The sequence below is a fragment of the Dreissena polymorpha genome, chromosome 6 (assembly GCF_020536995.1).
Source record: "Dreissena polymorpha isolate Duluth1 chromosome 6, UMN_Dpol_1.0, whole genome shotgun sequence".
Taxonomy (NCBI): Eukaryota; Metazoa; Mollusca; class Bivalvia; order Myida; family Dreissenidae; genus Dreissena; species Dreissena polymorpha.
This window is the reverse complement of record NC_068360.1, coordinates 99,414,235-99,477,514: the sequence shown is the minus strand read 5'-3', so window position 1 is coordinate 99,477,514 and position 63,280 is coordinate 99,414,235. Positions and strand designations below refer to the sequence as shown.

The 63,280-nt window shown below is 34.9% G+C and overlaps 3 protein-coding genes and 2 long non-coding RNA genes across 8 annotated transcripts; 3 read left to right on the top strand and 2 right to left on the bottom strand.

Moving 5' to 3' along the window:
• The first annotated feature begins 13,911 nt into the window (after positions 1-13,911).
• Positions 13,912-16,488, top strand: LOC127835462 (uncharacterized). 2 transcript variants are annotated; one of them, XR_008028539.1, is made up of 4 exons: positions 13,912-13,987; positions 14,570-14,651; positions 15,055-15,160; positions 15,977-16,488. It is a non-coding gene; the product is annotated as an uncharacterized LOC127835462 (long non-coding RNA). The 2 variants fall into 2 exon arrangements; XR_008028538.1 differs by having other exon boundaries at positions 15,055-15,234.
• An 8,631-nt stretch (positions 16,489-25,119) lies between these two features.
• LOC127835222 (uncharacterized) lies at positions 25,120-26,288 on the top strand. The gene is made up of 2 exons (XR_008028419.1): positions 25,120-25,304; positions 25,671-26,288. It is a non-coding gene; the product is annotated as an uncharacterized LOC127835222 (long non-coding RNA).
• Positions 26,289-33,611: 7,323 nt separating this feature from the next.
• LOC127836614 (receptor-type tyrosine-protein phosphatase S-like) lies at positions 33,612-41,709 on the bottom strand. The gene is made up of 17 exons (XM_052363283.1): positions 41,675-41,709; positions 41,044-41,507; positions 40,801-40,897; positions 40,619-40,695; positions 40,487-40,523; positions 40,177-40,274; positions 39,905-40,030; positions 39,652-39,800; positions 39,409-39,544; positions 38,210-38,332; positions 37,945-38,068; positions 37,743-37,822; positions 37,391-37,510; positions 37,105-37,230; positions 36,861-37,003; positions 36,566-36,701; positions 33,612-35,041 (listed from the first exon to the last, which is right to left on the bottom strand). Exons 2-17 carry the CDS (start codon positions 41,503-41,505, stop codon positions 34,970-34,972), a joined length of 2,106 nt encoding a protein of 701 aa, XP_052219243.1. The 5' UTR covers positions 41,506-41,507; positions 41,675-41,709; the 3' UTR covers positions 33,612-34,969.
• Positions 41,710-42,106: 397 nt separating this feature from the next.
• LOC127836615 (synaptogenesis protein syg-2-like) lies at positions 42,107-45,064 on the bottom strand. Its single transcript, XM_052363284.1, has 7 exons — positions 44,848-45,064; positions 44,461-44,751; positions 43,943-44,227; positions 43,204-43,491; positions 42,809-43,123; positions 42,380-42,670; positions 42,107-42,256 (listed from the first exon to the last, which is right to left on the bottom strand). Exons 1-7 carry the CDS (start codon positions 45,047-45,049, stop codon positions 42,129-42,131), a joined length of 1,800 nt encoding a protein of 599 aa, XP_052219244.1. The 5' UTR covers positions 45,050-45,064; the 3' UTR covers positions 42,107-42,128.
• A 7,903-nt stretch (positions 45,065-52,967) lies between these two features.
• On the top strand, positions 52,968-62,298 carry LOC127836616 (uncharacterized). Of its 3 annotated transcripts, XM_052363285.1 has the most exons (8): positions 53,161-53,291; positions 54,301-54,590; positions 54,809-55,020; positions 55,287-55,466; positions 55,933-56,208; positions 56,406-56,576; positions 60,234-60,430; positions 60,594-62,298. In XM_052363285.1, the coding sequence occupies exons 2-7, from the start codon at positions 54,308-54,310 to the stop codon at positions 60,279-60,281; spliced, it is 1,170 nt and encodes a 389-aa protein (XP_052219245.1). In that variant the 5' UTR covers positions 53,161-53,291; positions 54,301-54,307; the 3' UTR covers positions 60,282-60,430; positions 60,594-62,298. The 3 variants fall into 3 exon arrangements, with proteins under 3 accessions (XP_052219246.1, XP_052219245.1, XP_052219248.1); XM_052363286.1 differs by lacking the exon at positions 54,301-54,590 and having other exon boundaries at positions 52,968-53,291; XM_052363288.1 differs by lacking the exons at positions 53,161-53,291; positions 56,406-56,576 and having other exon boundaries at positions 53,563-54,590.
• Positions 62,299-63,280: the final 982 nt, after the last annotated feature.

Genomic DNA, 63,280 nt, shown 5'->3' with positions numbered 1-63,280 from the left:
TTGATCCATTCACTCTGTATGCAAAGACAAGAGAATAAAGTCATACTGCCCTTAAATCACTGAATGAGAGAAGCATTTACCATAAAAACAAAACTGGTTTGCTGAAAGTGCCAATTTTTTCAAAAGATCCTCTAATGTAAACGATGAAGGGACACTCGCTACAAACAATCCTATGTTTAAGTCGGACGCAACTCTTCTCAAGCCGGAACCATGACTGTAAGCATATTGTGAGAAACAGTACCAAACACAAGCTAATGTAGGGTAACAAGTAGCAAATCAACTCAGCTGTGCTGCATACATGCTCAGGAACAAGGCTAAACATGTTGAGTGCCAACTTCTGCTTGCCAACAGAGCAGGAGCTTTACGTGTCAGGGCGCGGAATAATCGATACAACTGCATGAAATTGCCGACACCAGGCAAGAGTTTGAGTGACCACAAAACTGATTAGGACAGTATTTCACACCTTAAGCATCATAAATATGCTTATTTGCCTGGTACATGATAATAAATTAGTATTATTACCGTTTTTACCATCACCAACCCTTATCAAGTGGCCCTTGGCTTAGTCGCAGACATTCTTCTCCTGAAAAGTCAAAATACCCACTAGAAATAGATATAAAATGAAGAAAAAAACATGCATTTATGTATTTTAAGTGTATTTCTATGAATAATATGAGGTGATAAAGCTTGTTTATATGCATGATTGTACTAAATATGAAGCTGGCTCAGTAAAGCATCTGTTGCACTGTCAAAACTGTAAAAATGTCCGCCATTCCATGTAGGTAAAATGGGCTCTGTTTGAATGTTCATGCTTTACGCACAAGCTATTGTTGCGTTACTGGATTGCGGAGTCCTTGGCGTTGAATTTCTGACTGCATGTAGCACAATAAACGCTACACGGTCAACCAAAATGCCTTTGAATTTAAGTCGGAAAGCAATAAGCCCTTATTTGGCTATACAAGGGTGGGGGGTCATCTTGAAAAAACAACTATTCCAGGTCAAATAATCTGAATTCATGCATTTAATGCACTAATTTCTTCTCTTTTGCTAAGAAATGACCAAACTCAGCTTTCCCAGTCATATTTGGCACTTGCAGATGATATTACATTTTTTTACCTAAAGCTAGTTTAGGTTACAATATAGTAAAAGATTCCTACACAAATTCATGTAAATGCAATAACTTTAACGAAAAAAAGTCAAACTTTTGCGCATAGAGACCCTCATACCCATACCTTTTCTCGAAGAGCATTCCAAGCCGAATTGATTTAAGCAATAAAAAGATAGGTCACGCGACATGTAAGAAAGAACTCGCCACGAATCAAAAGTCACTGTTTTACGGCCATCTATTTACCGGCTTCTATCCAGTTCATGAGGGTTTCCCGCCATCTGTCAAAGTCTTATGTAGTCTCCAATCTTCAGATAAAAGAGTGAATTCTAGTAAACAATAATGTTTTCCCTGCCACATGCACACAGAAATATACTAAAATAAAGTATGGCAAGTGACCCTACAGAGAACCGTGTCTTCAAATAAATGATGTTCATGTTTTTAGAGAGTATAGCATTGCACTCCAAAAAGATTTAGTATATTGTAACCTAAAGGAAAAATATCTTCTGATTAAAATGTGTTTTTCTTGCATATTCTTATCTCCTATTCATATTGCACACATGTAATAAGTTTGGCTGGAATTATCTGTCCGTTTGGCCATTTTTTTCATATTTTCACACGCAGGTGTTTTCGGTCCAAAGAAGGCCATTTTAGCCTGTTAAAGCTTAAATGTCCCTTTAAGGTTTAAATGTGCTAAGTTCAATTTCTGCAACAAAATACCAAAACAAACCAAATGGACATGCACGTGGGGCTTATGCGGGGTGGTGAAAGAATGAATTGTTAGATATTTCACTCTAAGCAATTTTGATAATGTCTTTTTTGTGTGTGTTTTTTTTTAAATCACCCAAAAATGTCAATTTCAAAGCAAAGAAAATCCAAATTTCATCCAAGACAATAAACAAATTAGTACAAATGAGAGATCAAAGATACTTTGAAGAGAAGAAATCAATAAGCTTCCAATAACTTGTTGTTTAGCACCAATAAAAGTGTGAAATCTTGAAACGCGCCTTGTCGCTCGGAGCCCGTTTATTTGCCAGAGGCCAATGATATATCCTAGCATATAATGTCATGGGTGCCTTTAAACTGCAGCAGATGGTCAATATGCATTGCCAGCTCTCATTTAGAGGTTCAAGAGAATACAAAATTTCATATTTTGGGCACAAAATAAGTACTTTTGACTATTTTATGCGTGGCAATCTTGGTAAAAAATGGGGATTCAGAACCAAGCGAAAGAAAAAATGCTCATTTTGGGGTATAGAATGGACGGAAAGGTTAAAATGAACAAGATACATATATGTAGGCAAGCATTTTAAGCTTAGAAATGAGGTTCCATGTAGTAACAGGGGCCGAAAGGCAGCTCAGATCAATGCAGGCTTCCTGAAAGGGGTTTCTAGTACTTCTTTTGGGGACACAGCTTCCCGCAGAATTCTCAACACATCAAACATCATTGATCCATGTCACCTCTGTATGCAAAGACAAGAGAATAAAGTCAATACATGCCCTTAAATCACTGAATGAGAGAAGCATTTACCCAATAAAAAACAAAACTGCGTGCTGAAAGTGCCAAATTTTGTCAAAAAGATCCCTCTAATGTAAAACGATGAAGGGGACACTCGCTACAACAATCCTATGTTTAAGTCGGACGCAACATCTTCTCAAGCCGGAACCATGACTGTAAGCATATTGTGAGAAAACAGTACCAAACACAAGCTAATTGTAGGGTAACAAGTAGCAAATCAACTCAGCTGTGCTGCATACATGCTCAGGAACAAGGATAAACATGTTGAGTGCCAACTTCTGCTGCCAACAGAGCAGGAGCTTTACGTGTCAGGGCGCGGAATAATCGATACAAACTGCATGGAAATTGCACGACAGCAAGAGTTTGAGTGACCACAAAACTGATTAGGACAGTATTTCACACCTTAAGCATCATAAATATGCTTATTTGCCTGTGTACATGATAATAAATTAGTATTATTACCTGTTTTACCATCAACAACCCTTATCAAGTGGCCCTTGGCTTAGTCGCAGACATTCTTCTACCTGAAAAAGTCAAAATACCCAATAGAAATAGATATAAAATGAAGAAAAAACATGCATTTATGTATTTTAAGTGTATTTCTATGAATAATATGAGGTGATAAAGCTTGTTATATGCATGATTGTACTAAATATGAAAGCTGGCTCAGTAAAGCATCTGTTGCACTGTCAAAACTGTAAAAATGTCCGCCATTCCATGTAGGTAAAATGGGGCTCTGTTTGAATGTTCATGCTTTACGCACAAGCTATTGTTGCGTTACTGGATTGCGGAGTCCTTGGCGTTGAATTCTGACTGCATGTAGCACAATAACGCTACACGGTCAACCAAAATGCCTTTGAATTTAAGTCGGAAAGCAATTAAGCCCTTATTTGGCTATACAAGGGTGGGGGGGTCATCTTGAAAAACAACTATTCCAGGTCAAATAATCTGAATTCATGCATTTAATGCACTAATTTTCTTCTCTTTTGCTAAGAAATGACCAAAACTCAGCTTTCCCAGTCATATTTTGCACTTGCAGATGATATTACATTTTTTACCTAAAGCTAGTTTAGGTTACAATATAGTAAAAGATTTCCTACACAAATTCAATGTAAATGCAATAACTTTAACGAAAAATAAAGTCAAACTTTTGCGCATAGAGACCCTCATAACCATACCTTTTCTCGAAGAGCATTCCAAGCCGAATTGATTTAAGCAATAAAAAAGATAGGTCACGCGACATGTAAGAAAGAACTCGCCACGAATCAAAAGTCACTGTTTTACGGCCATCTATTTACCGGCTTCTATCCAGTTCATGAGGGTTTCCCGCCATCTGTCAAAGTCTTATGTAGTCTCCAATCTTCAGATAAAAGAGTGAATTTCTAGTAAACAATAATGTTTTCCCTGCCACATGCACACAGAAATATACTAAAATAAAGTCATGGCAAGTGACCCTACAGAGAACCGTGTCTTCAAATAAATGATGTTCATGTTTTTAGAGAGTATAGCATTGCACTCCAAAAAGATTTAGTATATTGTAACCTAAAGGAAAAATATCTTCTGATTAAAATGTGTTTTTCTTGCATATTCTTATCTTCCTATTCATATTGCACACATGTAATAAGTTTGGCTGGATTATCTGTCCGTTTGGCCATTTTTTTTCATATTTTCACACGCAGGTGTTTTCGGTCCAAAGAAGGCCATTTTAGGCCTGTTAAAGCTTAAATGTCCCTTTAAGGTTTAAATGTGCTAAGTTCAATTTCTGCAACAAAATACCAAAACAAACCAAATGGACATGCACGTGGGGCTTATGCGGGGTGGTGAAAGAATGAATTTGTTAGATATTTTCACTCTAAGCAATTTTGATAATGTCTTTTTTGTGTGTGTTTTTTTTTAAATCACCCCAAAAATGTCAATTTCAAAGCAAAGAAAATCCAATTTCATCCAAGACAATAAACAAATTAGTACAAATGAGAGATCAAAGATACTTTGAAGAGAAGAAATCAATAAGCTTCCAATAACTTGTTGTTTAGCACCAATAAAAGTGTGAAATCTTGAAACGCGCCTTGTCGCTCGGAGCCCGTTTATTTGCCAGAGGCCAATGATATATCCTAGCATATAATGTCATGGGTGCCTTTAAACTGCAGCAGATGGTCAATATGCATTGCCAGCTCTCATTTAGAGGTTCAAGAGAATACAAAATTTCATATTTTGGGCACAAAATAAGTACTTTTGACTATTTTTATGGTGGCAATCTTGGTAAAAAATGGGGATTCAGAACCAAGCGAAAGAAAAAATGCTCATTTTGGGGGTATAGAATGGACGGAAAGGTTAAAATGAACAAGATACATATATGTAGGCAAGCATTTTAAGCTTAGAAATGAGGTTCCATGTAGTAACAGGGGCAGAAAGGCAGCTCAGATCAATGCAGGCTTCCTGAAAGGGGTTTCTAGTACTTCTTTTGGGGACACAGCTTCCCGCAGAATTCTCAACACATCAAACATCATTGATCCATGTCACCTCTGTATGCAAAGACAAGAGAATAAAGTCAATACTGCCCTTAAATCACTGAATGAGAGAAGCATTTACCAAATAAAAAACAAAACTGGTTGCTGAAAGTGCCAAATTTTGTCAAAAAGATCCCTCTAATGTAAACGATGAAGGGGACACTCGCTACAACAATCCTATGTTTAAGTCGGACGCAACATCTTCTCAAGCCGGAACCATGACTGTAAGCATATTGTGAGAAAACAGTACCAAACACAAGCTAATTGTAGGGTAACAAGTAGCAAATCAACTCAGCTGTGCTGCATACATGCTCAGGAACAAGGATAAACATGTTGAGTGCCAACTTCTGCTGCCAACAGAGCAGGAGCTTTACGTGTCAGGGCGCGGAATAATCGATACAAACTGCATGGAAATTGCACGACAGCAAGAGTTTGAGTGACCACAAAACTGATTAGGACAGTATTTCACACCTTAAGCATCATAAATATGCTTATTTGCCTGTGTACATGATAATAAATTAGTATTATTACCTGTTTTACCATCAACAACCCTTATCAAGTGGCCCTTGGCTTAGTCGCAGACATTCTTCTACCTGAAAAAGTCAAAATACCCAATAGAAATAGATATAAAATGAAGAAAAAACATGCATTTATGTATTTTAAGTGTATTTCTATGAATAATATGAGGTGATAAAGCTTGTTATATGCATGATTGTACTAAATATGAAAGCTGGCTCAGTAAAGCATCTGTTGCACTGTCAAAACTGTAAAAATGTCCGCCATTCCATGTAGGTAAAATGGGGCTCTGTTTGAATGTTCATGCTTTACGCACAAGCTATTGTTGCGTTACTGGATTGCGGAGTCCTTGGCGTTGAATTCTGACTGCATGTAGCACAATAACGCTACACGGTCAACCAAAATGCCTTTGAATTTAAGTCGGAAAGCAATTAAGCCCTTATTTGGCTATACAAGGGTGGGGGGTCATCTTGAAAAACAACTATTCCAGGTCAAATAATCTGAATTCATGCATTTAATGCACTAATTTTCTTCTCTTTTGCTAAGAAATGACCAAAACTCAGCTTTCCCAGTCATATTTTGCACTTGCAGATGATATTACATTTTTTACCTAAAGCTAGTTTAGGTTACAATATAGTAAAAGATTTCCTACACAAATTCAATGTAAATGCAATAACTTTAACGAAAAATAAAGTCAAACTTTTGCGCATAGAGACCCTCATAACCATACCTTTTCTCGAAGAGCATTCCAAGCCGAATTGATTTAAGCAATAAAAAAGATAGGTCACGCGACATGTAAGAAAGAACTCGCCACGAATCAAAAGTCACTGTTTTACGGCCATCTATTTACCGGCTTCTATCCAGTTCATGAGGGTTTCCCGCCATCTGTCAAAGTCTTATGTAGTCTCCAATCTTCAGATAAAAGAGTGAATTTCTAGTAAACAATAATGTTTTCCCTGCCACATGCACACAGAAATATACTAAAATAAAGTCATGGCAAGTGACCCTACAGAGAACCGTGTCTTCAAATAAATGATGTTCATGTTTTTAGAGAGTATAGCATTGCACTCCAAAAAGATTTAGTATATTGTAACCTAGATGGAAATAAGCGTAGACAGCGTAGATAATTCAGTGCGCGAAAAACTGTCAATTTTCAACTATAAATCAGCGATTTTTGTTTTTGTTTTTTTCATTTTCTGAGGGGGAAAATCAGTTTTGGGGGGGGGGGGGGGGGAAATATATTTTTCAGGTTGGGGAATGCCACCGAATTTCGGCGGCAGATTTGGTTGTCGGCTCTTTCGGCCCCAAGCTCGATCTTTAGGCCCCGGTTTTTCAGGCTCATTCGGCCCCAATTTCAGGCTCATTCGGCCAAAGTACCAGGCTTTTTTGGCCCCATATTTTATTTGAATAAATCGTTGAAAATATGTTGGTCGAAAATCTGGAATACTGTTTATTACAGTATTATATTATCTTAATTGAGGATTAATCCATTTGAAAAAAGATTCTCTTGTCTTTTGCTTCAGATATATCGTCGTCGAAATGAGGCGTTATAAAAAATAGATACGGCTGAGACGGCTTTGAAAATAAAACAAACTATAAATTTATGTCTATTACATATATTTGGATAATTTTAAAGTAATAACTGACAGACAGACAGACAGACAGACAGACAGACAGTTTATTTAGACTTATACACAAGTACATCGTCTTCATACAAAAGTATACATATTATTTTCTGTCACGTAACTAGGTATAACAAAATAAAATAACATAGCGTAAAACAGACATTTACGAATACACATACAAATAAACTATAAAATATAACAATAATGAATAAATACTTCTTTACAACACAATACATTAATTTACTATAATTACATAATACATAATTTACTGCACATAAGTTTTTCATTTTATGATTAAGTCAAGTGTATCATCATAATAATCATCATCATAATAATAATCATCATCATTCATCATCACAATTACAATCATCATCATAATAATAATACTAATAATCATAATTATCATCATCATCATAATTAACATAAAAAACGTCAGCATTTAAATCATCATCATTATAATTATCAGCATAATTACACCATAATCTGCAGCATCATAATAATCTTCAGCATCAAAATAATCATCATAAGCATAACATCACATTAATCATCATTATAATAATCATCATTATGACATCATATTTATCATCATCATAATAATATTCATCGTAATTATCATCAACGTAACATCGTAATCACCAGCATTATCATCATCATCATCATCATCAAGAGGCGACGATTCAGAAGGCATACGTCTCCCCGATCTTGCCGAGGAAATCCTCGGTGGTAAATTCCCGCTGGTCGTATTCATCTCAGAGCTGGTCAAGCTGCTGGTCAATATTAACATAGGTGTTGCGTCAGACCCGCCCGGTTCCCTCTCGCACCAGCTGGGCCTGCAATGGCAGGTACTCGGCCTCGCGCCGTAGGAGAGGTACCAAAACATAGAAGGAGCACTTGTGGTCGGCTGCCTTCAAACTCAACCGACGGTGCCACCCTTAAAAACAAAACACGTATAAGACAATGATATGTTATTTGTAATTCGCTTTAGTAGCGCAATGAAAATAAAATAACTTACAAAAGGTAAAAAAAAATATTTAGTGAACATACATACAGACAGACTGAATGCATCACAAACCTTCTGTGTCGTTGTTCGTCCTGACAGTCTGCCGGTACACGAACCACTCTTCCGGTGCCCAAACTGTCCTCTCCAGCCAGGTTGACTTCGACCGCTTCCGTCTCCATGGACGTCGCTCGTTCAGCCAACCTGGATTAATAAAAGCTTGTGTTACTACAATTATTTGAAAATGAAAAGTGTATTTATTGTCCCATTATTATATACACTAGAACGCGTATACATGTTGGAAACATTAATTGTACCCGCTGAATGCACGTGGAATATGAATTCCAGACAGAAAAGGAACGGCCATCATCAGCTTTCGCATCAATGCATGGACGGCCTCCCGTTTTTCATACGTAGTCTTCAGGCCCACTACATTGATGCGCCGGAGCACAACTTGGGTCCAGTGAAATACGCAGCCTTTCATCTGGGCTGCGGAGAAGATCTCACGTAGCTCCTGCCATAGGGCTGAAATAGTACATGTAAAATTACGAGTTGACATGTATCTTGTGCAGAAGTACACAATGAATAACACATAACGCAAATTGAAAAAATACAAAAAATATACAACCACTAGATGACAATTGAAAAAGGTAACACCAACCTATTTTAAAGTCCATGACGAATCCTTGGACAGGTGGTTCTTCCCGCCACAATCCCAAAATGTGCTGAAAGACCGCGAGGTTGTCTACCTTCATTCTTCGTGACATCAAAACGAAGACTTTTTAAAGGCACCTGCTTCAGACGATCCTCGTGTCGTAAGAAGGCTTGCACGGATAGCAGCTGTTAAAACGGCTTGCGAACGACGTGGAACGTGCCGTCGACGAACCAGCGAATGGACTGTTGGAGTCTGCTCAGTTGATCGTCGCTGGCGAATATTAGGTGTCGTTCCCCGTCAACACGCACATCACCGCGAAGAAAACCATCGCCAATAATGTCTGTGTCAAGATTCTAGATTCATGCTTTGTACATGTACGATGTTAAATTCCCCTACACCAAACCAAATCTGTGCTTGTTCTCGATGTGGCCTGGGTTATCAAAATAATAGGGCTCTGGGATGCAAACTAATCATGAACTCTGGCATTTTATAACAAAGGCATGTCCAGTTGATAAACGACAGATCCGTGCATTGTTTACTTTACAACCGATGTTCCCAGAAATTTTAAGAAAAATAAACTCAGTGCCCTCGTAAGTTTCGAGCAGTGTAGACGCTCTGAAAAGTTCTCAAGGGGCTGACATTTGGATAACTTATTTATAAGGAACTGGAGTAAATATTACTTTAATAATTTTTGTTGTTACATTTTTAGTAAATTTTTGCACCGAAACCCTGCTAGCTTCTGAGATATACAACACAGTAACATTTATATAATACCATGTGAATTAATGTTTATGTGAATGTTTAAATGGTATTTGTATGTTGGTGTTAATATTGCAGTTATGCATGTGTACTTTTCATGTGTCTATGTGTTGATAGATTAAGTGATTGAATGCTGGCTGTATAAATATAATATGTACAAACCACGCATTAGCACTGTTAGGGATTAGTTTGAATGAATAGATCCCAGTTTCCGGGTGGGTGCAGCAGACGGGCATCGACCAACGGGAAGTTTCGGGTGGGTGCGGCAGAGGCCATCACCCAACGACGGTACGGCAGATAGCTGCCATATCTGAAAGAGAGGTGGTTTCGGCGACAAGGGCCGACCTGGACGCGCTATCAACCGGGCATTGGACGCCGCAAGAGGACCGAGGGTCAGGCGAGGGTCATCTGTGCCGCGGTGGGCAAGACATATTGGACGCCGCCAGAGGACCAAGGGTCAGACGAGGGTCATCCGGCCACGGTGGGCCAGACATATTGGAGGCCACCAAAGGGTCGAGGACTTATAGCGTGAGAGTTGTATGATTTCTTGACAGATGTGACATTTTAGTCGGCCAGTGACTTTATGATTGTTTTTATGTTTTTTTTCTCCAATTTTTGTATTATTGGTACAATTTTATCTGGTAGTGATTATATACATAAACTAGTGTTATAACATATTTTTAAAGGCCTTCATTGACTTGTTGTTCTAAGTAGGATTATGAATATGTATTATCGAGTTATAATTGATTAAACATTTCCTCGTTTATCAAACTTTGATTTCTTTTCATTTGACAGCAAAATAATAAAAACAAATTTTGTTATTTATTACATACACAAGTACTTACCCATTTTTAGGAAGACAAAATATGGACGCAGCGTTTCATAATCTAATTCAGTGACCTAAATTATGTTAAACATTTAGGATAACATGTGATATCTGCTGAAAATTACTTTGTGCCATACACAACACCACTACATTTAAACTCATTGATGATTGTGATTCTAATACAGTCATTTTATTTAAACCAAGCGTAAACTATGGATTTTCAAATCGTTTTGACGCATGATTTCTGGACGATTTTATCTTGAAAATACTGATGCAAACATGTGTTAAAATTTTTATAGCATCGGGTTTGTCGATTTGAGTACTTAATTTGTCTGTAAAATAATGTTTAAATCAGACGGTATTTACCTATAAATAAATCAGTGCAAGAAATGGTCATGCCGGATTTGTTAGTGATGGAATTGAAATAATATGATTATAATATTTAAACAATTTAACTCACATTATCGTTTTTGCTTCCTTGGCCTGTGCGGTACCGTATGGTTAAAGTGTGCCGCCATATCATTATGAGTTACTTTTTTGAAACCAACAGCAGCATCGCTTTAACAAATGAACGATTACGACACTATTTTAATATTTTGTATTCGAAAGACACAGACCAAATATGCCAAGAATGTTGCATTGATATTTCAAAATGACCCGGCCGTTTTAAGTTCCGTCGTCTTTAAGTTAAAACTTGTTTCGGCTATCCTTAACCAATCGAATCGGTTCGTCCTTTAAATTAAATATAGTATATTTGCCAAAACTAATTAAAGCAGACAATGTGTTCCCTTAGGGAAGTGATCTTAATTATAAAACTGTTGTATGTTTTTGTGTATGGCGCCCATAGTCAATTGTAACAATGGCGTCTTCGATTATGTTTGTTTCATTAAGTATTCTCCTGGAATAAAACTTCATAGCATACCCCGGTACACGATGTTTGAATTCATATATTAAAGTATTATAGAAATATGTACTTTCACGATACAACATAATCAAAAGGGAAATGAACTTCGCAAAAAAGTGATGAAACATTTAAGAATTCTAATTTATATTTCAGGAACTTGCTCAGAACAATGTGTTAATGCCGACACCGACATTCACACTGTTTTGGTGGACTTTAATTTTGGATGGACAATTAATGAAACAAAACACGTAGGGTGTTTTAATGAACCCAACCAAAAAATGAAGGAGAGTGCTATTATAAATGTGGGTTTAAATGTTTTCTTAATTCAACGAGCACAGGTGTGAATAGACTGTCGACGAATGCAGATGTTACTGTTGTAAACGTTACATTTATAACATTTAGCGATACAAATTCCGGAATAACAGTTGTTCTAAAAACACTGGTACAATTACAATCACAACATGTGTAATAACGTGTTTAGTTTTTTAGTTAACCGTATGCTATCAAAGTATTGATTGTGTTTGTTAAGAAATACACTTATACAAGTGCTTCAATTTCAGTTAATTTAAATCAAATGAAAGTTTTTCCGAGATAGCGGGGTTAAATTTGTATACACAAAAGAACATTACATTTTTTTGTGTAAATTTATTTACATAGTTCTTTCATATGTTTAAATAATAATAAAAAACAATATAAATAACTTCCTGTCGCAAAATGCTTCATACAGGAGAAAGCTATGTCAGGGTTTCAACTATTAAAAAATTGAAAATTGCATAATAAAGTTGAATAAAGAAACCCAATAATAAATGCAGCCGAATAAAATTGATTTTATTATATATATATTTTTAATATCACGAGAAGCGTACCTCTGCCGCGATTTTACATGTTTCTATTGAATTGTCTCCAGTCCTCATCGAAGCGGTATTTGCAAAAGCTAACCTGCTAAATTTTCATTTAACTGTTTAAAGTCAACAGGTTATCGCTTAATAATTTCAATAGCTCTGTAATGAATCATAATGGTTGATTGTAATTAAACCACTGAAACGAATGTACAAATTAAGCCAATATCGCCGAGCTTTTAATCCCTAAGACTCGTCATTTTATTTACTGGATTGCGGCGGTAGGACATACTTTGACAAAATAGTTATATCCAGATAAAGAAGAAGTCAACACTATAAGCCTGATGTTTAGTATTTTTTATAAGTCTCTGCATTTGTATTAAAAGAATCGGACGTAATGGCTGCAGGCTTCATATGAAACTATCAAGTTGTTAAGTCAAGGAACATCGATTGTGCCTCGCTAAACTTTTAACCGTAATATGTTGAATAGGATTACTTTGATTTGTATAATACACAAAGTAAAATGGAAGAACTGGAATAGAAACTATATGTAAATGATGCATTTGTAGCAAACGCATTAAAATATGCCGTTCATACATGCCACTAAGTGATTCAGAAACGCTCTGAAGTTATTGTCTGATTAGAACTAATTGTATTATGAAATATGCAACCTGCATCATATGCAGCAACATGTAAGCTCTGGCTGGACTTCCGTTCGTAGAAACGCCATCTGGGGGCCGTTTTAACAACATATCTTAGCGTGATCTTACGTAAGTTTCGTAGGTTTTTGTCGTACGCTTATCGTAAGTACTGCGAACCGTTTTATCAAAGATATCGCAGCTAAGATGTCGTAAGATTTGTGCCTAAAGCTACGACTGGGTAAGACCACTCTTAGCGTTCGTAAACATGGCGGCCGCACGATCTGTAGACGTTGGTAAACCAAAAGAGATGAGAATGTTTCGAGAAAGAAAGGATTTAGCGATCTCCGTGATGGAGAAATAGTGATACTCCGGGGGGGGGGGGGGGGGGGCGGGTAACTTCCAAAATTTTAGGTATGGGGGTCCCGCTGAGACTTCTGAAGTGTGACCCATTTTTATACCGGAACTCTGATAAAGTAGACCCATTTTGATACAAGATTTTTGAAAAAGCATACCTATTGTATACGATACCATTGAGAAGTTGGACACATTTCAATACAAGAATTTTGATAAACTGGACCCATTTCACAATCCCGTTCGTTAAAATTGTACTATAAGCAGATAAAAACAGTCAAGTTTCTGCATCTTTCTCGCTACTGAAATTTACTTTTTTATACCCATTTATATACATATACAAAGACCTATACAATACCTGCAGTATTCTATAGGTCTTTGACATGTACAATAATGAAATTTATCATACCCATTTTGATACTGATACTTTCAAATCTATATGCATTTATATACAAGCAAATTTCTGATTTCAATACCCATACCTATACTTAGATGCTAAAAACCATACCCATATCTATAATTTTAATCGAAAAACACACCCCATATTTTCGGCACACCCTTATATACCCGTATATAGTTAGTTACCCCCCCCCCACCCCCCCCCCCCCCCCCCGGGTTGATACTATTGAACGTATTTATGTTTGATAGATCTAACGTTAAATATATTCGTTATATTATTTTCTTCATTAAACGTCCAAGGGAACTGATATTTGTAATGTTGGGATAATTAATTCGTTAAATAGGTAAATATTTAGTTATCTTTGTTCATTTTTTTTATCAAAACAAATGTTTTATGGTTTCTTTTAAAGTAAAACAGTTCATTTGTCATTATATTTTGAATTGTAAAGGGTGAATTAGAATTCGGATATTACATCTTTCGGACTATTCTATATCGACGTAATTTACTGATATACTAGTACCTTTTTCGCATAAAGTCTTGAAGTTTTCGTCTATCTAATAATGCACTGTATGATGTATGCAATATCTGCCCCACTGATTGCAAGTGGTAAACTTTGCAAACCCAACATTAATACCAATGCTCTGTCAAAATTAGATTTATGAATTTTACAGTCAATATAACATCAATCAGCTGAGCAACATCAATCTCACACAGTGAGATACAGGGTAGCAAAGTTATATTCTGATCGTGTTGCGCTCTTGCCCAATTTTATCTTCATGACACTGTGTCACAATGCACAATATCAGTCAGAGGTGGCTTAACCAATAGTGTAACATCATAAAACATTTGAATAATACATACCCCAATCATTAATCAAAGATAATTGAATTGCATTTTCACATATTAAATTGTAGTTTATCTGCAGGTTCATTGACATTGTGTCAAAATGGCCTGGGTCAACACACATGATGCCTATGTCTTCTACAGCTTTGGTTTGAACTTTGAAGGTATGACAATAAATAATGTGCCTTTATGAAAGTTTATGGATATACCATTAGAGGAACTATGGCTAGTATTGTGAAAAGTGAAATTCTACTGTAATGATGATGGAAATAATTTAGTTTTTACATCAATGCATTGCACATTACTAGTATATAATATGTAAAATGCACATACATAATTTTACATTTTAATTTCTTTTAACAAACAGAAAAGATTCAATTATATTACTTTACATGTATATCTGTATTAACTGTATCAACACATAAAATATGCATATCAATGTTGAATTTATAATTGAAATTTATTTAAGATTGCGTTAAGCTTATGAGCATCCTATAGCTATCTTAATAAACCATTTAACTGATGATTGTTCCAACTTAAACCTAGCTTTTTTTAATTTTTCATTAGACCTTTCCTTGAAGAAAACCACCTGGGATACCTACTTGGCGACTCCGGCTATCCGTTAAAAAAATATGTATAAACGCCCTTGCTTAGGCCGACAACAGATGCAGAGGTGAGATACAACCATGTTGTCAAGTTGTTTTGTTGTGGTTGAGAGGGCTTTTGGACTGTTGAGAGTAGATTTAGGTATTTAAATTAACTACATCTATGTTTATTTTGGTTATAACAGATAAAAACATTCAGTTAATCAACATTTGACACCATTTACCAGTATTAAAGCACAAAATACATTACCCCACAAAATATATGGATTGACAAGTGCAATGCTTAATATCTTTCTCTTTAGAGCAACATTGTAATCATCGCATCTACATCACAATCATAACAATTTAGTGAGTGTAAAAAGAGGGAAGCCTTAAGAACTGCACCGGACTGTCCACTCTGTTTGTCCTTATATTTGTGGATGGGTTTTGCATAAACTGCATCTGCTGAATGACCTAAAAAATTAATTGTGGCTGTAAAAATAATGTGTAATTATTATTTTGTTTAAGTTTTGATCATTTATTCATATGTTGTTTGTTCTGAAGACTCTTGTCTCTTTAAATGACTGATGGACTTGTTTGTGTATCTCTACCTGAAGTGGGGGCATCAGTGAAGAGACACATCTAGTAAAAAAACACAATTGAAACAGGATTTTAAAGTTGCTTTTATATATGCACGTGCATAATATGTTGATAAAAATGGATGCTGTAGATTATTGCAAATTTTGTTTTATTAATTTATTTATTTACCCATTTTAGTCTTAAATTCAATCAATATTTGAAGATATATATCAATTAAATAAAATGCATAATAAACATCATTGATAATAAATTTGATATTGTAATTGAATCTCTAGGTAATATTATTTGTTACTCTCTATCGACAGGTGTCTACATGAAACTGTAGGATGTTTATTCATGAGACTTGATGAGTGCGGTCAAGCAGTAGATGCATGAATGTGCCTGCACAACTTATGCATAGATCAGCAGGTACCACTGCCTGAACAACTTATTGAGGCACAGGAAGTGGATTATGTTGTGCACGGTGCCCCACAACAGAACCAAAATGCAGCACTTATAGACATCATTAACTTATTTATGTAGGTGTTGTGTCATGCTCACTTGTGCATGAAGTGCTATAGGTCAGCCATTGTGGTTTGTCTATGCCCGGCTTCAGCCTTATCCACATTTGACTCTATAGTGATGATGGTCATAATGTTTCTGTTAATAACAGTCTGCAAAACTATGTTTTTTGGTTTTTTGTCTTCATAGCCAATGTGGCTATTAAACTTTGAAAATGTCATAGCCAGAGGAAAGTTTTCATAGCCAGAATAATTAATTTACAGTGACATTATCATGAATGAACGACAACAGTCGTTATATATAGATTGCAATTAGGGGGGGGGGGGGGGGGGGGGGGGGGCAGAGTAAGATTGTGAAAAAATCAGTATTCTAGGTTTCAAACTTTTATTCCATCACATCGGCGTAGAATGCAAGATCAGTTTACCAAAAGTATTACAACATATTAAATACGCGAGCCAGACTTTACACTCTATATAACATCTAAGGGAGATCACTAATGATAGAAAACTAAGGGAAGTAACCAAGCGTTTTCACTGTAAGAATTTACACCTGAAATGCATCAATTGATTATTAATTGGTTTATTTGCTCGGATTTTTTTTCATCGCCATTCAGGCAATCTATATTAAATTTTTCTATCGCCAGAGCTGAGATTTCATCGCATTGGCGATCAGGCGATGGGTTAATTTTGCAGACTGTAATAATATATTTTCAAGTGTGGTCGAAATCTTTGTAAGAGTGTTAATATTGAAAAGTTCTATGTTATTCTTTTTTGTTGATTTTTAGCTTGACTATTATATATGAAATATATATAGTGAAGCTATCCTACTCTAACTGGTGCCGGCGTCTGTGTGAGCGTTGCAATGTTCAAGTTTGTGTACCACCTCAAATATTTTTGTCCCTTGACATATTGCCTTCATATTTTGCATACTTCTTTACTAACATGACCCCAATCTACAAACAAGAGCAGACAACTGTATCAAGCATTTGTAAGAATTATGGCCCTTTTTCCACTTAGAATATGCATATTATTGACAAATCAATGTTAAAGTTTGTGTACCACCTCAAATATTTTCTATGTACCTTGTCATATTGCTTTTATATTTTGCATACTTCTTTACCAACATGACCCCTATCTATAAACAAGAGCAGACAACTGTATCAAGCATTTTGTAAGAATTAAGGCCCTTTTTTCACTTATAATATGCACATTATTGACAAATCTATGTTAAAGTTTGTGTACCACCTCAAATATTTTCTATGTACCTTGTCATATTGCTTTTATATTTTGCATACTTCTTTACCAACATGACCCCAATCTATAAACAAGAACAGACAACTGTATCAAGCATTTTGTAAGAATTATGTTTCCTTTTAAGCTCGACTATTATATATAAAATATATATAGTGGAGCTATCCTATTCACCCCGGCGTCGGCGTTTCCGTTAGCGTTAGCGTGCAAATGTTAAAGTTTTCGTACTACCCCAATTATTTTCATTGTCCCTTGACATATTGCTTTCATATTTTGCATACTTGTTTACCAACATGACCCCTACCTGTAAACGAGAGCAAGCAACTCAATCAAGCATTTTGTCATAATTATGGCCCCTTTTCCACTTACAATATGCAGCAAATGTTAAAGTTTTCATACTACCCCATTTATTTTTATTGGCCCTTGACATATTGCTTTCATATTTTGCATTCTTGTTAACCAAAATCACCCCAACCTATAAACAAGAGCAGACAACTCTATCAAGCATTTTGTCATAATTATTTCCCCTTTTTTATACTTAGAATATGCATATTATTGATAAATCTATGTTAACGTTTGCGTACTACCCCAAATATTTCCTATATTATTTGACATATTGCTTTTATATGTTGCTTACTTATTTATCAACATGACCCCAACCTATTAACAAGAGCAGACCACTGTATCAAGCATGTTGACATAATTATTGCCCCTTTTACACTTAGATAATTGAACATTTTGCTTACATTGCCATAACTTCTTTATTTATGATCACATTTAATTATTACTTTGACAAAACAACACTTACCTGAATACAACAATGGATTCCACCCAAACAATACCCCACGCCCTACCCAGAATCCCTCCCCCCCAACCCCCCCCCCTTAATTTTTTTTTAAACATCATCTAATAAATTACCACACACCACATTATACCACCCTCTCACCCCCCTACCCCCCTTCAATTTTTTTTAAACATCATCTTATAAATTACCACATCTCCCATTATACCCCCCTCTCACCCCCTACCCCCCCCCCCCATTTTTATCTTGTTTTATTTTTGAAAAATCGTCTTATAAATGATCACACCCCACCCTACACCCCCTATCAACCCCCCCCCCCCCCCACAAAAAAATATTTTTTATTTTTGAAAGATTGTCTTATAAATTATTGAATATGAACAATTTGACAATTTCCCCATGATGGCTTACGTTATACTGTCAAGCACTCGAATAGTCAAGCGCGCTGTCCTCTGACAGCTCTTGTTATACTTAGAAAATTGAAAATTTGGTTTAGTTTTGTGTTAAGGTTCGCTTTATTCCTAAAGTATCAAAGCTTTTGCATACTTTTAAAACGACATGTAACACTCAATCTGCCACTCATACTTATTTATATAAGCGCTGATTTGTTCATGGTATGTGCTTTGAATCGAAGAGGTATTCAATGCATATTGTAATGCTGGTTTTCCATTTAAAATATTTGCTTTGTCGTTAGTTCAGGGTACAGTTTAGTTATAAATAACTAGTACACATATTTGTCATGCACACCTAGCCATTAATAGTTATATAAATTCATTAGATAATCAGCAACTGTGCAACGTCATTTGACCTCTAAGCAATAATTTGATTAACTGACACTTATGCGTATAATAATTTACAAAGTTTTATCATATGCTTCTTTATTGCTATTCAGAAATGCTCATATGAATAAGTTTGTCGAATCAGCATACATATGTTTGAAAATGACCCATACTGGAATGTAAGCTAAACACTTAGGAAAATTAGTTTTGCAATATAAAAAATGATTTAGCATAGGTAATTTTGTGTAATAATACTCAACAAATATAAATATTTTATTAAAATTATATTCACTTGCTATTCTTCCTCTCGCTATTAGCGTTATTATTCTTTCTATACACTGACTTTTTAAAATGTTAGACACCACCCATATCACATGGGGAATAAACATGAGCGCATTGTTATTTAATTAACACGGTATTATCTCCCCTATGAAGGAGTTTTATTTTAGAGGATTATACTACACAAGTCAAGCTCTTCTGTATGCAACCGCATACCGACAGCATATCGCCTGATTTAAACCACGTAAATATGATTACACTATGTCAAGGTCTTGATGTTTGTGCAACGCGAACTTTAAAGCGTGCAAACCATGTATATGACATGCAAAAAATGAAATAAACACAAAGCAATGGTTGTTCACGATGTTCTTAATCATTTTGTCAAACTGTAAACTATGTCAAACGTTTTCATTAAACAAATAATACTTTTGTTAATTGTATTCTTTTTTAAATTTAAATATAATGTGAATTCCGAATTGATTATATTAACCAGACACAAACCTCTCACAGCAATCTGTGATACCTGTGTAACTTGATAACGCTCTGGGAAATCCCGTACTGATGCAATCAATTGCCCTGCACAGCTTGTTTTCGTATTGAATAAATGCGATGTGCAAAAATCTCCTATTTTGGTTTACTGGATGTATTAGATTCCGTGCAGCTTTGTAAATAGGTAAAAGATATTGGAATTTTCAAGTATTTGCAATAACTTAACCCGGTCAGAATTAGCTATTGCATTTGGAACTGTGTGTTAAAGGGGCCTTTTCACAGATTTTGGCATGTATTAAAGTTTGTCTTTAAATGCTTTATATTGATAAATTTAGACATTGGCTCTAAAAATCTCCAGTAAAAAATCAAGAATAACATTAAACAAAAGAAAAAAATGTAACCCTCAACAGGGCTCGAACCACTGAACCATGGGGTCATATAGTAAAAAGTCTCCGATTTAGACCACTCGGCCATCCGTGCTCATATAATGAGTAATGTATTTTATACTTTATATAGGCAATCCTCGTAGTTTAACAAAATATAACGACAACAACAGAACTCCAAATTATTCAATCGTTTCGCGTTGCAACGCCTTTTAATTTTCAGGTTTTTAAATCGTCAAAGGATTAATATAATGGCTATTTTAGAGCATGGTAAATGTTAAGTATTACTGTTTCCTCACAAATATCATAACTAAAACGATTCTGAACATTGTTTAATATTTTTTTCAATTTACCAAAACGTGGAAAGGCTCCTGTAAACTTCCTGGTGAAACAAATATGTATGCATGTATAGCCGAACAAAGCGGCGTTTTTAACGGGAAGAACATATTTACAAGTATAAACAGTATTTGCGCTTTCTACCTTATTATCTATTCCACGTGTTTAACGTCCTCGTAAAACAGATATGGATACATGTTTAGTCGAAATAAGGCTCATTGCTCATTGCAATTCAGTTTTAAAGACAAAGATTAAATACATTTAATTGTTTTAGTGCTCGCGTTTTCCGGCTTTTCTATGCAAAATTGCGAGTTTGTAAATGTTTCTGTTTGGAGTAGCTTATAAAATAGATATAACACAAAATATTTATAGTGCTAATTAATGTAGCAAATTGTACTGTTTTACGCGAATAAATAAAGCGAAGTTGAACCCTCATGTTATTAGGGTCAGAATAAGAAAAAAAACCAATAAATAAAACAAAGTTGTTTTTGCAAGTTGGTCATACTACTCGTCTATTTGGAAATATTAATAATTTGTTTAAAAAGCAATATGGCGTACAGGATTATATCTCGAAACCTAAAACTAAAACGCAAATGCTCTATACTTTACTAATTTTATGTTTTAATATAGTGATGTGATACCTGCATCGCCGCGTGGCTATTTTGCATTTTTCTTAAATATAAATGAGGATGGTAACTATTACTTACGCTAACCAGGTAAGTGGCAGTTTTAGTGACACTTTTGGTTTGAACAATCGTGTTGCAAATTGCAATCTTTATCTTATTAGAGTGTGTTGATGTTTACAGCGTTGGTGTGTTTGAGGCGTATTGAAAAAACGACGAATTGACACATTGAAAATTATGTTGTAAAATTGAGAAATATTACAAATTATGAATACGAATTCGTGTGGATTTGAACAAAAAGTATCGTGAAAAAGATATTTGATACAAAGATTACATACATGACAATGGTCTCAAAGTGAACATCAACACATGTTCGAGTTTATCCTTTAAACTAGTGAAAAATAGCGAACATTTGAATATACAAATATCAATGAACATTCCAATTCTTATGATTATCATGTTCTGGATTACATGATATAACGTTCTCATGTTTCGACTATCGGTTTAGTGCTAACCTCAACGAATGTTTGTAATGCATGTTTTAATACGCGTGCTAAGGATAAAGAGGTCTATCGTGACTGTTCTGCAAAAAGGGGATATGGAAATGAAAAAAAGTAACGGACAATTATAACGTAAATTCTTCAAAAGTACCAAACATTTGACTCGATTATTACGGTAAGATTGTTTTTACATAAAGAAAACACTTTTGAGAAGATAGCAGCTGATTTTTTAAGATATGCAGATTTCAAAACAAGTTGTATACGTTGATAGTATGATTCTACACATTAATTGGACTTGTTTTGCAATTTTTACTTTAGATATGTTTACTAAAAGACGGTAACAAGTTTCCCTCTAATCATGACTTGGAGTTCCTTTAATACCATATGAAGTACTTTGATAATTCTTTCCGTAAGCAATGTACTAAGATTAAGAAAAAAGGTATAATACTGCAGTACTTTATTTACATTCATTAATTATTGTCATGTTTCAGAGTTAATACAGTGTTGAAACAATTTGAAGATATGAGTTTACAGAAAAGGATAATGATATATTTTTTGAATTAAAATTCAATTTTTTGCAAATGAGATCCAAATAAATTTAGTTTTGTTCATCCATTTAATGATCATGTCAACTGATTTAAAGTTGTGTGTCATGTTTTTTTAAAGTATTGTTGACAACTAAATTGAAATATCAAATGTATGTGTGTATGCATGTTTGCTTGTATAACGTCTTATTCTGAATGATAAATGTATTTCGCATAGAGATTTTTGTCCGAAAAAAATCACCTGGTTTGCGTAAGTGTTTTCTTTTCTGCGTTGTATGTTCTCGATAACGTTTGGCGTTCCGCCGCATTTCTCTTTTCTTTGGATGGAAACACCCTTATTTGCAGCCTTGAGTTTGTTGCGAGTTTGTTTTGCAAAGAATTATACTTTTCTTTTGTCACGTTCAACTAACATTATGCCATTATTTTAAATATATTTTTTATTGCGAAAGTCCTTTTTATAAATTATGTTTCAAACAGGCATATCTACCTGCCATTGCTTTTTCAATCTTTTATTAAATAATATAACTTGCCTTTAATAATGATAAAAATAATAATAATAATTATAAAAATATAATAATAATAATAATAATAATAATTATAATAATGATAATAATAATAATAATAATAATAATAATAATAATAATAATAATAATAATACTGATATTAATAAATAATATTGATAATATATACTGATACTAATAAATAATATTAATAATATAAATAAATGCTAAATGCACTGATACCATGAAAACATAAACACATTATCTACAGCATCGTCGGAACCCACGTCCAGTCATGTACGAGATGTACGGTATGTAATGTAGTGACAACGTAAAACATAACGTGGGTTTCGACGATGCCATATGCTATAAAAGTACGAACGCCACTCAAAACGTATATAGCATCATATAATTGGCTTTAAATAAATTTCATCAATCAAAACGCTTCTTTGCACGATAATTGAATTTTCGCGAATATTGTGTCATCTTAGCGGTTGTTAGTCGATAGTCGAAACGAGGAAATTTTTTCAACCAACTATTTGCATCCAAAATCGAAATCTACTTCTATATGATGCGGTTAAACTTGCGTAAGAGTCAATTTTTATATGTGAAGCCACCTTTGATACTCCGTAATGTTGAACAAAAATAGCGGTCACAATCATTTTAAAAGATGGGGATTTTTATTTGTTAAGCATGTTAAACGTAACATGTATTGTACGAAGATCTTTGTGTACCCATGTGTACCAAAAGATCGCAAGACATTTAACATGGTCTTTTTTATAATTATCTCCTTTTATCCGCGTGAACTAAATGACCGTCAATACTTATTTGTTCCTCGGCTATATAATGTTTCACTGTATTTAGACGCTCAATCATGCTGTGACTGTACTAACGAAATCTTATTTTCATATTTTATATCACTGTAAGTTTGTAAACATAATCAACGATGCCAATTACCATTACTTACCTGTATGTGTAAAACTATACATATTTCTGAACTATTGATACGTTCAAATTAACAGTGATTATTGTTGTTTGTGTAAAAACACAATTATTAAAATACATTAATAAACTATAATATGTTGTCTTAATTAACGAGCATTACATTTTCCAATGTCAGTTGTTTTTAGACATGTTTTCATCCCAAAAATATATCTTAGCCTTTGTCATTGTGTATTTCACTTCGATGAAAGAATTACATATAAGCTTGAAATAAGTTATGTTTATAATGCCTTAGCAAAGCTAAAGGTCCTAAACAAAGATCCGCATGTAGGCAAATTTTGTTCTGTCGAGCAAGTAATCGTTGCAAGTTTCGTTTATTAGTCGTAAAATGTTGATTGGCATAGCTGCTTATCGTTAAAAGTCGTAAACAATATTAAATCATCACACAGGTTGTTGAAGGACTCGTTTTCGATCACCTGACAGTCGAATTAACAAATCTCAAATGAGGAAACAAACAAAAACAATAATGAAATAGAACATATACCATATTTTTGTTGTCCGAATATTTGAGTGTGTTACTTATGTCCACAGTTGTCTACATTTTACGCTTTTAACGTATGAGTTTTTGTTAAATTGTGTAATGTGTATATTGACTTGTATTTTATAGGAAATCGGTAATTTGCCTAAAATAAGACATAATTGTTCCCCTGATACTTTTACCGAGTTTCTTTATGTCTTTATTGGTAAGTCCATTTGCATATAAACACGCAATATTACCAAATTAAACAATATTGCAGATCGTTTTTAAAAAAACATTTCAAAACTTATGTAGTTAGTTTTTTAGTCATCATGAATGGGCAATTTATGAACAATCAGGGTAATTCTGTTTCACCAAGCTATGTTTAAGTTCCTAACCTAAACCTAGGCTAAGTTACTTACGATTACAGGGCAATAATTAAAAACGAAACACTTTCGAATATTTCTATGAGCAATGATCACACTTAATTTTTGAGGCATCTGTAATTATGATGACTTATATTTAATAAAAAACTTATGTTTCTGTCTGTACCACAAATTATAATTTTGAAGCAATGTTTCTTCTTATGTCTGTATGACTTGCTGGCGTGTCCCCTTTTTAGTACATGAACACATATGTATTTTTTGCATAAACACAACTAGAGGATGCTATCAAATTAAAAAAAACACTTAGCTTTTGTAGATTCAAAGCAAAATGTTATCTAATCGATCATTCAATTAACAGCTTCTTATTAAGCTCTGGTTACCAGCATAAGTGCATACCTGTATATCGCACATTGGAACAATTGCAGAGGGTGGATCGGCGCCTTGCGGACGATTGCTACTGTGTTGTCAAAAGTTTTTGTTTAAGTTTAAGATGTCCCTCAGTTTACAAACACTATAATGTGTCAATGTTGACAAAACCTTGGATTGCCCGCTACCAAATTGTTCAATTGTGGCGTGTTCCGAGATTTAATTAATATAAATCTCAGCAGAACTGGTCCTTGAAAGTATTTTCTAGCAAACAAATAGTTGATTTTGACCTTTAAAATTTGTCAATGAGCCGACTTATTACTCCCCTTTTACCAAAGTTTGCCATGGATATGTATAAACACACACAATGTTTTAAAACATGTTGATACCGATTTTAGCGTGATACTATTGTTTGGAGTTAACTTGTCTTTGAACAAGGTAAGAGTTATTAATTTAATCAACGTTACTTATTATGGTTAAATGTCCAAAATAATTACAAAAACACACTTACAACTGAAAACGAAAGTAAAAATAGCGACAATGATCTTTCTCAGTTCCTTATATTTTGTTTACATTTTAATTTAATAAATGAATGAGAAATTCCATCTCTTAATTTATTTTATTACCCAAATAAATTTGTCTCCAAAAATTGACAGTTTTGTCATGGTGAAATTCCTGTCTGGAAATTCTCCTATGCTCAATGTCTGTCACTGTATAAAAGAAAAAATGCAATTTAAGTTTATGTTGCTTTTGAGCAGCATAATAACCTCAATTTGCTTAAATCTCATTTTTGCTTTAACACAGAATAACATCAGACAATCCAGCTTGACAGGGTCAATGTGCAGAAGATGTCAAGGAATATATGACCTTAAGAAGAAGTCTAATAACCTAGTGTACACCAACCCAACAGGACAATCTAAGCCTCTATGTTCAATGCCTGTGCTATAAGAGGAATAATTATAATGCTGTGCAGAAGTAACTATTCCTGTCAATTCAACCAGCAGATGTAGCAATTACAACACATGTGACTAATAACACCTAGTTACTGTACAATTTTAAAATCACGAGCAGTCTATGATAATCATGTGCTGCAACAATAATAGATTTACGATTTAACTGCTGCAAGACCTCACTCATATTTATGGAATATGTTCAAATTTACAAGACATTTTACCTATATTCATTCTCAGGGTTCGACACTAAGGCACGTTCGACAGACATTGTCTAGTAAGATCGGTGGTCGGGCTAGTAAAACTGTGGGCTAGCTTGTCCGACTGGTCGTACATACAAAATCTATACTGATTCATATAACTATAACTAACCGAAAACCTTTTTCTCTTGATGTGTAAAATAACTATTGTATCCATTATTTACATCAGAACAAAACTAGCGTATATAAATAAACGCGGAGCATTCACATGATTCATCGCTATTTATAGACGCGAAGGAGAGCTTCCCGCAGAAATAGCTTGTTTCCATTGGTTGTCATGAATATTAACCCTTTGCATGCTGGGAAATTTGTAGTCTGCTAAAATCTTGTTTGCTGAATTTTAAAAATTAGCATTTTCTTCATTTGTTTTCAAAGAATACTATCAGAATAGCAAACAGTTTGGATCCAGATGAGACGCCACGTTCTGTGGCGTCTCATCTGGATCCAAACTGTTTGCAAAGACCTTCAAAATTCGGTTCCAGCACTGAAAGAGTTAATGATTTTCTACAGTTTCATAGAACTTTACATCATGTTTTTACGACTTCTATCGAAAATCGGTATCGTCGATGTAAACATTTTGGCGACCGCGTAGCAGACGAGAGAATGTAATTCAAAGAATGGCTTTGTTCAAGGTTGGATTTTCGTCCGACAAATAAGTTAATAAAGAAGAATCCGACGGTAAAACTGACACAGATTATGATGGAAAAGGGCCTTGGAGCTGTGGTAGCATGGAGCACAGCGGTCAAGGAGGCTAGAATTTGATAACGTTTAATAAATGCCACCTGCTGTACAGACATCATTTGTTTAACTGGTGATAAACAGTGAAATTACAACAAACAATTTATGTTGTTAAATAGTTTTATATTATTTTTCACTCTGTGCATCAAATAACTTTCTTGTGTTCACTATTTATTTTCTGGTGAAACCTGATTAAACAGTTACACAACACAATTCTGTTTATTTGCTATGTCATTTATGGTCTAGTAGACATCAGATTCGGGCTAGTACATTTTAAGAGGAGCTGGTCCGATGGTCTGGCTGTAAAAAAGTTAATGTCGAACCCTGATTCTATTATGAAGTTTTTATAATTCGTATTGCATTCTTACATTATATGTCAACTCAGAATAACTGCATGGTAACCACATAGTTTTAATTAATGCAATGCAACTTACTCTTTAACATTGATCTTTACTGAATGTATTGTAGTTTAAAAGGTTTTAAGAAAGCAATGTGTAACATTAATTGTTCAATTAAATGAACATTGGAGAAAACAGAGAAAATTATGTTTGTCTATATATGTACTTACTTATGGGATCTGTTATTAATTCATAATAAATTTATATTATCACTGAATTACTATTATATCTAAATTGCTAAGAGATTTAACATGCAATTTGTAATTACACTGCATTTTTATGTTTTCAAGGTTTAATAAACTTAATATTAAATGTTCACTTCTTTTAAATACACATTTTATTTTCACCTTTTTTAAATAAATAATTTTGTGTATGGGCATTGTTTTCCATGGTTACAGTACAATTAAAACATTGAGATACCTTGTAAACAATCACTGATTATATTAAGAAAATAGTTGATTCAAACTTTGGAATATACTGGTACATTTTGTAAGATATATTTTACAATGTCATAACATTTTTTAAAATTTGCTAAATGTTGGTTATCTTATCTGATCAGAATGTACTGCAAACTAATTTAGCGCAAATAACCACACGAGGGTATATCTATTGAAATAGACCCTATGACTTTGTATCTGCATCAGGTATGTACTACGATTTGTTTCCGTATATCAGTTATTAAACAAACAACAGTTAAACAGTGCATTGCATACACAGAATTTCAATAGCTTTAATTATTTATGGTGTGTCCATGGTAACCAATTTAAATTTTATAATGTTGATAATGTTTTGTAATCCTTGAGTAGTATTAAGTATATTGTATTATAAGTACATTTCATTATAAAACCATATGTTATTGATTTATTCATACACTTGTAGTTTTATTAAAAATGTATCACCTTTATAATTGACATGAACATAAATCAAGAAAGGTTTATTTATGCGTTTAATAGCCATTTCTTAATCAGCCGTTTTTACCTGAAACTGAGAAATATTGCAAACACCTTTATTTTTCCGTGTTCAACAAACATGGAGTTTTTTGAAAATGTAAATAAGTCAATTTTGTAAATGTACCCCGTTTTGACCAATAATCTCAGAACAGACCGCTTCAAAGTTTCATTGTTAGTCACAAAATCACATCAAAGCTTAAAAAATATGAATAACATTTCTTCTTAGAACTATTCGGTGTCTAAAAATTAGCGTAAATTAGACCCTTAAAATAGAATTTGAACGTTCCCACGCCACTGAACTCAATGAAAACTAAACTTAGAGAACGCCTATGAGTTGCGATAATATTGTGTATTCACTCCATAGATTTAGAAGTGCTTGTTCAATATAAATGAACACTTAAGCCCATCTGTGTATAGATTTTCAAGACTGTTCTGAAAAAAAGTTCAAAAAAAAACAAAAGTCCACATAAACTAAAAATAAATTACACATGTATACGTAAATCGTTCTGTTGAAGGTATTCAGCAAAACTTTTCCATACGTACTACTTTGTATAATGTTCTCGTTCATCATATCCAAACATGTTTAATTGAAATGATCATATCCTTTTTTCATTCTGAACATGTTATTACTTCTATAATTTGAATAAGATTTAACACGGTCGTGTGTCGTATATATGTCGTTTATCATAGAGCCTTAAATGCTGCGTTTTATTACTGTTACTTCAAAGGCGCTTTAAAAGTTCAAGTGGGTATTGGTTGATTGCAGCGTGAATATTATCATTATTACATTAATCAATATATCATATTATATTGATTATGAAATTAGTGAAACAGAATATATGTTACCATCTGCTGGTTTTTTGTTTTATTATTCCTATTTTTAATTCGAGGCAAGTAATTGATTTTCTATACAATGCCTAAAATGTATTCGACACAGTCTAGTTTTTCGACGGTCGATATTAACACTGATGATTAAGACAGTCTCTGGGTTTTTAAATTATTTTATTTCGTAAATTAGACTTAACACGGTAGTTAACTGAGATGGTACTTCCGCCGCGCATGCGCATCAGTGTGCCTACCGCATGCGTTGAAAATAGTTAACACGCAAACAAACGTGGTTCTTTTTTATTGTTTTTACAACAAATTAGTGCGTGATTTTTATGTTTGAGTACACGTAGTGAACTTTCTTTCATTCCGAACACTTTAGTGTTTAAAATCTCGTGAATTTCGCAACGTAGTTGTGTTGTTTCATTATTGTTCTTTCGCCGAGTACACGCGGTGGACTCATATCAATGGCGGACGTCGAAGAGCCGAAGGCTCCTTCAAACGACAAGAAAGTGAGCAAGGGCAAAGCCCCAGCTGTAAAAAAGGACACTCGCCGATGTTCCTAAAGTAAAAACGGCGGAATCGGTCAATAAACCCGTCAATAATTACCTGAACAATAACCTTGTTATGGATATCTAAGGAGCATTCAAGAAACTCAATCGTCGATGGTTCAGCGTATAATGGCCATCGAACAGGGACAGGCAAGCTTCTTCGAAGAAGAAGGCGACTACTATGAGTATGATGAGGAGGACCCTGGCCCCTCCCAAAGATTAAAGCCAAAGAATGAGGGCAATACTGACCCTAGTGAAGAAAACCGTCCTGTCTTGAGCCGTTTTTCCTCACTCGCAAATAAATTCAAAATGGCGGATATTTGCGGTGACGATGTAGACCCAGTCTTGGCTGCGGGTATAAATGCACTTTACAGTAAAGGCATGGAGGAGGAACTTGGTAAAAATGGTAAAGGACGAAAATTGTCCCAGACCTGGGAACTGTGAGGGGCTCTGCACAGCCAAAATGAACAAACTTGTCTGGGATGTTATGTCCTAGCAGAGCAGGTCTTTAGATAGGAAAATGCAGACGATCTCTACCTCTGTTGTCAAGGCAGGTGTCTTCTTATCGAAAGCCTTGAACAAAGCAGCTCAGCTCGAGGCAAAGTTTGCAGACATGGATAAAACTGAGGAGCTTGACATGCCCGAAGTGATTGAGAACTGCCATAGTAAATTATTATTATTTCATTTGGCAAATACTCGTTTACTGTATATTCAGGAACTTAAGAGCCAATCAGACTTTTATCAAAAACGATCAAAACTTCAACACCACTGCGACATTTAACTTTAACTGTTACGGTTTTACAAACGAAATACAGGTATAACGGTTAATAGACGGTTAATATATAAGATATATGATAAACAACTGACTAATTCTTTACGACACCATGGTAACCCAATCGTTAAACTTCTTGTTGTGTATGTGTTCATTCATCAATTTGATAGGACAACACTTAACGTAAAATTTGTTATTTGCATCACGTGTTCCAATATGTGTTGATTATGAACTTCCAATCATATTTGAACGTACGTTTGTAAAATAAAATCACTCCGTACGACAATTAGGTCCTTCTTAACATAATTGTAAATAAATTGTGAAAATCATCATCATTGTCATAGTCATCATCATCATCATCTCTATCATCATCTCTTTCATCATCTCTTTCATCATTTGTATCATCATCTTTATCGTCATTAGCAACAACAGCAGCAGAAGCAACAGCAGCAGCTACTTCATCATCATTATCATCATCATAATCACCAACACCATCATAATCAAATTCGTCTTCGTTTTATTCAGCTTATTGAATTGTTGCTTCACATGCAAATCTTCCTCTGTCTTGTAACTCGTAATTCTATTTCTGTCTAGTATAAATGGATACAAATTGTGGGTGCGGTGGAACATTAGTAAATTTACGAAAAAACAAAATGGTACGTAAACATGCATGCGTGCTTATAAAATAAACACTGTATTAACTCCCTTTGTCGAAGTGTTTCTTCAAGGAACATATAAAACGAATCATACTTGATGCACGCTTTTATCGCATGCTGTTCGACCTCCAACAGTTATCCGATCGCGTGACTTTAACCGCATTATTATGCAGCTAAGTATGCCAAGGTTTATTATTTATGGAATGCAAAGCATGCTTACTTTAAAGCACCAATAACACCATTTGACAAAATATCTTAGTGTTTTTTTTTGCGATGATTAACATTAAAGAGAGTATGCACGATTTTGTCAAATATTTATGAATTGATAAAAAATGTGTAAAAAAACTTAAAAGACATATATTTCAATATAAATTTAAATAAAAGTTAAAAAGAACATGTGTCGAAAAATGCGAAAATGTATGTAAAGTTGAAAAAGCCAGCATGTATATCATGCTTGTACGATGTGAATCTAAATTTAGTTTTAGTGCAGATTCGTTCATACGACACAAACAGTTTTGTTTGACTGATCATTTTAATTCCCTGCAACGATATGTATTCATACGACATACGAACACTAACTCTGATCCTAATAAAAATACGAATGCTGCGGTTATTGTAGGAAAATATGTACGAAATATCTTCACAATCGGCTCGGGGCGCTAATTTTTATTCGCTGCATTTTATGAAATTCATCTTCAATGTATATTTTTTTCTTGCCTTTTTTGTGTTATTGTAACATATTTTTATCTATATATTACAATTAAACACATATAAATAAAAATCGTGCATACTCTCTTTAAAACAAAAATTCTTTGTACTTATTTTACAATATTATCTTTGACTGTAGGATTATTAAACCTTCAGCATAACGTGTTTTTATAAATTTGAAAACGTATATATTTAAACGTTGCCATAATAATGTTTCAAATTCCAAAGTATAAAATATAATTTACAAATACTCTATCATATAACAATGTAGAGCGAATTCGTGTATGTAATTATGGTACGCATTAGCAATAGATGTACTTCTATCATGTGTTTTTTCCATTTTGACGATCTTGTACCTTTAACATCATGAACGCGAGGGTTTGAGCGCATAGTTCATATATGTCATTGTTTATAACAACCATATGACGAACAGCTCATAGTTTCACATTGTACTGCGCAATAAGATAAGGCTTTGGGAAATCCCGCTCAGTCGCATTCGACTCCACTGCGTAGTTTTTTTGTATCCGCTGAACGAGGTTTTGCAAGCATGCAAGGTTTTGCTATTGAAATTATTCATGTAAGTTCCTGTTCAGCTTGTAAAAACAGGAAGAAACTTATGACTTTCAAGTGTTGTCGACGACTAACACGGATAGGCGTGTTTGTTATCGTTGAAACTATTTATATATTTAACTTCCTTTAGTTAACTGTTCGTAGAGTGGGATGGTATTTGTCAGTCTGTTTTCCGAAAAAAGGCACCCATGTACATTTTATTTTCTAAATGTCCGGTTATAAATCAACTTATACACAAATAAGATACTTGAATAGCCTGAGTCAAAGTGCAGTGTACATGTACGCTGTATGATGACATAGCAAATGTTTGAATCATTACGTTAACAAAAATGCGTATGCGTTATCTAATTTGACAGCGATGAGTGTCTAGACCGCATTTCATTGCTTGCTTCGATCAATATAATTGTGTACATCTGGTCATGGAGAACATTTTATTGAATCAAACGAACGTATCACGTTGTCGTTAGTTCATAATGTCCACATATCTGTTTACCCTTAGGAGTAGGTTGTTAACATTTCTAGTTATTTAGAGCCAATCGATATTGACGCATAAACATATTATAATGAGTCCCAAAAGTAATGTGGTATTCATATAAACTATAAACAAAGCTTGAAATTGATAATTTAATAGCTATATGCAACGACTGCAGGGATGTAGGTCAGGGCTATCCAGCTTGCTGCAAACAGGCTTGCATGAGCCTCATTCAAGTGCAATATCAGATAGCAGGTTAGGGCTAAATTGATTAGTCTAAATGCATTGTTCACTGGCTCATGTGCGTAGGACTTCAGCGTATTCCCTTCCCGTTGAAAGCATCTTTTTTAAAGAGTGGCGAATTAAATGTGAGATCGTTAAATGAGCGTCCGATATAAATACATGAAGGCTAGTTAGGCTTCTTTTATTACGCACACATAAAGAAAGTTATTACAACTTAGTGAACGATCCGTGTTTTTACTATACACCATATACATGGTGTAGATACGTAACGTAAATTTTAGAATAGCTCATCATTATTGCGTGTTATTTTGATAATCATACGATTGATTGATTTCTTAAACGCAAAACAGTGTTAATTGAAACGATTCGTCGGGTATACTGTTAGTGTTATTAATAACTGTTTCTTATCACATATAATTTTGTTTAAAATAGTAAATAGGTGGGCATTAATTTTTAGAAGTGGCAATCAAGTATTATATCGATATAGTTAAAGTAATCAGACAATGCGACATTTTATTTAAGAAGGCTTCCATGCATAAATTAGTATTGGTCTTTACAAAGTATCATTATCTCATTCAAACCACGTATAATGTGTGTGATTATGTGTTGTAAATTTTCAATTATGATATTAATATATAACACATAAGTTACATTTATGTTATATGATGACTATTTTATTACTCCAATTCAACACATATGTCATAAGCAAAGTACATGTGCATAAATAATGGTCAATAGTTGTTTTATTCGCAAATGCAAATGCATATTATTTGGAAATTATTATGACCAACTATGTATTAAGCAAACCATGCAATGTCTGAACAATATAAAGGGTTGGTTTCTACATTTATGTTTCTGTCAAATACGACAATGCATATATCTTCATAATATCTTTTTTCCTGTGTGTGATATACTTGTATGAGATGCCTGTAAACTTAACATATTAATTAAATAGTATTAAAGCACATATCATAAAAATAAACATTCTTAGGCAAATACAATAAATTAAATATCAGTATTTCACATGCAAATAAAAGACTATTGGCAAGTTATTATCCTAATAAGAAAACGTTCACGATTAATTGAATATTCACAAATGTATTTACATATTTATATATAGAAAAGCTGTTTAAAATATTAAGCAATAATGAACCAAAGAGACATAATCAGAAAAAAAGAAGTTTATCAACCCATGCTTGTGTTTTATTCAAGCTACAAATCCCTATATGATAAAAAAAAACTCAACATTGGGTGAACCACTCACTTTGCTTTATAAGTATTCTTGAGTTTCAACTCGGTAAAATATTGATGCGCATATCATTTTCATTGATACCATTCAAACATCAGTGTGCGGTCAATATGCGGACAAAGTTTTTGATGTAGCATTTAAATACACTAATGCCAATTGAAAGCTTTCACGTGCAAAATCAAACATCAACATTCGTTACATAATGCTTTTGTTTTAAGGTGATTGTTGACAGACAAAATGACAAATTTAAACATGTTTGTCGATTTACCAGATACTAGAAAACTGTTAACGATGGTGCAAACTAAAAGGACGAAGTGACTGAGCATATTTTTTTTAAATATATTAAAAAGGTAGTGAGTTCTAACTCATTTAATAATAAAGAGTGTTTCGGAATGTTAATATCTAGCTCCACTTTGGTTTGAATAGTAGGATAGGGACTTTTATAAAGTAAATAAAATAAAGATGAGTGTTAAAGGTGGCATTAAAGGTCTTTAATGTGCGTCAGATTATTATTAAAAGTTTCTAGCTATTAACATGTAAAGAGTAGTAAATATTTATTCTTTATTTAAATATCAGTTTATATAAGGTCCGATAAGAAATGCGCATGTATAGAATACATATACTTAGCAAAAACAGATAAATTCTGTTTCAATTGAGGGCTTCTAATGTCAATAGCACAAATTGTTCCTCATTTAGTTTCAATTTCTGCTCGGTTTCCTCATAGTCGGGAAGGTTATTGTTTCTTTTGTGTCGTTTACCCATCATGCATTTGCATAAATGGCACACCCCTCGACAAACTCCTTCATGAATTCATGGCAGAAACGGTATTGTTCCTGAAATGTTTAGAAAATAGATATAAAACAAAATGTTAGTAAGTCAACTATGCATTCAATACAACCAATGTTAGTATGGACAAGTGTCTGTTTATGCCAAATTCTCTATTTATCTACTAGTCTGAATCGTTTCCCGGCATGCCCATATGTTTTTGTTTCAGATTTTAAAATGGTCGGAATGTCTTCCCGTCCATTCGTCTGCCAGCCGTTGTTTCTATGACTCTCTATGCCCGTCTTTTATCAGATTGTATATGTGTGTGTATGTCAGTATGTATGTCAGTGTGCTCTTCGATCATTATAAGTGTAGATCATCTTATTTGTGGGTTAGTATGTGACGATTACATTACGTCGATGTTCTGGCTTGCTCGTCTTGATGCGTGTCGTTGCGATTGGTTGGATTGTCAGATAGACGGACTGCTAGATGGTATACCTTATTTCAATCTACCCGTGTTCTATCTGCCTTTATAATGCTTTTATTGGTTGGTTTATCTGCTATATAGCTGATGCAACCGCCCTTCTGTATGTCTGTATGTCTGTCGATAAGAATGTCTTTTTGAATTGACTTTTTTTCTGTCGGCATGACATACGGCAAATATGTCGGTATTGCGTTTTGTCGTTTGAAAAGTCAATTAGTGCATTAGTTGTCTTGTATTTTCTGACTATTTTGTGTACCCGTGTTTCCTGTGGGATTTGTATGTCTGTGTATATTGTGTTTCTTTCTTGAGTTATGTATGTTTTGTTTGCATCTGCAATTATCATTAGATAGTATCAAACATCAAACGAACACTGACAATCCCACCAAAGATCGTGCGTTGAAAAGGAAGCTGCATGATCAGAACTAGAGTCTATGAACTCAAGGCAAGTGCTCTACCTAGTGAACTAATCAGGCTGCTAATACAACTTATCCCAAACATAGGTTATGTTTTATACTGCGACCTCTCCATATGTCCCTTTGAATTCGTCTTTGACTTTCTTGTCACAGAGAACCATGTAAGCATGCTCCGGGGTTACACGTAGGCGTATTTAATTAAGAATGATGGGTGTGTGTGTCGCAGTGGCGTTCTTAGTGTGCAGCGATTTTGCTTCTCGCTTCCAAAACCTCTTGCTTTCCAGTTGCCATACGTAGCGAACTAACCGAGCGGCTTTCAGAGTTTATCTCGAATCCCACTCACGTGTGTAAATGCGTTTTTCAGTCTCTCCATGGAGAGATTTTTAGTCAGTGTGTCAGAAGTATAACAGTTTTTTTCTGCGAGTGACCATGCATTTTTGTGTCAGAATGTTCTTATGTCGATATGTGTATAGTCGTTTCTCTAACTCACATAGCGTGCGAAGCAATGGACACTATTAAGTGAGAAGGCTTTAATAATTTTAAATTGCTTTCAGACTTTCAATAAACAACATTTTGTGTAACAGATCATGTTATTATTTAAAATATGAGCATTATTAAGCTGTTAAAATGATCAATGCTTTTGTGTAAGGACAACCAAAATATACTCCCTATTTATCAGTGCAACTCAAATTTACCTCGTTACTTATGACTTGCTGCCTCCTTCGCCTGATCAGTCGTACTGTTTCTGCCACAGCCACTTCCCCGTCATGTTTACTGCGCTCCATTAGGCACCAAAGCACTGCCACTAGACCACTGCGACTGTACCCGTCACTTTAAATAAGGAGGTGAGGAAATGAGAAATCAGATTTGATTGTTGATAGAAAATGTAGCATTGTCAGCGTACTTTGTCACTTTGCCACTGTACATGTTAAATCGAAAATAATAACTAAAACAACTAAGACCACATTATTATTCAATTAAATGACATACTGGCACTGCATCACCATTGGTCCATCTGCTGCAGCGCGTTCTTGAACTTCGTTTAGCAGACTTAGCAATTCATTCGCCGGGCACAAATCCAACTGCTGTGACCAGTTTGTGAATCTAAACACGAGAACATCGAAGTCGTCTCGCTAAAATGAGATAACATGACATATTTGTACATTAATAAATAATCTAAAAACAAGCAATAAGATATAGTTCACAGGATTATTTACAAAATATGGGTTTGTACCTCTCCGATATGTTTGAATCTCACAACATATTGTTCGAAGTGCTGCTTCTGTTCAAATGATATGGATGAGGCGGTGAAAGGACCTATCACAATAGTTTCTCCATTCTCTGGTAAGTACGGTTCCATCTAAAACATATGTGTGAATGATGTATCTTTTTATACGTAATTTATTTCTAACATGTAATTCAAATTTATTAAAATCTAAACATTATTGTCATCCGTTGACATACCGACAGTGTATGCCAGGCTTAAAATTGGAATATATTGTTTCCATAAAATATATAACCTTATCGCCTACGGTTACAACCGTCCGAACATAGTGGTCGTGCAGCAGACGCACGAAATCAACATCTGAGCTTATATTTGCTGACTGCGTCAGTATCAACCTGTCTCCTTTTTGAAATGTCTACAATACAATTTTAAAAGCTCTTAAAAAGCAATAGCATGTGAATGTAAGTAACACTAAAAATAAAAAAAAATATAACTTTGAAATGAACGCAAAGGCATTAGCTATAAATAATTGTATCACTAATTGTAAAGAACTTTATAGTGATTCAAAAAAGGGTAATACATACATTTAATGAATTATGTCCATCTCATAGAAATGCATTGCATATAGATTTGTTCCAAGTACTTACCGATAGATACACGGCATTTATGTAATCTGTATGCCCCGTTATGTTGACAGACATGTTCAGTACTGGGCGATATTTGTCATCTGTTTGACAAAAACGTGATAATGGCAAAATCAATGTACATTTATTGCGTAGTATATGATCATTGGAAACCATATCGAATAAACAAGTCTATGTGTGACAACTATGAAAAAAACTAGTGTACCTGGAATAACACATGGGCTGATGTTTTTATCAATGTTTTCGGGTTTTTCACCATCTAAAACTCTTAGGTAAACATCATCTACAGTTTCTTCTTTGCTTTCAGCAATGTGAGAGCGGCAAATTGTCTGTTGAAGCACAATTAACACACGGTTCAATGGGTCTACATTTTGTTTTGAAAATCAAATATGTTTCAACATTATTACAAATATAACATTTTTTATATAAATGTGATTATTTTGAGAAAAAAAACAAGCGATTATGTTTACCATGTATTCTTCGTTGAGATAGTTGGACGTGTATTTTTGTTCTAAAAATGTTTTGTTATTCAGCACTTCTCCAACAGGACACAGAGCTTCGCACAATACTTCGTGGAGGTATAAATACTGGTTCTATGTACAAAACAATAATGCAATAGCATAACAAGCAAATATATCGACGTTAGTTAACCCAAATTGTTTGTTTTAGCCTTAACGGCGTTAACTGTTATTTTCAGCGTGGGATTTAATTTTGATAAGCGATAATTGTAAAGCGTGTATGACAACTGATTTGCTGCAAAGTCGTCCTTTTGATATTGACCATCGATCGTTTGATTTTGAAAGAAACTCGCTGGATCCTTTTTCAAGATTAACCAGATACATAAAAAAATACAAAAAGCAAATGTTTTTAAACAATAATGGTTAGCATGGAGACATGTGAGAGGTTACATGTTTCTTTTTATTACCATCAATATTTTACAAATCCTAAAAATGAACTGTTTTAAGCTAATCTTAACTGAGAAGAATGTAAATTGAATCGGGGAACAGAATTTCAAAAATTCTCAATTTTTATGACAGTTTAGTAAATTGAATAGAGACTTAATCAGAGTTTTTGCTTACCCCAATACCAGTCAAAAAGGATGTATAGCTTAGGTATCCTACATTCTAATAATCTGTCAAAATTGGATAAATTAAATGAATGAAAACATTTTTTTGATGCCAGTAACAGTATATATCCAATAATTGTTTAACTCATACTTGTATGTGTTTTATCATAATTGATAGGCTTGTAAAGGGAAGTGTTATGGGTATTTAAGGCAAGTATAGTTAACTATTTGACTTAAAAGCTCGTGTGATCTTAACCTTAAGCAACATCTGACATCAAACTATATAGGCTCCTTTATTAGTTCTTAAGTAATTATTTTTCTCATTTGCATAGCCGTCGGTCAAACCGTTTTTAAGATATCGCGCGTACACGAAAGATCTATGGATCGAACTAAAGAACAACCTACCTAAGGACATACCGACCGACAGAGGTAGATGTCATAAGTGATATACCCCTTACTCTTTAATGCAGTAGTGATTATAAACCATTGATAGTGTACGTTGAGGTGTACTATAACCAAAAATACGCGTGTGTCGGTATGAAACAAAGATTTCGTTGTTTGGTGTCAATGTTTCTATTGAATATGTATGACCATGCTCCAAACCTTTGTCTGAACCATGTTCATCCTTTGTTCACGAAGTAGTAACACGGCGTCAAACACGTTTATATGTTTCTCCGATACCCCTTGGTCGTAAAGATAGTCTAATGCGATAAATGTGCCAGTTCGGCCCACACCCGCACTGAAGAAAATAATAAACCATTGCACATAATTGTACAGGAAAATACAACAAAAGATCGTACATGCTTACACAAATGCCATATTCTAACATTTGAAAAAAAGCAAAACCTGCAATGCACAATCCATGGAGATTCCTCATGCCTCTCCAAGCTGCGAACCTTCCGCCAAAATTGCAAAAGCGAAAGGGCTGTGTCTGGGACGTCTTTGTCAGGCCACGCCGTGAAGTGTAGATGAGTAATTGTTTTTGAAAAACCCTTCTACAAAAAATATTAGTATTTTTCAACGTTCATATACAATTACATGAGCAGATTAATGTATGGTATCTATTATAGTTATACAAGTAAAATAATGAAAAAAATACCCGATTGCATTCCAACGTGCGAACAACAAAGTCGGCATAAATATCTTCAAAAAGAAGATGTATTGTAGAGTCTCCATACTGACAGTTATTGGCGGCGTCTTTAGGCCAGTACTGGATGCATTTTCTCTGCAAACATATGCGTTTTTAAAAACTGTTAATTTGTTGTAATTTGTCCAACAGATTTGCACATTTTACTCATAAAATAATCAGTGTAAATCGACCAAGCCCTGCATACATTTTTTATGCTACAACATTGAGATTAGTGTACATACCTTCGAATACTCTACTAGATTTGTTACCATGACCACAACTCGGACATTACTTTCCCAAATCATTCTCCAGAAATCCGCGATCGTGTTGGCTAATGGTCCTACCAATTCATGAGATCATGCAAACAGGCATGAATACATTAATACATACATACATATATTCATTAATGAGGAAGTTTATTATACAAAAATTAACAAATAAAGAAATGCAAACAAAAACACAAATGCATACAAACATAATAAATAAATGCATACACTCTAACTATAGTAATCATTAAATGCATTACTAAGATAAAGAAACTAATTTATAAACCTTGTGCAGCGATATAATTCTTTGTAGAGGAATATCCCTGAAATGAAACGTTTTGAGTTTAATGTTTGAACTATTATATTTACTTGAACAATACATATACTGGAAAAAGCCTTAATACAAAATATACATTACATCTATGAAGCTTGCATTGATGAAATCCGTGTCTATGTCTTTTCCGATTACAGAAAGAATAACCCGATTTTTGTCGTCTGAAAAAAAAACAACTTGCGTAAATGATAAATATGTTCTTACGACTACATGGTTTTCAGGAATACCGGCTAAACAAATAAAATATAGGTGTAAAACTTGCTTACATGGATACATATTTCTGTATCTGTTTTTCGATGTATTGGCTGTTTTAATAGCTGAGTTTTTGCTCTCTTTTATTTTCTCACTAACGACGCCCAATGCCTGGCAATATATATATGGAATTACATATTAATATGTGTTGCTCAAAAAAGATACAATTTACTCTGAGTAATCTTAGAAGTTTTACAAATATAGTAGTCAGAATCTTACTGAACTTTGTAAAGAAAAATGATTTAAAAAATGCTTACACTAAATTCGGTGAAAACATCTGTTTTATTGTTTTTATCTTGAGTGATAGTCTCTCGTAAGTTCTGAATGCTAATGTTTTTACTCTTGAAATTAGTCGTTTTCTTGTAGATGTTGTCGTATATTGGATCATGTTCGATAGAAAAGGAGTCTCTACGTTGTGTAGAAGATGAATCACTCGAATTTGCCGCTGAAGGTGAGCTAGAGATGTCTGATATAACTGTGTTATGTTTGTTTAAACTTTGGATCCCAGCTGTAAATTGTGAGTTATTTTGCTGAGATTGTTTATATTTGTTTTCCGGTACTAATGTCAGTCTACGCTTGTCCGAACTATGTACTTTCCTTTCGCTTAGACGCGGTGCTAATTTATTTCCAACTTTACATGGACGTGGATCATCAATATCGGAACGAGACGATTCCATTTCTTCTTCGGATGGTTTTGTTTCCATACGGGATGTTACCATACCTTGCAATTTGTGTATGAAATAATGCTATGACGTTGATTGATATTATTTATTTTGAATTTGTGACAGCAATTACCTTTTATTCAATACAAAGTACGTACCAATTATTTTACTGTTTAAATGAGTTGAACAACCCATAAAAACGCATGTTTGTGTTGAAAATACTTACCGATGTTTTCGTATGCGCCATTAGATTGATTTAGTAATCTTAAAAACATAATAAAACATAAATAATACGATGCAAAAATATCATAACAAACAGCAAACAAACAACAAGATATAAAATTCATGAATTGAGACTAGATAATACGTTTGGACCGCACATGTTTATTTGTTGAAAAAAGTAATAATGCGGTTTCCCTAAGCATAACATTACTATATTACCTTCTCGTTCGTATTTTTTTCAAATCAGATTTTTGCATTTCTAAAACACAAAAAAGTGGTGTTCATTGCAAAGGGATATACACAATTAAAATATAAAAATAATAGCAAAAGACATAAGACGGCACACCATAGTCCAATGCATTCACACAAACATATTTATATTAATGTATTATGGTATGTTTATAAGAAGCTTATTTGAATGTTATTAATGTATGCTTAATATATACATTTACCTGATCTTAGAGCAATTTACCTCGTTTCCTGTGTCTCCATATAACAACTAGAACGGCGACGATTATGACCACTCCTGCAGCACCACCTATCGAGCCCCAAATAGCAGATGAAGTCGATCCCTTATCAACTATAACTGTACATATATATATATTATTAACGTTTGTAAATATACATCGAATATAATGGTGATATTGAAACTGTCGATATCCAGACACAAGTTTCGATACATATACATTATATAAGAAGTTTTCAATACCTGCATCAAACAGTGTAGTTATGTTTATTTCTTGTGTCCAATCCGAGTGTCCTATTGTGTTCAGTGCCATCATTTCAATTTGGTATGTCGTTCCAGACTTTAACCCATCGATTGTCCAAATATAGTGAGAAATGTTTATGGGAATAAACATCCAGCTTCCATCGGTTAATGCTTTGTACCTGATAGTAAATGTTTGACTGTTTCCGCCATTGAAACCAGGGATCCATTCGATAATCAGTTCCGTTTGTCCTGTTCTGCTTACTTGTATTTCTTTCGGAACTTCCGGTTTTGCTATGACATACGGTAAATGTAATAAATTAATATGATATTTGAAATGTATGCATTATGTAACACGATGTTAAACACATATTTAATGTAGTTATTTTGAGATAAATGTGAACTTATAATTGAGGAGTTACGGGTACATACATTGCGCTTTTAAAGTAAACACTTCCACTGTTGAACCCCATTTGTTAGAAACGTTCACCATGTAGTCGGTATAATCTTTAAGTTGCACATGGAATATCTTCAGCTGTGTCTGCATGCTATCATCAGTGATAGCGACCACAAAGTTGGTGTCATCGGATAACAACCTCCAACTATCAGCATTCCGCTTGTACCAAACGATATCTTGTAAAGTCGGCTTAGGATAGGCAATTATTGTGAATGTGAACAACACAGTGTCGTTAGGCGCTCTGTACAATGTTGTAACCGGGGGAGAAAACGGCGATGTTCTAGGTGAGCCTGTTAAAACAGTCTGTGCTAATTTATATTCTTTACCACTGATTGAAAAACAAATATTTATATTGAAATAATATACTTACAGTAAACGAAAAGTGCCAGCAACTGTCTCCCTTCGTTATAATGATTTTTTGCCGAACATGTATAGTTTCCAATATCATATTCACAGTTTGCTTGTTGAATGTGATATATAGCTTCGTTTCCTTTTATTTCAACTAAGATACTTTCATTCCCACGGGTAGTATTCATTACACGAACCACAGGCTCGGGGTCACCATCTGCATCACATACCAGATCTACTGTCTCACCCTGGTTAACAACGATGCTATTGTTTGATTGATTTGCTTTGAATACCCGTACATATGCTCCGTCTGGAAAAAAATGTGTTTTAAATTTACTTTTAATACCAAGAAATAAGTAGGCAAAGTGCAGATATACAAAAAGTGGATATTGTATGATTAACAACAATTTAGATAAATATTTCAGCAATTATGACATATATAATTGTATTTTGCACAATATCGAGTACGTGTTCGATTCAAAAGTAACAACACGTGTGACAAACACTATAAGTTACAAACAAGCTAAATACGAGTTTTATTCACCAATGTCATCGTGTTTTGTCAATATATGCATTATACACATCATGCAATGTTTCTCAAATTTTTCTTCAAACGACGGAAAAATTATACAAATATACTGAACCTTTTTTCGCTTGATTTGATAACCCATACTATTGTACATAAAGTCAGCATTACTATATTGCTATATTTATTCTTAAATGATTGAACACCTGTGTACTAAATAATTATTTTATCTTACATTCAACATTTATATAGACTGTCGACTGACTTATTCCGTATAGCACTTCATTAGTTATTGGTTGCATACTGTTCGAAGCATTACATTGGTATTCCCCTTCATCTGTCAATCTAATGCTTTTTATTGTAAGTGTTTGCCCAGTACTCATCACTTTGCCATTGTCCTTCCTTATCCATGAAAAGTTGGAGGCTGGTGGATTACCAACATCGGTCAAATTGCACAAAACTGTGAGAGAAGTGTTGAGTAGCACGGTTTGGTTCTGTAGACGTTGTACATCAGGCGAGTCTGTAAAATCAAATAAGCCTATTATTGTGTACTTTATTAAAGTACGCGATCTTATTTTGACAAAATATGCTGATGATCGTTATTAGATTATTCATATTATGTAGTGCATACATTGGCTTGACGAAAGTTAATGTTTTTTAAACAACTGTTAAAAATATAGAATAACAGTTGATGCTCAATATATAAGCAGAGATGTTCAGCAATTGTCAATATTAATTACTAAATGTACTTACATAACACTTCCATTAAAACGGTTACATGTGCATTCCCGACAACAATCTGCCCCATACTATCTACCATGGTGTTATCCGCTTTACAAGTTACATTTCTGTTCATGTCAGTTCTCACATTTCTTATGCTCAGAACCTCCCTTTCTCCAGTAAAAGGACCAAACCAAGAATATCGAGAAGCTGGATTACTGCTGGCTGAACATAATATTGTGAACGAAGATCCTTCAATGACTTTAAATTCATTCTCGATTGGTGTGACGTTGTTGTATCTGACTGCTATGGTCGCAGGGCCATCTTAAAAAATATAAAGCATATGTCTTTGATGCTTGCATATTTTATGAACCAAAGTATACGAGCCTTGTCAAAACTAACATGCGCACTTATACTTACAGAGTATATCAAGGTTTGCGAAAGAATAGTTGCTGCCAATAACTTTTCCTTTGAATGATGTTTCCATAACATTCGTTGCCTTGCATTTGTGTATTTTGTTCGTTATTCGTGTCACATTCACTATCGTTAGAATTCTCTCTTCGTGTCCTGCATCCCATGTGTATGTCGAGTTCGGAAAACTGTTAACGGAGCACATCAACATGATGGTACTTCCTTCAAAGACTTTAATTGGATCATGTGACGTATTCCAATGTGCAGTAGAGTTCGTAAGAATTGTATACGTGATTGTAGGGATACTAGGACCATCTACAGACAGAAAATTATACATTAATGATTCATCAAATATAAACATTAGTATAAAATTAGCAATAAATGTGTGCATATGTGTTCTTACATAATACTCTCGCGGATACGTTTCTTGTTATATTAGACGTTGATATTACTCCATCAAATTCGGTCATAGTGTTTGTAGCTTGGCAAGTCCATACAGCATCATGTTGCACACTTGTGACGGTTAGTGTTGCTGAAACGTTCAGTTGTCCATGCCAGAATACCGTTGCCGGGGGATTGGCGTCGCTAGTACAGACAATGTTGACGTTGTCACCTCTCTGTACTGTTAAATTGTTTTCAATGATTTCTACATTATTGTCTTTGCTTGATAAGATCGTTATGACTGGTGTGTCTGTAATTGTAGATTACATTCTGTTTTATGTCATTTATGAAACAAAAACAACTACATCCAAGTATAAGTAACTGTCTAAATTTAGTATTTGTTATAGTATTATTTACTTTATTGCAACCTGGCGACATTTAAAATGCATATCTGAATAGAGATATTTTCTTAATGTGGTGCCGAATTATTTTTTAGTATATACATGTCTCTTATCTAACTTACATAGTACATTAATGTTTAATGCACTTATCTCCTTTGTAGCCTGTGCAGTAATGATGCCATCTAATGTTCGCATAAGGTTATGTGCCATGCATGACACGCTGCCGTTATGGCGAGTGAATGCTATATGCAGAAGTACCCCGGTCGACTGTCCAGCTGGATAAAACCACTGATAAGATGGAGGCGGATATCCAGAGGAGGAACAATTCAAATGCACCGGTCTGCCTTCCCGTATTGAGAACGCTGATACACTTACATTGTTGATATTCACTATAGGCTTAGAAACTGGAACTGTAAACGACATCTACACATTGAGTTTAAAAATATGTTCAATGAAAATTGATCCGACACTCGTTTTCTGGAAAGCGTAACGCAATATTAAAACAATTTGCAATAAACATACTTTTGCATACTACATAGAGTCAAAAAATCCTAAAAATGCAGAACAGACAATTAAATCAAACACCAATAAATTACTTACACTGTATTTTAATGCCTATGTTGGCTGTTAAAGTCTTATAGATGGATGTATACTCATACTTTGCAATGCAGGATATATTTCCAACACTGTAACTGTTGACGTTAGAAGTATATTGCAAATCACTTCTTGCGACGTCGTCCTTGATGGAATTGGAAGCAAGGTATGTTATGTTTCTGTTGTCATTGAACCATTGAATACTAGTAGCAGGCCGGCTTAACGAAGTGATGCATGTGAAGGTAGATACAACATTGAAAACAGGATACGCAATGGACGTCTCTGGTAGAATGGTCAAGGAAGTAAGAGGAACTGGAAATTGAAAGATAAATTATAATTATTATCTAGTTATTTATGTTAACATAATCTAAAATGACAACCGAACAATATTACTTTTACGTTTTGATATGTATGCATTGAAAAAATCCCGCTTTGATTTGATTGTTGGCACGCATATAGGTCAAGGATAAACTTTTGCAAAATCGAAAATGAAAACATTTGTGACAGTTATCTTTTCAGACCATATAATTATAAAAATTGCTGTTCTGAAACTTAAGAGCTCATACACATTGCCCGCAAAACTTATACCATGGAAACAATACATCATGCAATGTATCAATATGATCCACGACGATACGACGAGTGTAGTGGCAAAGCATCTCGGCGCTAGCTAGATTACTTTTAATGAAAACTTCAATTTATATGTGCCATACCATTGTTTATTAAACTATTCGTTTGCATGTGTGACATGAAACCCTAAAAACATGTTTCTTCTGTTAAAAACTTGAAAATAAATAATCGACACATAAGTACAGATTTGCCACATAAATATGCATTCTATTATAATGGGCAATGGTAATTTTGCGCCGTTAAACTTTTAAAAACGCAATTTGATATTGAACTCACACCAAATAGCTTGGTTCTAATGACGGTATACAATATTGTTGAGGGACAATCTATAAATTCTGTAAACCACGTTGTATGCACAATAGCTGGTGAACATGTTTTCACGTAGATGTATAATAACATTTACATAACGTTATCTGGAAGTATAATAATTTGCCTTATAATGAGTTGGTTTCGTTTAGGCATCCTTAATATAATGACTTTCGTCTAAATTTTTGAAAACTTATCAGATTTTGTTTTCTATCAGTACGCATTTTGTCACGACTCAGGAATAGAGACGAATATGTTTTCGTCCGTCCGTTACAGTATACATTACAATTTGAAATGAATATCATTACAATTTACATTAATAACCTACAATGTGTCAGATTTTCTGTGCGTGTACTGATCCGTTTGACACGGTAGCACATGGTCATGTTAAACCGATATAACACATACATTATTGCCTTATTTAATCAAACGACATTCACAATTTCTTAGATGTCAAACCGTAGTCACAAAGTATGCTTTGTATATGTTCATATTTACGGTGTTTGGTATGCATGTAGTCGAATTTTGCATACGATATTAAGAAACTAAATTGCCGAGGCCATCATTGTTAGAAGCCTGATGAATACACGACATAACACATGACTCTAAAGGCTCAAATTCGCGAGACGGCGGGTTTATCGTCGGCTGAAATGCGGGAATTTGGCAATGGCTATTATCCGCATAAGGTATCAATATCGTCCATTTTTGTTAATGCTAGGCTCTATATCATTAACAAAGAAACTTAAAGCATATGAAGTATTGTATTGTTCAGTGAAATTATAGTAGATATCAACATGAGATTTTATTTGTTGAAATGTTCCACAAACGCAACGAATCTAGATAAAAAACTGTGTAATGATATTTTTGCAGTTAACATTGTACTGGACATGTTATTTGCATTTTTTTTCTTGATCAGTACTTTCCCTTAACCATTGTTCTTTATAATAGCCCGCACATGTTTATAACTTGTATACCCAATTACACATTATTTTAAGTTTGACACATAATTATTTAGATTACTATAATTCATAGTGCGTAAATTTAGGTATATACATTTCAACAACTTCTCGTCTAAGAACAAACTAAAGTATTAGTCATTATATATGGAAAGCTCTCCGTTTGTTTACATATAGATAAAAAACTTTCATGCAATATTTAAATAGTGATAATGGTGTACCAACGTGTGTTCATTGATTCAGTGTAGTGCGCGTTTGTGTGTGTTCTATTTTCCGACAATTTATCAATAAATGCCAACCATTTTTAATCAGCTAGTGCACCACTAGGTGTACTGAGTGAAACATCATATGCTAGAAACTGACAACTGATCTAATTGCATCAATGGTAGGGGAAGAATGGCTGTACAGATAATTCCATGACCAATCACCACACAAGTTAGGACAAGGGCCGTAATTGAGCTCATTATCATCGGAATTGTAGTCCAGCGTTATACCAGTGGAGCTGGCAGACCTAAATAATTTACATACTACACCATTTACAGCATCATGCACATTGGTCTTGGCGCTTGCATGAAGATTGGTTTCTGCTTGCGGCAAACAGGCTTAAATGGTTATAACATTCGTCACTGTATGTAAAATTATGCAATCTTTAATATTTAATAAACCAAAGTGATAAGACTACGCACGTCTATGGATAGAAACAGTCTATAGAGAAGCTCCAAGAATAAACGCAACATTAAATGTAGAAATGTGATAAGGTCAATACAACGAATGCTAATGACGATACTAATATTACTTAAGCAACTTCATATTGAACTTTAAACTCGAATTACGCCGCACCACTCATCGTTTTTTTTTTAAATTGTTTTTAATATGCACATTTTATGCCAACGGATGAAAAGAACAATGAAGAAATCAGAAGAAAACTTATTCCATTGAATCTGTGTAAGAATTCGATTTATCATAAATAATTTCAAAGTATTTTAGTTCTGATATTTATTTTTATACATTTGATTTGAATAAATCCTGTGTGTTGTGTGTTTTCATTGTTGAAAAACACTTTGATGTGATCGAGATAGATTTGAAATATTTGACACAAATGTTAGGATGATGCTATCTTTATTATATTAGACTCTTTGTGTTTCTTTAAAAGATAAACGTTTTGGTTTGAATCAAAACTTTGCCGTAAGAAAAAATACTGACGCAGTGATAAAACCATGTGATTTAATGCATAAATTTCAAAACATACCATAAACATGTCGTCTATATAGCCCCATACAGACCAAACAATATACCGTCACAACAATCAAAGTAGACTCATTTTACCCAGTTTTCACAAGACATCATTTTTCATGTGAACATCATTGCAAAAAAACTATAATATAAACTGACTTTACTATTCGTACTTTTGCAATTTTAATGTCCTTTTTGTCACCTTTTTTAAAAATATAATTCACTTTATATCATATACAATACTTATTAATGGACCCGTCCATTGGGATAGACGAATGTATATACTTAATATAATAATATTTTTTAAACTTTAAAATAAATAGAACAATATTCATTACAAGCGTGAATGATGATAAGAATAACATAACAATAAAGTGATTACTTACACATAATTTTGATTGTAAAGACGTTGCTTTCACGATGCACACTTCCATATATAGCTTTACAGAGCCAGCTTTGACCGTCGTGTGATGCATACACCGACTTTATAGAACATGAATAGACCTGTGATGAAGAGCAGTAACACGCCATCGCATCGCTGTCAGTTTTACAATATGTTCCACTCACCCATTTTTGAGCAATCACCTTTTCCTCTTTTTGCCTTCCTTTCTCTATTTTGAACCAGGTAACAACTAACGGTGGGGATGTTGTTGAGCATGTCAATGTGATGCTGTTGCCGATGAATACATCATGTACATCAGGAGTCAATGTCGTTGATGCTGTGTACCCTTTATTGAATAGAAATTGTTGTCTCTATATTATATAGTTCTTAAACATGACATAATGTGTGCATTTTTAAATCAAATGTCGTTTCTCTCGAAAGACATTTACACTGTGGAGCGCATAATCTATAAATTACTTTAAGAAACGATTGTGAATTAGAACATACCTTTAAACACATAGATGACAATTGTAAAAAATGTGCAGTTAACTACGAAGCAACCCATATCGCATCGGTTTAAGTTGAAAAACAATCCTCCATGCAAACGGGCTATTGTCGTTAAATGCTAGCCGGAAGAAAAACGGAATCATATTTTTAATGATTTCCTTATTCACACCCAGATCACAAAATGCGACACATATATGGTCTTTTAAAGGCATACAGTATCATGTTTGGATATGTTGAATTATGAGTGTATGAATACGAGTTAATGTACCCTCGTTTATTACCCGTTAACTTTTCCGAAGTCCCAATAGCCATATAGTAAACATTAATTATGACAAAAACAAGTTATAAATCTTGGTATGCGCCCAAAACAGGCATAAGACGGACACAACGGTTCACATAATCGAAACCGGTGCGATTTGTATCAGCAAAATACATATAGAAGTAAACATGAGGAGCATAAGATATTTTCTGAAAAATAAGTTCTACTTCACAATGAACCTGATGGATGCTAGTGATTATCATGCAGTCGTTTATCTTATACCAAGTGGCATCAAAATATCCAGGTATATTCGTTTCGTTTTTGAGGCAACGACAAATCCCGATTTGTGGAAGGAATTGCTGAGAGATGGATGGTCGAATGTAATGTTAGATACTTCTACTCTCCTTAATAATCGGAGTCCGGTTTTCCTTTAAGTGAGTTATCGTTTGCCAAATTAATTGCAACAGGAAACGGTTTCGCTTATTTAAGACAATTTTATCATTGTGAATGCTTTTCTGTGTCAAATTTTACATATTCTTTGTTTGATGGCAAAATACAAATTGTCTTCAAAATGTTCACTCGTAAATAAAAATATGTTAGAGTTCGGCTTGGGTGGTGATACACTGTTATTAGTCTAAAACAACTTAATTTCCAAATAGTAGACATACATAATACAACAAAATAAATATATATTGATAGTGAATATAAAATCACTCCGAAGCAAATATATAACCCCCCTCCGGCAAATTGCTTACAAACCTATTAAAATAATTAAAAGAAAGCATTAAAGCGAAGCGTTATATGGGCACCATTTAACATATCTATATGTTGACACACGAAAAAAAACTAGGCGTCATATCACTGTATAAAATAAACCAAATATGCGCATGCTAATTTAAATATTTGAAAACGAAAACTGAAAGTATTATATCGTTAATTTTCGAATTCATTTAATGTTCGAATAAAATGCAGCTAAACATCCAACCTTTTTATAAGAAAACGCTGTATTTATGTAACATGTGCAGAAATAACATCATTAAAATGTTGATTATTTGAGACCAGATTTTAATTGGTTGCGTTAGCGGCCGACTAAATTTACAGAGCATATTTTACAAATCAGTATGTGCTTAGAAGCCTTAGCAACGCAGAGAACTGCAACTCACTATGCTAGGAACAATTACCGCTGTCTGTCTGCACTGCAAACGACGAATACTTAGGAGCATCTGCTCTACTTCTGCATTGAGTGTATTTACCAGCTTGTAAGACGACATTGGCCAGTCTAGTGTTTATCATTGAAATCTGTACATATTGGCTGCTTTCAGGGAAAACGGGGCAAAATGCATGTCAAATAAGATAACCCTGTGCACACTGATTAGCCTGTACAATGCGCACATGCTAATCAAGGACGAAAACAGCGAACAACTTCAGTGACTTCAGCGCTTTGATTATTTTCTTCAAGGTATTGCGGTGCTCGATCCTGTGTTTCTTAAGTGGCGTAACGACTGCGTCTCTGGAAATCCCTTGGAGGTTATCGGCATTATTGTATACGTACGGTTGTGTAAAATGGAATCATTAACAACAATGCCATTATATAACAGTAATTGTTGTTCTTTATTTAAATAAAAATATAACATATAAAAAATACACACAATCATACATACAATAATACGCCCTCAAAAACGTAGGATTATAAAGCATTCCATATAGACCACTGCACGTCAGTGCGGCACCCTAGGAGAACGTACCAAATACGGTACGGATGCAAAAACGCCACAGGAGGTCTCTCAATTACTAGGTATTCTAAGCCAAAAACGATAGGACAGTAAACTAATAGTATCTATATATGTTCTTGCTTCTTCAATTTGGTGTATGTAGTATATTAATTATGCAAAAACCTACCAATAAGTCATATATTTGAAAAATGGTAACCCTCTGTATATTGTATTTACTGATTGAATTATCCCAAATTATATTTGGCCTACGAAGTTGCTATGAACACATGCATTGCCTCTATTACAGTATTACAGTGAATACGGAGTGAAACATTGTAGGGTATATATATGCCGTTCAAATTAATTAAATCGATGTATATATATATATATATATATATATATATATATATATATATATATATATATATATATATATATATATATATATATATATATATATATATATATATATATATACCGACAATACTCCTTTAACGATGATAGCACTCAGAGCTTTGATTTTTGTTTACGTATCGCCATCTCAACAGCAATGCGTTTGTGCTTGACACGCATAGTTAACATTAACAATGGCGTCTTCGGTTTTGTATGGAGTATTAATCACTGTAATGGAAACAACCATCATATCAGGCAAGATATTTTTGATTCATGTATTTAAGTATAAGTTGAATATGTGTTTTAATGTTAACACATGAACACAATAACATTTAATTTGGGCGAATTACGACATCACAATACTAATTTTCATTTCAGGAACAGAAATATGTGTTTTTGCATATGAACAAACTGTTCCGTTGGAGTTTAATTTCGGATGGAAAAATAATGAAGCAAGACACGTATATTGTTTTCATGGATCCAACGAAATAGGAGAGTGTTATGGTTTTTTTTCTGTATATGAATGTTTTCTAAATGAAAATTGCACCGATGTGTACACTATGTCGACGAATGCAGATTTAACTGTTGTAACAGTTACCATATTAACAGTCAATAGCGCAACGTCGGGACACTACAGTTGTTCGCAGAATTTTACCAACACTTATGTTACGACAAGAGATATATGTGTTAAAGAAGCAGGTAAACATTTGTGTTGCTTTTATGGTGGACAGTATGTATTTAACATATTGATCTTGTTTGTTTGATATTGGAACAGTGTATTGGTACTGGAACGCTTGTTAAGCATACGATCTGACTACCCTCCTTATAATGTTCATCGTTGTTTATTTATAAAGGATACGATTTTAAAAAACTATTAAGCAACACTGTATACCAACAAGAGCTCACACAATAAAAAACGATTGTTTTTTTGGTTTGGTCGGATATAATTGTACAGAAATTTACGTACTGGTCAGCGAGTATTTGTCGGACAGCAGTAATTATCGGACGTTCTATTTATTTCGCGTATTTTAACCCTTTAGCACAATTTTCTACGTCACATCCTTACGCGCGATTGTTTTCTCAATGTTGACACCAGAAATTCGTTGAAAAGCAAGTATTGTAGTTAAATAACTGTAATGTTTACAAATTTTGTCGCAATGAAATGTGACCTCCGCGCGGGGGATATAAATAGTGCGCGCATGCGCAAAATAATTCACTCAATAAGGCCCGACCTGTGTTCTTGACATTTTCGGTCGTCTGCTACAATACACCAAACCTCCATTGTTTTTTCTTAAAACCTCATATTTAACACGAAACTGATGTAGTCAACAGCAACAAACTATTTCAATTATTGATTTGTTTACATTAAAAACTCGACACACTTTTTTATAAACAGATATCGGATTTGCTTGCAAAATGTTTATAGTTAACGCTTTGATTAAAGGGAAACAAATCTTTTTGACGACTATATACATTCACTGCTGGGATTTTCGCCCTTGATGAGTTTGTAATAGCTGTGTTTCGTAATATTGAATAGTCTAATCTATGTTAATGTTTGCATAGTTATTTTACGAATAAACCCCACATTTGATACACAAATATTAGTTTAGGAATGCTAGCATTAATTAAACGACTTAAAAATGATAATGGTATATTTTAGTGTCTGTTTTACAATTAGACTGTAATGCAAACATGGATTGGATTGCAGAAAACAAATGCAATCAAGGGAAAAGACACAGATGCAGCGTGCCGTCTCTGCTGTTAGGCAGCACAAAATGAAAATTAGGGTCGCTGCACGGGATTTCAATGTTCCACGTAGTACATTATCAGATCATGTACATGGGCGTGTTGGCGAGACACGCACAGGTCCAGTGAGCCTATTAAACGATGAGGAAGAGGGGGCACTTGTGAGTTATCTATTATACATGGCGGATCATGGTTTCCCTATGACACGAAACAGAACCCGTGTTTATATTCGGGAAATCATTAAGCAAGGAGGTTGGTTCGATCATTTATGTTTACAATTTATAAGTCTGTAATCTTATTACGAATATTGTTCATGTAATTGAAATGTTTTACCTTTGACTGTTTCATTTACCCCGGACACGTATATTCCTTTATAATTATACGTCTTCATAACACGGTCCCGCCCCTACATCACAGTTATTGTTGTATTATATGATATTATTTAGATTTACTTTCGAACTTATTTACAGGTAGGACATATCCGTATAAGGTGTCAGAGAATGGGCCGTCAGACGAATGGTTCCGAAAATTGTTTGCGCGCCACCCGGAACTTCAGGAACGGACGCCCGAGAGTTTGGATCCGGCACGTTTCTCAATGTCGAGGGAGGATGTCATATACCCATTCTTTGACTTTCTGGACAAAACCCTCACACAGTATGGTGTAAAAGATAAACCGTCACAAGTAAGTTGTTTTATATCGTAAACGGGTCTATATCAACTGACATCAATATGGAATACTTATATGAATTTAGTGAAAATATAAGTTAGTTTTTTTAAGGTTTTATTTTCGTAATAAGTCTTGTTAATGTCATTTATAAAATTATTTTACTTTAAGAAACATCGGAATTTAATAAAAACGAAGACAAACCTATTTACTTACTGATAAAATAATAAGGGCATTCCAATCGTAAATTTCATTGCTTACGCACTTACTTATACGTAATTAAGATATTCAACTGTGACGAGACCGGTTGGTCGGGAAAAGAAAAAGGCAAAGAGAAAGTTATTACTGGAAAAAGGGAGCACACCATCAGCCGGAAAGTTATTGGCGGTGGAGGAAACCATATAACCGCGCACCTTTGCGTTTGTGCAGATGGGCGGTTTCTCCCTACAATGATTATTTTCAAGGTAATTGTATTCTGTATAAATGCAGTGAATTGTTTAAGCACTTAAATATTATTCAAGCTTAAACGCTTACAGATTATGAAATTGTAATATAATATTTAAGCCTTGTTCTGAGAAAACTGGTCTTAACGCATGTGCGTAAAGTGTCATCCCAGATAAGCATGTGCAGTCCGCCTAAATTTTATTTTCGGTAAGGAGGGACTTCCTTGAAACTAAAAATACCATACAAGCGGAAAGTTTCGTCCCTGATTAGCCTCTGCGGACTGCACAGGCTAATCTGGGACGACACTTTACGCACATGCATTAAGCTCAATTTTCTCAGAACACGACTCATTTAAACTCGAATGGAAAAAATATGATAATATATCAACCATGTATTTTTGTTTATAGTTTTGTATGTAATATACATGCTTTAATGTCATGCCCAAGGTACTTGGTGATACATGTTTAAATTTGAACAATCATACAGGGTTCATTGCCACACACGCGTTTTACCGACGGCGTGCCAGACACATGGCTCTATGGGAGCAGCTCGACGGGGTATATCGACCATGAGTTGTTTCAAACATGGTTCATGAAAGGACTTCTGCCCCACTGTGGACGAGCAAGGCCGGTTGTCTTGATCATGGACAATCATGACGCACACATTTCCCTACCAGTTATTCAGGCGGCCAGGGCGAACGATGTTGTGCTGATCGGGTTTCCAGGCCATACCACGCACATCTTGCAGCCGTTGGATGTGAAGGTATCTCAAACTCAATAGCATCCTAGTCAAAAGCCTAAATCGTTGAATAATTTGTTAACAAGGCTTAACAATCAAACTAACATTTTACTCGTATGCATTTAGTCACATAAAAACACGTAAGGTAAATGAGGACTTACATAACAAGTGTTTTATTTGAATAAGCATTTTATTGATTGATTTTTAAAACACATTTTCAGATAATTGGCCCGTTAAAGACAAACATGGCATCACTTGCGTCTGATCTTGGAATTGTTGGCCCGTCCTTGACTATAGGGAAATCCAAATACCCTGTTTTACTGAAGTATGCGATGGACCGCATCACACCGTCTACCATCATAGGGGCTTTTGTCAAAGCTGGTTTCACGAAGGTATAATGGTGTACTTTGAGTTGATATGCAAAACACGACTGTTCAGGTTTGATCCTTCAATTCAACTGCCCGTCAACAACAATACAAATATATATGACGTAAAATAAAAATAATAATAACGCGCTAATTCGCGGCACCCGCCAATCAACGTTTCGTCTAAAATCTCATATAATATTCACGACATACTGGGGGCCGCAAAATGATAAAACAGAGTTTTCACCTAAGTATACGAATACGATAATCATATTAACAAAATGGTTAAATATTTAAAAACAGTCCATCACAACAATTTCATGATTGTCCATCAGTTTTTATTGGCACTTATCACTTCCGGTGGATAAATAAAGTTTCGCTATTGGCCTTATGGTATACAGTCCGTTACTGATTCGCGCTTTCGCCTCGCAAACATGCCCGTCCCTTTCGGCAACAACATCGACGACCACGGCAAGTTTCCATCGACATCTCGGGCCATCATCATGGATCTGCACCACGTCGCCGGTGTTGATCGTCTGCGTGTTGGAACCAGACATTCGGTGGTGCTCGCGGAGTGACGTCAGGTACTCAGTCTTCCAGCGTCTGTATAACTGTTGTATGAGTAGCTCACGTCGCCTTGCCATGCGGTTAAATGTAGCATAATCGGCTGCAGCGACAGTACTCCCGGCATCGAATGTGACGTCATCGTGTGGCAGCGTAGTAACTCGGCTACCATATAACAGCTGCGACGGCGTGATATGCGCGGGGTCGTTTAGATCTGTTGATGCATACGTCAATGGCCGATCGTTAAGTACAGCCTCGATTTCTGTGACGATTGTAAGAATCGACGTAAGCTCGTTCAATGCCGGTGGCGTTGATTTCTGGCAGTCGTTCAAGCTTGGTGAATCACGTGACTGACAGCAGCTACAATCGTAGACGATGCGTATGGGTGTCGTTGATGATTCTTTTTCCACTGGGTGATGAGGGATGTAGTGCACTTGTTCAGCTGACTCTTGACCAAGTGGTACCCGCTTGATGAAGTCACGTCTTTCCTGCTCTGCTATTAGGTCACCATGTGCCCGAGGCACTTCCGGTTCATTGTGCAACCCCTGAATAGCCCCAACAGTTCTCTTCAAGGCTATGTTGTGGTTTGTTGGTAGAGCAGGGTGGTCTTGCTTCCATGGTAGTTTGGCATGGTACATTCCGTTGTCGTACTCAATAGCTGTCGCTTGGTATTGCTGTAGGTACTCGACAGACTTCCGATCAGGTTCACAAGGTGAGATACCCATGTTCTCAAGACTCCAGAAGCGTTCTAATATGCTGTGTTCTGGGGCGCGCGATGCAAGTACGTTCAAGATGTGCTTATCAGCTGACGCATGAGACGTGGAGGGCATCGGACCGGACAGTAAATAACCAATCTTAGACTTGACGGCGGTCGGCCCGTTCCCTCGAACAACATGATCTTCGACAATATCCCAATAGTGGTCAGCTCCAACGAGTAATGAAATGTCAAATAACGTGTCACCTGTAACGGACTGAGCCAACTTCAATCCCCGCAGGTACGGAAGTTCCGCAGTCGATCTAAGATATCCGCATCTGATGGGAGCCGCAATAGTGGGGACGATGAGAACACTAACAGGTATCTTCTTTCTCTTCGAAACTATGTACACTGTCGTGCGTTCTAGTTGCTGTAAGCTTCTGTTATTACTTCCTCCGAATCCCGTCAGGCTAAGTGTTTCTATTCCATTACTCTCTAGTTGAAGATCGTCAGCAAGCTTTCTGGTGATAAAGGATCGCTGTGCGCCTTCGTCGACTAATATGGCGGCATCCGTTGTAGTGTGAGACGACGAAACAGGGGCAATGGCGGTCTTTAATATAACGTCTACGTTCGACCTCTTTGTAGACGAGAAGAAAACGGCGGCTTCCGGTTGCGGCGATTCAACTTCCGGTTTTCTTTGTAGCTCCTTACAGATAGAAGTGTGATGCTTCCGGTGGCAGTTTTGACAGCGTCCGTTTGACTTGTATTCTGTGATTCGGTGTTTACCCAAGCAGTTAAAACAAAGCTGTTTCTGTTTCACAACATTCATTCGGAAAGCAGTGTCAGGAAAGTTTTTACATTCACAACTTAAATGTTCTTGATCACAAAATGCACATCTTCTAGAATAACTTTGCGTATTCCTTTTGCCAAACTTGTTGCTAGGAGTGTATGAAGTCTTCTTACCATTTGCACTTGCATGAAACAATGCTGTTGAGTTGTAGTCGCTAACTTCCGGCAACGCATAGGAACTTCCGGTGCCGATCTCGGGAATGTTGATTTCCTTGTTAATCGCTCGTCGCAGATCTTGCAAAAACCAGTCATTATTCTCGTTTACGCGGGCGAGATTTTTACGTATATCCATCGGCAATTTTTCCAATACAACTGGCACCAATAGGCTACCGTACATATCTTGATGTTGTCCTAGCGACTCAAGACCCCGGATATACGTTTCCATGCGGTCGTAAAACCCTCTCAAACTCGCGACTGTGGAAGTTGGTGATGGCAATTTCATGGTTGCATGAACAATTTTGCAATGTTGACCATACCTTTCACGTAACAATTCGACTGCGCGCGTGTAATTTGCATTCGTGAGTGCAAATCCTTCAATAGTCATGGCGGCTGTACCCTCCAACTGTGCTTTCAAATAATTGAATTTCTGCACATCAGTCAAGTTGACATTGCAATGGATTGACGATTCGAATGAATCCCAGAACGATTGCCATTGTAATATATCACCGTCATATCGTGGAAGTGTTAATTTTGGCAATTTATGAGTACTAGATGTACTAATCTCGGGCGCTACCTGGCCGCTGTTGTTTGACGAATTGGTGTTCACCCTGCGTTGGTTGTTTGGTCTTAGTGGACCGGATGCCTGCTGACTACCGGAACCGGATGCACGCGATAATAAATCGGCGGCGTCTGTGATGCCAATGTTTGGCCGCTGTAGACGCTGCTTGTATCTTCGTAGTTTGACCTCTACGTTGAAGGTATACTCTTCTGCCTCGACCATCTCCTCTGGCACAGCGTCGGCGTCGGTGAGCGAGAGAATTTTATCATTGTGGACTAGCAGACATGACACTTTTTCTTCTAATTTCTCGATAAGCGTTTGAAACTGAATGTCATCGTCTTCATCGCTCGCTTCTTCTATTTTACTGACGAAACGGTCAATAATATTTTTCAAACCTAGCCGCTGCCTAGTAACTTCTCTATTGTCGTCGGCATTTTACTGTTTGTTCACGGCACCAATTTCACGAAGGTATAATGGTGTACTTTGAGTTGATATGCAAAACACGACTGTTCAGGTTCGATCCTTTAATTCAACTGCCCGTCAACAACAATACAAATATATATGACGAAAAAAAAAAAATAATAACGCGCTAATTCGCGGCAACCGCCAATCAACGTTACGTCTAAAATCTCATATAATATTCACGACAGCTGGTATCGTCCCACTAGACAGGGGAGCCATAGACGAGTCCCAGCTTATACCGGCGATGTTTCCCGCTGTGCAAAATATTAATGGTACAGTTTACCTGCAAGATGATTATCTAAAATAACGTATGCTTAAAAAAATGATACACACATTGCACACATCCTCATATTTATTTATTAGTTTTTCATATTATGAACATATGCGTTCTTTTTAGATGACAACTCGGCCCAGACATGTTAAGAATGTGGACGTTTCACGGTAAACCCTCTGGTCAAGGCCGGTCTAGTGCCTGAGTCACTTGCTGACATTTTAGTACCACCAGCGTCAAAACCTGCAGCTCAACGAAATAAAAGAAGAATAGTTACCGAGGGACGAGTAATAAGTGGTGACGAAATACTGAAGGAGTTAATGGTAAGGCGTAGGTATTTAATCACCATAATACAACACTATCCAACATTCAGAAGCAGTGCACATTTTGTATGTATCACTTTACATTAACACTTATTTCGTTATAACTGTCTCGTGTCATATCAAATCGTATTACATGCATTTTACAATGGTTTTCCTTCGATAGGAACGAGAGAAAGCTTCCGCCGAGAAAGACCGTCGAGATGCGCAGCGAGCTTTGGAAGCCGACGAAAGGAAAATGATGAAAGAGCAGGAAGAAATTGAAAAGATTAAGAGAAAAGAGGAACGTGTTGAAAAGCGATTGGCCAGGGAACAGGAACAGAAGAAAAAAGCGGACGAGAAAATGGATAGAGGGAAACTTGCTAACAAGAAGTTTACGTATGGAGTCTGTTGTATGAGAGGGAGGGTGTTGGATGAGAGCAAGGGCATTGTGTGGTTCGGGTGTGATGAGAAAGTGTGTGGCAAATGGTACCATTTTGAATGTTTGCATCGTAGCGAGCAAGAATACTTGCGAGAGAGTATGGAAGAGGGAGAAAGCTGGTATTGTAAGGCATGTAAGCCATGGCTGTATTGTGAAGCGTGAATGGCTGTGTCCCTTGTGTTTCTCGTGCACGAGATTCATGTAAGCTGCTTTTGACGTTTGTGATGTATTGATTATTATAAAACCTTATGTATTGAATGAAACACGTTTTTGGTATTAAATAATCATCATATTATAAATAATACCAATGCAATGAATTTATAGCCTTGTTTCTCTACCAATATGAAATTAGCTCACGTTTATTTATTAATGCGATGACCGTACAACATTTTTAAAGAGACATCAAAAACGGATATTCTTGTATGCACTGATATTGGATTCCAATTGTAACTCTATTAATACACACTGAAGAATACATTTTGCACCATTAAATTAATACATTCACGTGCTTCTATCGTTTAAGTTCAGAAAAATACCATTTTAAACATAATTTGTTGCGATTTACTCAAATCATATAAATGTCCGGAAAATACTCCTGTATAGTGTAAAATTACCTCCCTTTGATGACCCCATATGCGGGCCTCGTACATACGCATGCGCACATCAAAATCCGACTTTGCTTACATGCACTTGTACATGACGAACCCAAGATATATCGGTAAACTTTTCATGCCGTGTTTTGCATTATTAAGGAAGTAATCCACGAAAAACCGTGAATTTCGTCCGACAAATACTCGCTGACCAGTAAAATGACTTTTTCATGTCATGCCACTTAACAATTGCAATCGGCGTTTCAATGTATTTACTTTTACGTTGTGACATTAAACTATTACTGTGACCTTGTCAAACTAATATCGTACATTCATCAGTACATACAATATTTACTGAACTCGAAAGAAACGGTTTGTCCACCTGTATTTATTTATACCGCAGTGATTTTTAATGAACATTTATCAGTATATATAATATGCACTGAACTCGTTAGAAACGGTTCGTCCACCAATGTAATTATACTGCAGTGACACTACAATATCCATTACAACCCCATTGCTATGGTGACCGCCAAGCAACCGGTAGGTAACGTATTCGATCCCCAGTGAGAGAGCTCTCTTTAGATCTACCCCTTAGATACCAGGTACTGGTTCTAGGCCTAGGAAACAATCTCGAGAGCGTTTCAATAATCACGAGATGTTCAATGGAATCGAGCTAAAATACATAGGATGAAACTAAATAACACTACATTAATATGTACTTGAGTAAAATTATGTTAGCATGTATATATATTTTACAGTTTTTTGTTAGAAATAATAGTTTGTGATTCTTAATGCTAATGGAAACATTGCTTCACGCAAATTGTGTTAACCCTGTTGTTTGCTTACTGCATGTGCGATGTACACAATATTGTAAATATACATGATTTACTTCCATTATTTCTTGACTGTTTAAATTCGATTGTAAATGAATAGCGCGCTATTCAATCCCTTTATCCAAGGTATTGCGTTATTAGAATGCAAGGAACCATGGTATCGGAATTAAATGTATTAAGCCATATTTAATTATACTAATAATTATTAGTTTTACTTGGATAAATTGCATTGGGCTTTGCAAGAGTGTGATCATTATTTGCCTAAAAATACAAAGACGTTTGTAGATTATATTCATGCTAATAAATTGTTCTTTCAATCAACTAAATCACTCACTCACTCAATCACTCACACACTCACTAACTAATTACTAAAAACAAACAACTAACTAACAGACCAAATAGCACACAAACTAACAAAAAAACAAACTAACTGAATAAGTAAATACATAAATGAATATGTGAGTGATTAAGTGAGTGAGTGAGTTAGTGAATGAGTGAGTGAGTGAGATTGCGCAATGCATGAATACGTGAACTACAATTAAAGTAAATGAAATTCAAAAGTAAACATATACATATGCATATGAAATATGAAAACATAACTAATGAAAAGATTAATTACCAAATACATAAAAAAATAAATACATACATGTACATGTATATAAATACATAAAAAGATAAAGTAAAACATGAAACATAAGTAACTTATTAAGTAACTACCTAACTAACTTACTAACTAACTAACTTACTTACTAACTAACTAACTTACTTATTGAATGAATGGATGGATGAGTGAGTAAGTGAGTGAGTGAGTGAGTGAGTGAATGAGTGAGTGAGATAGTGAATGAAGAAATCAATTAATGAAAAAGTGAATGAATATTACAGTAAATAAATTAAAAAGTAAAATAAATACATATATACTTATATAAACATACTAATGAAATATGCAATTACACACATCTATAAATAAATAAATTCATAAATAAATACAACGAGGATATTTGTTTGA

Bases quoted from the DNA above. Each gene is read 5' to 3' on its own strand.
- LOC127836615 (XM_052363284.1), bottom strand. From the start codon at position 45,049: ATGTTGATGTGCTCCGTTAACAGTTTTCCGAACTCGACATACACATGG. The intron at 44,228-44,460 runs GTAAGTACATTT...TTGATTTTACAG, and splicing joins CGTTTTAATGGAAGTGTTAT to ACTCGCCTGATGTACAACGT. The intron at 43,124-43,203 runs GTAAGTATATTA...CTGTTTTAACAG, and splicing joins GCTGGCACTTTTCGTTTACT to GCTCACCTAGAACATCGCCG.
- LOC127836616 (XM_052363285.1), top strand. From the start codon at position 54,308: ATGCAATCAAGGGAAAAGACACAGATGCAGCGTGCCGTCTCTGCTGTT. The intron at 54,591-54,808 runs GTTGGTTCGATC...ACTTATTTACAG, and splicing joins GGAAATCATTAAGCAAGGAG to GTAGGACATATCCGTATAAG. The intron at 55,021-55,286 runs GTAAGTTGTTTT...TACGTAATTAAG, and splicing joins TAAAAGATAAACCGTCACAA to ATATTCAACTGTGACGAGAC.
- LOC127836614 (XM_052363283.1), bottom strand. From the start codon at position 41,505: ATGGTAACATCCCGTATGGAAACAAAACCATCCGAAGAAGAAATGGAA. The intron at 40,275-40,486 runs GTTTATAAATTA...ATGAATTGGTAG, and splicing joins GAATTATATCGCTGCACAAG to GACCATTAGCCAACACGATC. The intron at 36,702-36,860 runs GTATGTCATTTA...CCTTATTTAAAG, and splicing joins CCAATGGTGATGCAGTGCCA to TGACGGGTACAGTCGCAGTG.